This window comes from Pagrus pagrus (genome assembly GCF_965226575.1).
Source record: "Pagrus pagrus genome assembly, chromosome: 13".
NCBI classification, from domain to species: domain Eukaryota; kingdom Metazoa; phylum Chordata; class Actinopteri; order Spariformes; family Sparidae; genus Pagrus; species Pagrus pagrus.
Window position 1 is genome coordinate 31,133,058 of NC_140197.1, and position 60,948 is coordinate 31,194,005.

The 60,948-nt window shown below is 46.5% G+C and overlaps 5 protein-coding genes and 1 long non-coding RNA gene across 6 annotated transcripts; 2 read left to right on the top strand and 4 right to left on the bottom strand.

The window, feature by feature from the left end:
* Nucleotides 1-969: 969 nt before the first annotated feature.
* On the top strand, nt 970-2,352 carry LOC311268110. The gene is made up of 3 exons (XR_014623933.1): nt 970-1,105; nt 1,473-1,638; nt 1,846-2,352. It is a non-coding gene; the product is annotated as an uncharacterized lncRNA (long non-coding RNA).
* Nucleotides 2,353-11,467: 9,115 nt separating this feature from the next.
* On the bottom strand, nt 11,468-15,445 carry LOC311268740 (keratin, type I cytoskeletal 13-like). The gene is made up of 8 exons (XM_084372541.1): nt 14,973-15,445; nt 14,812-14,894; nt 13,537-13,693; nt 12,575-12,736; nt 12,340-12,465; nt 12,187-12,261; nt 11,944-12,092; nt 11,468-11,743 (listed from the first exon to the last, which is right to left on the bottom strand). The coding sequence occupies exons 1-8, from the start codon at nt 15,405-15,407 to the stop codon at nt 11,590-11,592; spliced, it is 1,341 nt and encodes a 446-aa protein (XP_084228667.1). The 5' UTR covers nt 15,408-15,445; the 3' UTR covers nt 11,468-11,589.
* A 13,494-nt stretch (nt 15,446-28,939) lies between these two features.
* On the top strand, nt 28,940-32,634 carry LOC311268742 (keratin, type I cytoskeletal 50 kDa-like). The gene is made up of 7 exons (XM_084372544.1): nt 28,940-29,386; nt 30,154-30,236; nt 30,352-30,508; nt 30,586-30,747; nt 30,980-31,105; nt 31,275-31,495; nt 32,446-32,634. The coding sequence occupies exons 1-7, from the start codon at nt 28,970-28,972 to the stop codon at nt 32,534-32,536; spliced, it is 1,257 nt and encodes a 418-aa protein (XP_084228670.1). The 5' UTR covers nt 28,940-28,969; the 3' UTR covers nt 32,537-32,634.
* Nucleotides 32,635-37,515: 4,881 nt separating this feature from the next.
* LOC311268523 (uncharacterized protein) lies at nt 37,516-49,799 on the bottom strand. The gene is made up of 17 exons (XM_084372201.1): nt 49,373-49,799; nt 48,716-48,798; nt 48,454-48,610; nt 47,672-47,833; nt 47,095-47,220; nt 46,794-47,011; nt 46,458-46,526; nt 44,064-44,412; nt 43,102-43,188; nt 41,489-41,660; nt 40,078-40,554; nt 39,914-40,019; nt 39,642-39,798; nt 39,403-39,564; nt 39,045-39,170; nt 38,655-38,875; nt 37,516-37,704 (listed from the first exon to the last, which is right to left on the bottom strand). Exons 1-17 carry the CDS (start codon nt 49,766-49,768, stop codon nt 37,614-37,616), a joined length of 3,159 nt encoding a protein of 1,052 aa, XP_084228327.1. The 5' UTR covers nt 49,769-49,799; the 3' UTR covers nt 37,516-37,613.
* On the bottom strand, nt 40,808-41,403 carry LOC311268748 (keratin, type I cytoskeletal 50 kDa-like). The gene has a single exon (XM_084372555.1). The coding sequence runs from the start codon at nt 41,366-41,368 to the stop codon at nt 40,823-40,825; it is 546 nt and encodes a 181-aa protein (XP_084228681.1). The 5' UTR covers nt 41,369-41,403; the 3' UTR covers nt 40,808-40,822.
* A 3,527-nt stretch (nt 49,800-53,326) lies between the features above and the next one.
* Nucleotides 53,327-56,761, bottom strand: LOC311268739 (keratin, type I cytoskeletal 13-like). Its single transcript, XM_084372540.1, has 7 exons — nt 56,238-56,761; nt 55,510-55,592; nt 54,567-54,723; nt 54,320-54,481; nt 54,076-54,201; nt 53,764-53,987; nt 53,327-53,533 (listed from the first exon to the last, which is right to left on the bottom strand). The coding sequence occupies exons 1-7, from the start codon at nt 56,700-56,702 to the stop codon at nt 53,401-53,403; spliced, it is 1,350 nt and encodes a 449-aa protein (XP_084228666.1). The 5' UTR covers nt 56,703-56,761; the 3' UTR covers nt 53,327-53,400.
* Nucleotides 56,762-60,948: the final 4,187 nt, after the last annotated feature.

Here is a 60,948-nt window from a genome sequence, read left to right on the forward strand (position 1 = left end):
TTCCACGATGTTTTCCTCACGGTGTGTTCTGACTCGTTACATACAAAGTCCATGATAAGATGCAAATAGACTCAGATTCAGTCCAGGCAGCACGAATGACGTGAGTGAAGCAAAGACGCGTCATTGACGCGAGTTAAAGTATTGAACTCCAGCAAACATCTCCGCGTGTCTGAAGCCTGTCAGCACTGATGCTCATGCTGATGTCATGACGTTAACGTTGCTGATGTCCGGACACACTGAACGATAACACGTCTACTCTGCTGAGACAGGACGTGGAGGAAAGTGAGCGAGGAAGTCTGACTACCTGGTAAGTCATGGAAATATGTCTCAGCACAGCTCCGATCGGTCCGAATCCATTCAGAGAACAAACACATAAAAGTAGTTCACGTGTCGTCTGGCCGACAGACCTGACGCAGCATCGTGACGATCACAGAGAAACCTCTTTGTTCTGGTTCAGACCGATGCGGTGACACAGACTCATTCAGTCTACCTGCTGCTCACAGTTACTATTTACTGATCTGAACACACCTGTTAGGAAGCTGCCACTCAGTGGAGACAGATGGACGGACTGAGACCTGGACACCGGTCGGCCTCAGGTAGAGCTGGAAGCTGCCGTCATCCAGATGCTGAAGCTCACCAGCTGGTTTTGATTTGTGTTACACTGCTGCGATCAAACTCACGTGAGTAAAATATAGATGTGATATATTCTCCTCACGTCTGGTCTGAACCCTGAGCAGCTCACAGGCCCAGTGTGACGAGAGAGAAACAGAAGATTCAACCTGAACAAACTAAAGTTGTAACATGAAGAAGTTTAAACTGATCTGTGGTTTTCCAGAAATGACCACTCGGCAAAAACTGGAGGAGAGGCTGAGCAGCGGCACCGTATCTGGGTCGATCACTGTCGGTCTGCACGCATGAACCCGGACCACAGTGTGACAGGCTGAACCCGGCGAACACAGAACAGACGCCTGCGTGAGTCGGCTAGTAACGGATCAATGAAACTAAATAAACTGTTATTAACTTCTTGTGGCGAGTTGTGACAGGACGAACAGCTGACGGGGAAGTTGAGGAGCTCTACAGAAACACCTGTTCAGCAGGCTGACAGGTGAGTTTCATGGTCGTGACTGCATGAAGGAAAACACAGTTTATTTGTAAATGACTGAATTGTGGTTTGTTTCACAGCAGCTCAGATCTGTTGGACTCGGGTCGTAACATCAGCTCGACTCAAGTCTTAAAGAAAACTGAATGATTCTGTTTGTTTTATCACAAACACATTTTAATGTTGTAGCTTAACACACATTGTATAAAGTGTGTAGATTTATAGTGTAACACTAAAATATTTTCCTCTGAGATGTAAAAGTAGAAAGTGAACGACGTAAAAATGAGTCAGAATGTTTCTTTATTCAAAGTGTTGATGAAGTGTTGAGTCGTTCTCCTCCACATCTTCTGAACACAATCATCTTTGTTCACAGTTTTTTGGTTCGCAGCCAAAACAAAGAAACACAAAAGCTGCTCGACCGCCTCGAACATACATCATGACTGACGACGTGTTAAAGAGAGCTGCTGTCAGAGGACGGAGAGGTGAAGAGGTCGGACGCCACACGACTCTGAACATGAACACAGCTCGTTCATCAGAGTGTAAATATGCATCAAGTCTTTAATTAGACCTGCAGTAATGTGAATACATGTCTGAATGTGTGTTTTGGCTGTTTTCTTTCCTCCAGTCTGGAAGAAAAACAGCCCAAATCTGTAGAAACAGTCAGCAGGGTCGTCTCATCCTGCACTCAGCCCAACGAAAGAACGATGATGTTAAAAATAAGACTCGTCTTTCTTTCATCGTTTCAGGAACAAATGTTCAGGCCACGGGACGCTTCCCGGCTCTTCACACCAGGATGAAAATAACAAAGAAACAGGCCACGCCCTCCGACAGCCACGCTAACGCTAATGCTGAATTTACAAGAAGGAACAAATAAGTCAGAATCAGTCAGAGACAGAGTTTCACACAGTTTATAAAGTGTCTCCAACTCAACAACTCACTAAACTGACACATTTGTTAAGGGAGTCTGGGGACAAAGAAGTCGCCTATACTGGTTACTGTTTAGTGTGTTTGTAAAATGTGACATGTTTAGATCAATAAAATGTTTCTTCTTTCATAAATTGAGTGTAAATGGTGAAATCAGTGTAAACAGTGTGTTCAAACAGCTGCTAAATGTTGGCAGGTAAGACTTTAGCACTTTAGACACAGAAGCAGACAGGCTGGTACAGCCATGCTGCCACAAACTGACACTTTGTACAAGGAAACACACAACTGACTGTTTTCATTTAATGCTGAATTTACAAGAAGGAGACGATGATTCAGAGTCTGTCAGAGACTGAGTTTCACTACGTTAGAGAGTTTGTTTTAACTCAACAACTCTTAAATCACCACATTTGTTAAGGGAGTCTGGTGACTTCCTCTCCTTGTTGTTGACTGTAGCTGATGTTCTGACCCGTCATATGTTGCTGTTGAAGTTTGTGCCGTCTGCTGTGGAGAAAAACGTTCCCAAGTTGCTGTAAATGATTGTTAGTAACGATCAGACACGTTATCCTGCAAAGTACAGAAACATGAACATCTCATCATGAACTGTGAGGTCATCATGAAGATGACTCCAGACTGGAGTCTCATAGAGACGCTGGAACAGCTTCAGTTATTATCACTGGATCCACCTGATGAGGCGGCTGAGCTCTGAGATGATTTAAGTCTTTTAACATCGTCTCTGTTATCTGTTGGTTTATTGGACCGACCATGACGGACCAGAACAGCCTGTACAGCTGTTACTGTCTGCTCCGAGATGACTGGAGTCAGAAGAAGAGACTCTGACAGGAGACATCTTCAGTGATCACAGGTGGATCAGATGTCTTTATTATTTTACCACAGCTTTGTGTCCAGCTGTCGTTCACCTCTGTGTCTGTGACATGTGACTTCTTGGATGTTGCCGGTGTGGTTGTGGTCGCGGTGCGCTGCAGATGAAATGTGCAGCTCAGTGGGATCAATAAAGTTCTGACTCTGAGCTCTCGGCTGACTTTGATACCGACTCAAATAAAAACAGGTTTTTATTCAGATGTTTTCATTCCAACAAACAAACGTAACAAGTATCAATAAAAGATGTGGAGGTAAATGAAGCGCACGCTGATCCAACACTCAGGTCTTTGCTGTGCAGTGAACCAGCGGCGGTGTGACTCACAGCAGGTGTGTGTGCTGTTAGTGTGTGTGGAGGTTTAATGAATGGCCGCTATGTGAATCTGGCGCTGAGAGTTAATCTGTCGCCGGCAGCAGATTCAGTTCTGATGTGAGGAATGAAAACATGTGGATCTGATTGATGGGCAGTGATCTGCTGTCACGCAGCAGCTTCAGGCCTGCAGCACTGAACCATGGCAGTGATTTGTAGACTCGTGTCTCTGCACGCAGCTGCTCGACGCTCGTATGTGAGCGTCTGTACCTGCAGCTATACGCTGATGAACAAACTGCTGACTGTGTTTCGCTTCCACTAATAATCTCATCGCGTTGTTTTAATGACACCGAGGCGTTCAGCTCAGACTGAAGCTGCACAGATCTGTAGAACAGAGATGAGCAGGTTTGATTTCTGGTTTTATGAACGCAAAGAATTCATTTTTATCCAGTTTCAAACCCAAAATAAGTTCAAACAACAGTCAGAGCGTTCAGACTGCACAGACTGCACAGACTCCACAGGGTCAACAGACTCCACAGACTGCACAGACTCCACAGACTGCACAGGGTCAACAGACTCCACAGACTGCACAGACTCCACAGACTGCACAGGGTCAACAGACTCCACAGACTCCACAGGGTCAACAGACTCCACAGACTGCACAGACTGCACAGACTCCACAGACTCCACAGACTGCACAGACTCCACAGGGTCAACAGCTGAGAGTTTCACTAAATAAGCACAACTGGACCCACAAACATCAGCACAGAGAAGTCCATGAAATGCAGCTTTTTTCAAGATTCTGCATTTTAGATCAGAGATTAACCTCGTCATCATCTCCTCCCTCCATGCTGATGAAAGTCAGGTGAAGTTGAACATTTCTGGAGCTTCACAGTGAAAATGCTCCAAAACTCCATTAACACTTTGCTGAATTAGCTGTTAGCACTTCCTGTTAGCAGTGAACCTGTGGATGTTCAACTATCACTGGATCACTGTGATACTGGAGAAACTTAAAAACGTGATGTTTCTAAGGCAGGTTCTGCACATGTGAGGAGCGTCTTTGTTGAGGATCTTTTAAGCAGATCTGAAGCTTTTGTGGACGAGTCTTCACCCGACTTCCATCAGTCATCAGAGTCTGACTTTCTGGGTGAACTGCTCCTTTAAAGCAGACTTTGATAAAGGTGGTGGACGGACTGATGTGTGTTACAGTGTCTTCGTGTTAACTTGCTCTCTTCTTTATTTTAGCTGACTGTCAGAATGTCTCGCAGCACATTCAGGTCGCCTGTTGTTCAGGTGTTCAGCCTCTTGATTGATGATCGAGAGCAGCTAGAGGCGTTTCCCTCACAGCCAATCAGGGTGTGGCGAAGCCCTTAACTAGTAGCTTAGCAGAGGTGATGACTGACACACTCAGGTTTGTTTCTAACAGAGAGCTGGAAGACAACAGGTGTGACTCAAACTAAGATTTCTTGTTTTAAATGTAAGAAACATCCGATGTCTCCGTTCAGCTCGTCTGCTGCGACCACTGCAGAGCGAATAACATCTGGTCACATCAGTCTGATCTCAGGGCTGCTGGCACAGATGTGTCCACTCAAGTCTCAGATTTGATGACTTGCAGCTTAACTTGACAGAAATTAGAGACTCGACTTCGACCTGGAAGCTGAAGACTCGTGACTTGACTTGAGACATGATGACTCTGCTCATTTTATTATTTATTATCTTCAGTTTAGTTTTATAACTCAGAGCGAGCGTCTGTCTGCACAGTGACACTTCCACCGACCGACCGGCTGACTTCCTGTTTAGCGCCTGTTAACTTGAATAGCAATAAAACTGCGACAGTGAAAACAGACACTTCTCAGAACGTGCAGCTTCAAACTCTGGGTTCAGCGCTGCCTTGCTCAGGGGCTCTGCGATGCAGCAGACTGTGGTTGGATTACTTGTTTCTTTCCTCTGCTGACTTTCTGACCTCCTCGCTGCAGCCACGCCTCGACTCTGAATGAAGCTTAAGCTCTTTAAACCATCTGCCACTCAACTCCAACAATGAGCTCTGACTTCATGTTCTCAGCTGATCAGGGATCTGAACCATCGCTCAGATGGAAAATAAAAAACAGGCCTGAAGTCAGAGACGCAGATTTACAGGTGAAGCCCAGAACTGTGAGGCTGATCTGAACAGATCCGTCTGTGTCCCTGGTGACAGGGGACTCTGACAGGACAGGAAAGTGGGGACAGTTTTAAGGACACAAGCACATTTCAGGGACACGTTTGGAAATTCAGAGTATTTCTGATTAGTGAGGACGATTTGTGGGATGAAGGGACATTTTTTAAACAAGGGAACATTTTTTTAAGTGAGGACATTTCAGCAAAGTGGGGACATTTTAGGGACATTTTTGGAAAGTAAGGATGTTTTTGGAAAGTGGGGGACATTTCTGCAACTCTGGGACATTTTTGGGACATTTTTGGAAAGGGAGAATGTTTCTGGTTATTCAGGACATTTATGGGATATTTTGAGACAGTGTGGACACTTTTTGGACACGACGACATTTCAGGGACACGTTTGGAAAAGGGGAGAATATCTGTGATTAGTGAGGACATTGGTGGAGTATTAGAGGATGCAGCGAGGATGAAAATGGTAAAGTGGCCTGTCGATACATGTCCGCCTGTGTCAAACACCTCATCACAGGTAAGTTAATGATGTCACTGAGTGAATGACAGGTGAGCCGATTGTGTCTGTAGATGGAAGTGAATCCGAAAAAAGTCTTTGTAAAGTTGTAACTACAGTTTTTACTGTGAAAAAACAAGGCTGACCTGAAACAGCTGCTTTTAGAATGGAGTTTGGTTTGTGTGTAACTCCAAAAAGTCCATATTTTCTTTTCATTTGTGAGAAGGGACATTTCAGACCTGCCTTCATGTCTGACAGTCTGTGTGCCTGCGTTTGTACAGTCTGTGACACTGAGTTACATTATGTTGATTCAGTTTGCTTCACTACCTCCAGGAGAGAATTCGCCCTCAGCGGCGCCGTCACTTTATAACAACGAGCAGATTTATGAGTGTTTCGAGGGTCAACAGCGGTTATATAATGTGACAGCAGCCTGAGGCCGGGGAGAGGCCGAGGATTCATCAAACTGTAAATGTCACTTTCAGCTTTCACTGCTGCTGCTGGAGGTCATTAAACCGCTGGAGGACCAAACAACCAATCACTGCTCAGTATCACACCTGATGATTGTGACCTGACGAGCGCTGAGCGACATGTAGAATAAAAACTCCTCAGCTGTACCTGAGAATATTTCTGATGTGTGTAGATTGTGATGAATGTGTCACTCGCTCATTAAACATTTATAAAACCAGTTTTTATGTTTTTTAAATGAATTCAGCCGGAGGAGAAGCTGAGACTTAAATAAAGAGCAGTGTAGAGACACGAACAGCCTGAAGCCTCCGATCAGCCTCAGGCTGCACGTGTCAACACACTGCTCTTCACCTCATCGCTGCTGCTGCTGCTGCTGCTGCTGCTGCTGCTGGTGGTGGTGGTGGTGGTGCTGCTGCTGCTGCTGCTGCTGCTGCTGCTGACCTGGTGGTGCTGTTGGTGCTGGTGCTGCTGGTGGTGCTGCTGGTGCTGGTGCTGACCTGGTGGTGCTGTTGGTGCTGGTGCTGCTGCTGGTGGTGGTGGTGCTGTTGGTGCTGGTGCTGCTGGTGGTGCTGCTGGTGCTGGTGCTGACCTGGTGGTGCTGTTGGTGCTGCTGCTGCTGCTGCTGCTGCTGGTGGTGGTGGTGGTGGTGCTGGTGGTGGTGGTGGTGGTGCTGCTGACCTGGTGCTGCTGCTGCTGCTGCTGCTGCTGCTGCTGACCTGGTGGTGCTGTTGGTGCTGGTAATGCTGCTGGTGCTGCTGCTGGTGCTGGTGGTGGTGGTGGTGGTGGTGCTGCTGCTGGTGGTGGTGCTGCTGCTGCTGCTGCTGCTAACCTGGTGGTGCTGTTGGTGCTGGTAATGCTGCTGGTGCTGCTGGTGCTGGTGGTGGTGGTGGTGGTGCTGCTGCTGGTGGTGGTGCTGCTGCTGCTGCTGCTGCTGCTGCTGCTGCTGCTGCTGACCTGGTGGTGCTGTTGGTGCTGGTGCTGCTGCTGCTGCTGCTGCTGCTGCTGCTGACCTGGTGGTGCTGTTGGTGCTGGTGCTGCTGCTGGTGCTGCTGCTGACCTGGTGGTGCTGTTGGTGCTGGTGCTGCTGGTGCTGGTGCTGACCTGGTGGTGCTGTTGGTGCTGCTGCTGGTGCTGCTGCTGGTGGTGGTGGTGCTGCTGCTGCTGCTGCTGCTGCTGACCTGGTGGTGCTGTTGGTGCTGGTGCTGCTGGTGGTGCTGCTGGTGCTGGTGCTGACCTGGTGGTGCTGTTGGTGCTGGTGCTGCTGCTGGTGCTGCTGCTGCTGGTGCTGGTGCTGCTGGTGCTGGTAGTGGTGCTGCTGCTGGTGGTGGTGGTGCTGGTGCTGCTGCTGACCTGGTGCTGCTGCTGACCTGGTGCTGCTGCTGGTGCTGCTGGTGCTGCTGGTGCTGCTGCTGGTGCTGCTGCTGACCTGGTGCTGCTGGTGCTGCTGGTGCTGCTGCTGCTGCTGCTGGTGCTGGTGGTGCTGCTGCTGACCTGGTGCTGGTGGTGCTGCTGGTGCTGGTGCTGCTGCTGACCTGGTGGTGCTGCTGCTGGTGGTGAACTTTTGTTAAAGGACATTTTGTAACATCAAGACGTTCTTTAAAAGACAGAATGTTTGTGGGACAGTTCTGTGAACGTGAAGGTTTGAAGACGTCCTCACTTCTTCAACGGGCTGTTTGTGAGCTGAGCTTTGGTTTCTGACTGACTCACAGAAACTTCTTCACGTTAAATGTTTACAGCCTGGTTAGTTTCTGTTGGTTCTGTCTGGCTGCATTCATTCATTCATTCACCTGCACAGAGACAAACATCATAAACTCAATGTGAACACAATAAAACACGACAGTTAACTGAATCTGTCTCGTAAAACTAAAGACAGTTCAGGTGTTTGATGACGAGCAGAGACTTTGTCACACATCTGAACATTAAAAAGACTTTTTAAAGACGTCACTAAAGAAAAGTGGAGAAACATTTAAAATCATGAATCATAAACAACTTCTGCAAGTTTCCTCATTATTTGTTCTCGTGAGAAAACCAACAGAATCACATCGTGCTTATAATCCTGACGCCAACATGGATTAAAGAGACGACAAGAGACACTTCAACTCTCTAATGACGGCCAGAGGGGTCGACAGAGAATATCTGAGCTGTGCTGACTGAAGGAAACTAAATCTGTCCTGATCCGGGCCTGACGCAGCCGGGCCTGACGCAGCCTGCACAGCACCGACAGGGTTTCTACAAATTAAAACTTCAGCAGAGGTTAAAAAAAACAATGTGATGATTGTTTGAGGCCCAGCAGGGGGCAGCATTGTCACTCATCTGGGTTTAAAGGAGCTCCATTCAGAACTCCATTTAAATTCACACACATTTAAGATTCAACACTTCTGGACTTCAGTCTGAAACGTGCTGGATTATTTTCTGTAAGTGAACAGTTTGATATTTAACTCATCTTTTCTTCTGTTTGTATTGACTTCAGTACAGATGTGAGGTTTTATTGAGGCTAACTATTAGTACGTTTATCAGCTAGTGGATAATTAAATTAATTAGCTCTGATCATCATTAAAGTTTTTTTCCTGCAGCTGAACAAAAAGATTTTCTACTTTTCTTTGAATTGATTTGAATCAGCTGCTGCTGCTGCTGCTGCTGCTGACCTGGTGGTGCTGTTGGTGCTGGTGCTGCTGCTGACCTGGTGGTGCTGTTGGTGCTGCTGCTGCTGGTGCTGGTGCTGACCTGGTGGTGCTCCATTTTGTATTTTCTGGTTAATAACAATTAATCGTTAATCAGTTTAGTCGTTTGGCCCAAACTGTGGTCAGTGTTGACAGATGTTGTTCAGCAGCGTGGAGACAGAACCAGCTGATTAACTGATCATCAGAATAGTTGCTGATTAATCGTTCAGCTCTAATGAATAAATAATAATGTTTTGATGTAATAAAGATTCTGAATCGCTCCTCCAGCTGTCAACACGTCACAGCCTCATCCAGGTGATACGAAGACATGGTGACCACTCTGGACTGGACTCTGGACCGGATTCTGACTCTGGACCAGACTCTGGACCGGACTCTGACTCTGGACCGGACTCTTGACTGGACTCTGGCTCTGGACCGGTCTCTGACTCTGGACTGGACCAGACTCTGACTCTGGACTGGACCAGACTCTGACTCTGGACCAGACTCTGACTCTGGACCGGACTCTGACTCTGGACTGGACTGGACCACGGTCTGATTCTGACTCTGGACTGGACTGTCTCTGGACCAGACTCTGACTCTGGACCGGACTCTGACTCTGGACTGGACTGACTCTGGACCGGACTCTGACTCTGGACTGGACTGGCCCACGGTCTGATTCTGACTCTGGACTGGACTGACTCTGGACCGGACTCTGACTCTGGACCAGACTCTGACTCTGGACTGGACCAGACTCTGACTCTGGACCGGACTCTGACTCTGGACTGGACTGGACCACGGTCTGATTCTGACTCTGGACTGGACTGTCTCTGGACCAGACTCTGACTCTGGACCAGACTCTGACTCTGGACTGGACTGGACCGTGGTCTGATTCTGACTCTGGACTGGACTGACTCTGGACCGGACTCTGACTCTGGACTGGACCAGACTCTGACTGTGGACTGGACTGGACCACGGTCTGATTCTGACTCTGGACTGGACTGTCTCTGGACCAGACTCTGACTCTGGACCGGACTCTGACTCTGGACCAGACTCTGACTCTGGACCGGACTCTGACTCTGGACTGGACCAGACTCTGACTGTGGACTGGACTGGACCACGGTCTGATTCTGACTCTGGACTGGACTGTCTCTGGACCGGACTCTGACTCTGGACTGGACCAGACTCTGACTCTGGACTGGACTGGACCGTGGTCTGATTCTGACTCTGGACTGGACTGACTCTGGACCTGACTCTGACTCTGGACTGGACCAGACTCTGACTGTGGACTGGACTGGACCGTGGTCTGATTCTGACTCTGGACTGGACTGACTCTGGACCGGACTCTGACTCTGGACTGGACCGGACTCTGACTCTGGACTGGACTGGACCACGGTCTGATTCTGACTCTGGACTGGACTGACTCTGGACCAGACTCTGACTCTGGACTGGACTGGACCGTGGTCTGATTCTGACTCTGGACTGGACTGACTCTGGACCTGACTCTGACTCTGGACTGGACCAGACTCTGACTGTGGACTGGACTGGACCGTGGTCTGATTCTGACTCTGGACTGGACTGTCTCTGGACCGGACTCTGACTCTGGACCAGACTCTGACTCTGGACTGGACCGGACTCTGACTCTGGACTGGACTGGACCACGGTCTGATTCTGACTCTGGACTGGACTGACTCTGGACCAGACTCTGACTCTGGACTGGACTGGACCGTGGTCTGATTCTGACTCTGGACTGGACTGACTCTGGACCTGACTCTGACTCTGGACTGGACCAGACTCTGACTGTGGACTGGACTGGACCGTGGTCTGATTCTGACTCTGGACTGGACTGTCTCTGGACCGGACTCTGACTCTGGACCAGACTCTGACTCTGGACTGGACCGGACTCTGACTCTGGACTGGACTGGACCATGGTCTGATTCTGACTCTGGACTGGACTGACTCTGGACCAGACTCTGACTCTGGACTGGACTGGACCGTGGTCTGATTCTGACTCTGGACTGGACTGACTCTGGACCAGACTCTGACTCTGGACCGGACTCTGACTCTGGACTGGACTGGACCGTGGTCTGATTCTGACTCTGGACTGGACTGACTCTGGACCGGACTCTGACTCTGGACTGGACACTGAATCTTAAAGCCTACATTGACTTTAATGTTTTTGTACTCTTTGGATCATATTTCTTTATCTGTTTATTTGTTTGTTTGTTTGTTTGTTTGTTTACCGTTTTCTTCAGATGAGATGAATTAAAACATAAAATGATTTAATATTTAATTCATCTTCAGGTAGAAGTGACGTCACATGACCCCTCTCAGCTTCATACATCTCCTCTGTCTGTGTCTTTGTATGTGTCTTCATCTGCTCTTTGATCCTGTGTATTTGTACACAGCTGTAGTATTCTGTTGTACTTATACTTCATGTATTTCAAGTGACTGTACATCAGGACACAAACACTCAGAGGCTCTTTGGACTCTCATTTTATTTCTTGTTGAACATCAGATTCAGATCAGCGTCACTGAGCGGTGATGATGATGAAGGTGATGAAGATGCTGGTGATGAGTGGCTGGCGCCCTCTGCAGCAGCTCAGCGGTAGGAGCGACCAGAGATGGCTGCGGCGGAGGAGGAGGAGGAGCTGGAGGAGGACACCACCTTCCCATCAACCACCTCCTCCACGACTGTCACAACACGCTTGGTCGTAGTGGACGTGGAAGAGGAGGAGGAGCTGAGGGAGCTGACGCTGTCGACCAATCAGAGAACAGACGAGTCAGAAGGACAGTCGAGGACTTCCTGCTTTATTTATTTACATTTTGACTTTCATACTAACTGATTACTCATTACCTACCTGATTACTGAGTATCTGATTACTACAGTTATTATTTGCACACTTCTTTTGTTTCCTTTGTAGCCCCGCCCCCCTCAGGTGTGATCCTGTCTCACCTGGTGCTCGACTCTCCGTCCAGCAGCCTCCTGTACTCAGCGATCTCCATCTCCAGTCTGGTCTTGATGTCCAGCAGCATCTGGTACTCCTGTCCCTGTCTCTCCAGGTCGGCCCTCAGCTGCACCAGCTGCTCCTCCAGCGACGTCACCTGAAGGACGAGAAGAACAAACTCTTCATCGAGTGTCTGAGGAGAAACGCGAATCAGCTCGGCGCCACGATTCACGTCGTGCTTTCTGTCTCACCTGCATCTGGTATCCGGACAGCTGCATGGCGTAGCGGCTCTGTGTCTCGGCCAGACTTCCCTCCAGAGACGCTTTCTGCACAGAGAAGCAGGAACGTAAACATCAAGTATTTTACACCGATGTGAGTCGTGTCACTTCCTGTCTGACGCTCACCAGGCCGAGCAGCGACTGCAGCTCGATCTCCAGAGACTGCAGCGTCCGTTTGACCTCCGTGACCTCTGACCTGGACGTCTGCAGCGTCTGAGTCTGAGTGACCACCTCTTTGTTCAGAGTCTCCGTCTGCACAACACACACACACACACACACACACACACAGAGGTCCAGTCAACACATGCACGTAACTTACAGGTAATCTCTGCGTCCACAGGAAGTGATGTCACGGCGTTACCTTGGACGTGAACCAGGCCTGCAGCTCTTTCTGGTTCTTGGCGGCGATGCCCTCGTAGTACTCTCTGATCTCCGCCATGACCCTGGAGAGGTCCTCTCCTGGAGCGGCGTCCACCTCCACGTGCACCTGGCCGCTCATCTGAGCGCGCATCGCCAGCAGCTCCTGCAGGAAACACGAGACCAGAGTGAGTGTTCACACTAACAGGCCCCTCAGAAACAGCTGGTCGTTCTCAGGTTCCACAGATTAAACTCGAGGTTTGTTTTCCACGCTGAGGCCGAGCTGACGTTTCTCCTCTTATTAGATTACTTCTAATCAGGATTACTTCCTGTCTGCGAGGCCACGTTAGTGCTGCTACGATAAATAACATCCTGACCTCCGTCTGCTGTCTGTCAGTATCAGAGCTGCAGAGATTCATTGATCAAACTGATTAATCGATTCTCAACATATTTGCTGATTAATATCATAGTTGACAACTAATTGATTAATACAGAAGATGATTTTCTCAGAATTGTGAAAAAAAGTCAGAACTCAAATCGTTCCTCGTCTGTAACTTGACAACTATGAAATCGATCAACTACTATTTTGATAATTGATAATTGATCAGTTTGTTCAGTTCATCGATTCTAAAGAAAAAACATCAAAATTCTGATTTCAGCTTCTTAAACGTGAATATTTTCTAGTATTTTGTCTAAACTTGATGTTATTGGATCATTGATCATTGAATCAATACACCTCGCGTAATGAAATCTACATGAAGAGATAATCAGTGAGGTGATTATCAGCAATTAATCTGAAATTAATTGATTTGCTGCTTTTCGGTCGAAAAACATTTTAATTTGAACATTTATATTGATAATAAAGAGATGAAGCTGTTTACACTAAACAAGTAAAGAGAGCAGGTGTGTGTGTGTGTGTGTGATGAGCAGCTCAGCCTCTAGAGGTCAGTAGTGAGTCTGTCTCACCTCCTCGTGGTTCCTCTTCAGGTAGATCAGCTCCTCCTTCAGACCCTCGATCTGCATCGTCAGGTCTCCCTTCGCCATGTTCAGCTCATCCAGGACCCTCTTCAGCCCGGCGATGTCGGCCTCCACCGACTGACGCATGGCCAGCTCGTTCTCGTACCTGGAAGAGGAGGAGGAGGAAGAGGAGGAGGAGGAGGAGGAGGAGGAGGAGGAGGAGGAAGAGGAGGAGGAGGAGGAGGAGGAGGAGGAGGAGGAGGAGGAAGAGGAGGAGGAGGAGGAGGAGGGTGAGTGACAGCGGTGTGTGACCATCACAGACTCTGTTCTGAGTCTATTATTAATATAAATATAAAAACTAACTCACACTGTCACCACCTGCACGTATACTGAGTATTTACCTACTGACACTACTACCTGATTATTGTAGTACAACTACCACACACACACACACACACACACACACACACACACACACACACACACTCTCTGCTCCAGTGTGAACAACTCTTTCATTCAAACCTCCTGATCACAGTCTGATCAGGTCTACAGGTACTACAGATACTACAGATACTACAGATACTACAGGTACTACAGATACTACAGGTACTACAGATACTACAGATACTACAGTTACTACAGATACTACAGATACTACAGTTACTCCAGATACTACAGATACTACAGTTACTCCAGATACTACAGATACTACAGTTACTACAGATACTACAGATACTACAGGTACTACAGATACTACAGGTACTACAGATACTACAGATACTACAGTTACTACAGATACTACAGATACTACAGTTACTCCAGATACTACAGATACTACAGTTACTACAGATACTACAGATACTACAGTTACTACAGGTACTACAGGTACTACAGATACTACAGTTACTCCAGATACTACAGATACTACAGTTACTACAGGTACTACAGGTACTACAGATACTACAGTTACTCCAGATACTACAGATACTACAGTTACTCCAGATACTACAGATACTACAGATACTACAGTTACTCCAGATACTACAGATACTACAGTTACTACAGGTACTACAGGTACTACAGATACTACAGTTACTCCAGATACTACAGATACTACAGTTACTCCAGATACTACAGATACTACAGATACTACAGTTACTCCAGATACTACAGATACTACAGTTACTACAGATACTACAGATACTACAGTTACTCCAGATACTCCAGTTACTCCAGATACTACAGATACTACAGATACTACAGCAGTAAGTCATTTGGACTCACTTGGTCCTGAAGTCGTCTGCGGCCAGGCGGGCGTTGTCGATGCTCAGATGGACGGATCCGTTCAGCCTGATGGCGGCCTGAATCTGGAGAGAACAAACAGAACATCATCAGAACCAGAACCAGAGGATGGAGTCAGCTGTGAGGATGAAGATGAGGTCTACCTTGCCGGTGATGTCAGCGATGGTGACGAAGAAGGCGCTGTAGTCCCTGGTGGCGGGGCCGACCTTGCTCTCCACAAACTGCCTGATCTTCAGCTCCAGCTCGGCGTTGGCCTTCTCCAGGGAGCGGACCTTGGCCAGGTAGGTGGCCAGACGGTCGTTCAGGTTCTGCATGGTGAACTTCTCGTTGCCGATGACGCTGTCTTGCATGCCGGAGACGCTGTAGCTCATGGAGGCTGAGTATCCTCCACCGTAGCCACCACCACCACCCATGGAGGCAGAGGAGATGCGGCTTCCAAAACCACCTGCTCCTCCGTACACACTGCCGGACTTCCTGGACATCCGGGAAGCCCCACCGGCGCCGATCAGGGAGCCACCGGAGCCCCCCATGGAGGTCCTCACTGACCTGGAGGAAGTCTGAGACACGAAGCTGGTCATGATGGATGCTGTCTTCTGCTGTGGCTGGAGACGACACAGAGAGGAGAGGAGAGTGACGAGACTCGGTATCTCCTCCTATTTAACCTCCTGCAGAGCTGTCAATCACTCAGCAAATACCACGGCAGCAGGTGAGGCAGGGAGCCAGGTATGTGTAGTGGAGGCCGGTCCTGGGTGTGTCGGGGATGGTCAGGGAAAAATGTAACCTTAAAACCTGCTCACCTGCCTGACAATGCTGGTGTTTGTTTATCAGTGCCAAGGCGTGAGGTCTCCACATCCTGCAGGCTCGTACGACCTTTGGATTGTAATTAGTGAGACGTGTTGAAACGAAGCTGCCGAAAGTTCAGTCGATCAAACGCTCATGTAGAGAAGGTTACAGTAAGTGGTGAGGGCTTCTGAGGAATGAGTGTGGGAGGTAATTATACAGTGAGAGGAAGACAAACTGACACCGAGCACCACTTCAGCTTAATAACAGCCTGTAAAATGACATCGTCTGCAATGTAGTGAAACAAAGTCTAGTTCAGAGTTTCTGTCACACAAATAAACTGTGTGATATTAATGTTGTTTGCAACAAGAATCAATGTTGGGATGAGAACATGAAGTCCTGCAGGGAGACGAAGAGGAGAAGGTCTGAACGTGTTTGTAACTAAAGTGGGCCTGTAAAGACGGACTAGTGAGGAGATGAGTCTCCGTGTTCGCTGTGAGGACGTTTAATGTCCCCGACAACCTCTGTAGCCTCATTCAGACACTTGTTAGCAACCGCTAACCGTTTTTAACACATGAAGAGCTTTATAATTAAACTGTTGACATTTAATGATGTGTTTTATGTTGGAGAACGTGCAGAACGTTAAATACATATCACAACCCCCCATGACGAGCTCCAGGCTTTGAGGCCAGTTTTCATAGTGGTCAAACTGTGTAATTACATCGTCAGGTGATGCAACGCCGCCGAAAAACACTTTTCCTCATAAGCAAAAAACAACAAGAAAAGCTCTGTGATGAGCTTCTTATAACCCTGTTACAGTAATGTGCTACAGCGCTGTACAGAAACATCCTGACAGAGCTGACCTTCAAACAGAGACTTCAAAATGGAGGAAGGTTTGTAGTTTATAAACTGTCACCATCCTGACTCCGTTAACGGTTCACTGTGACTGAGCTCATCAAAGAGCTAATAACAAAGTCAAACAGAGGATAAATGTTTCTGAGCATCACAACTTGACTTGTTTCTCTTTCGCTGTCAGAATTTGATCCATTCGGTCCAAAAACAATTACAAAGTCTAGAAGAGCCGCACGATTGATTCACGATCCGAGTTCAAGTTAGCCGGAAGCTAAAGAGGAAGTTAGCCGGCTCAGAGGCTACGGGCCCCACAACACACAAGAGTATTTTCATAGCTGAGAAGTTTTTTTGGCTTCATGCTCGACTGAACATCTTTCATGTGAGTGTCGGACTGAACGAGGCTCTGAACGTCTGAGCGATGTGCGAACGCCACATGGTTCAAGTTGTGAACTGTATCATAGTGTCACAGCAGTGAGACGTCTTCTAAAGGCTCATTAATGCTCAACGTTAGAGACAGATGTGGACGGACTTCATTTCATCTGTATGTCTGCACGTTTTCTAAAGGCTTACAGACCAAACGAACCGAGCAGAACCTCCGAGGCAAACAGTCAGTACAGAACAGCTGGGAGGAGACTGGACCAGAATTAAACCTGAGATGGACGGCGGCGAAAGGAAATGTGGAGGTCCGTGCGAGACCAACTTGACTCTGAGCGGCGCCCTCTGGTGGTTGTATTGTTTAACATCCATTACAACATGATGGACACGTGTTAAGTATTTTATTGTTTAAAACAGCCGTAAAGGAGCCTTCAGTGCAGAACCGACGTCTGAACTCTGGAATAAAGTTTGCAGCTGTCAAGTAGATTTTTTTCGATGTAAGAAACATTATTAACTGTGTGTGATTTGTTGTCTTCAGGGCTTCTCCTCTATTTAAATAAAGGAAAGTTAATCTTCCCACAGAGACTTTCACATCGTCACAGCTCAATATTTAACCTTTAAAGTCTTGTTGAAACACGTCCGGCTGCTGTTTGCCTCTGGCTGCTCTGTTTAACCTTTCCTTTCATCAGGACGTCTCCAAAGACACATTATCTATGAAACAGGAGCCAAAAAACACCCTGAAACCAAAATGTCACATCAAGTTTTGATGTTTGGTTGAACTCCAGCAGCTCCTGCAGCTCGGGACCACAAGACCACAAGACCACAGGACCACAAGACCACAAGACCACAGGACCACAAGACCACAAGACCACAGGACCACGTGACCACAGGACCACAAGACCACAAGACCACAGGACCACAGGACCACGTGACCACAAGACCACAAGACCACAGGACCATGTGACCACAGGACCACAGGACCACAAGACCACAGGACCACAGTGTGTGGATCCTTTTCAATCTCAGTTATTATTTCCACTCGTGTCTTGATTTTAATCTCTTAATCCCAGTTGAGTCTCAGGTGGTTTAACTGGGATTCTGTTCTGGGATCTGAGAAGGGCAAGACCTTTAAAAGTTAAACTGCTGATGTTGGTATTTCTGCATTGAACCATCTTCATGTGTCTCGACTTGTTGGTGAAAACTGAGTGTAACTGATACTGATACTGAACACCGGGTCCATCACCCAACGTTCAACCATCGTGGTCCCTCAGCATGGACCACGATGGTTTTTCTTTTCATGCCAGTAAAAGGCGCGAACGTTTGGGTTGAGGAAAGAAGACTTGAGATAGAAAAGTTATATTTTTTTGCATCATAATGTTTCTTGGTTTCTTACATAAACACTTTAAACCTTGAACATCCAGCCAAGTATCCTAAGAGTTTTACATATTAATTAATTCATTAATGTTGAACGACACTGCATCGCTGTGATTCACATGATTCTCCTTTTTTAACGTTGTTATGAGTCATAAACACGATCTTTACCAGAATACTGTCACCATTTGCAGATATTGTAGAAACTGATCATTTATAATGTTTGACACAGATTATTTTCTGTAATAATCCAAAATCCAGTTCAATAATCCCACAGAGGAACCAGAGTGATGCTAACTTCAGTTAGCTCCAGAAATGTCCTCCCACGTTTGGATCAAAGCCGAGCCGAGGTGAGAAAAACCTGCAGAGTCAGTCGACCCTGTAAATGCAGAGTGCACACAAAAGCCTGATCTTCGTGGGTTTATGTGGGACCAGTAGAAAAGGGATGTAAGAGATAGATGCATCTGAAGTAGCTCAGTGCTAAATGTAAAGTTCATAAACCGTAATTATAATAAAACAGGTGCGTTGACCCACAAGCTCAAACAGAACCAGCTGCTCTGCTCTGATGCTTCTGGTTTCATGAGTACCTTTATTTTTTCCCATGAAGCTCAGTGTCAGGTCGACTCTGAACGAGTCGGTCCTCACCTGAACTCTGCACACTTTCACACAGTCAGCACTGTTTAATCTTTTATCTGTATCACAGATTTGTGTTGGTTCAGTGTAAGTATTTAAACCTGGTCCATCTGTTCATTCCTCTCCACTCCAACCCTCTTTATGACCCACCTCTCCTCATTCCAGCCTTTGTGAAGAACCACACACCCTGTTCATGGCGTCCCATCTTTCATCAGCGAGCTTCACCACCCTGATGCAACACTGCAAACAATCCTCATCTCACATACTAGAGAGAGGTAAATAAAGAATAATAGTAAAACTGCTGGCAACGCTTGGTTTGCAACTGTCACTGAATCTTTTATGTGAACAAACCTGTTTCTACACCCTGCAGCTCACCTCTTACCCCTCACAGTTTGCTGCCAATGTAATGCTTGACTTTCTCTGTGTCGTGACATAATGACAGCAGTGTTACTGAGAGCCAAGTCATCACTCACCTGAACATCAGTCCGCAGTAATCCACCTGTGCAGGCCCAGCCTGTCTTTTTGCAAACGTACCCAGGTCGCCTCAGCTCAGCTCACCTGCCGCAGCACTGACTTATCAGGTTCATCAGCAGCGTCAGAAGAACAGAGAGTAAAGTTTCATCTGGAGATCAAATAACTAAAAGTCAGAACAGGTTGATGGATCGTCTCAGTTTATTAAAGTTGACTCGCTCGCATGCATCGTTTCTACATAACCAGTCACGTAACCAGAGAACTGGATGCATGCAAACTTATTGTTGAAGGAAATGAAGCAGTGTAACTTTAAACTTGCTTCCAAACTGTTTTGTGTGCACAATTTTTCAGAACACAAAGTTTACTGGACTGGTTCACAGTGTAGTGTAGGAGTTACACAGCGTTGTGTAGGACTTACACAGCGTTGTGTAGGAGTTACACAGCGTAGTGTAGGAGTTACACGGCGTAGTGTAGGAGTTACACAGAGTTGTGTAGGAGTTACACAGAGTTGTGTAGGAGTTACACAGCGTTGTGTAGGAGTTACACGGCGTAGTGTAGGAGTTACACAGCGTAGTGTAGGAGTTACACAGCGTAGTGTAGGAGTTACACTGCGTTGTGTAGGAGTTACACAGCGTAGTGTAGGAGTTACACGGCGTAGTGTAGGAGTTACACAGCGTTGTGTAGGAGTTACACTGCGTTGTGTAAGACTTACACAGCATAGTGTAGGAGTTACACAGCGTAGTGTAGGAGTTACACGGCGTAGTGTAGGAGTTACACAGCGTAGTGTAGGAGTTACACAGCGTTGTGTAGGAGTTACACAGCGTTGAGTTACAGGACTCGTGTTCGATGTGGCCAAAGGTTAAAGAAGCTGCTCACATAATAACAAAGACTGGCAGGAGAAGCTAATGCTAAATGCTGGAGCTAGCATTAGTTTCAGGGACTGTTCCTGTCTCTGACTGTGACAACACATTTCTCACTGGTCACACAAATAGTAAATTCCACCATCAGTTAGCTCAAGCTGCTAACGTTTAGCTTCTCAGACTGTGTACATCAGTTTACTGTCAGGCTAATCGAGCCACCACAGATTAATTCCTGACTACTGTTTACTCTCTGTTAACCATATGTACTCGTAGATTGCACTGTTGCAGCTGCTGTTTGTTGGAGCGATGCGTCAATGCGGCGGCCATATTGGTGCAGTGAACCCAAGACTCCTCATGCATGTGAGTCTCCTGATGCACAACATGTGTCTGCAGATAAAATGATCATAACTCACTGAGTCTTTGGAGGAGTTTGGTTTGTTACCATCACATGATTTCTGTCAGCTTGTAAAATGGCTGCCATGATCTGATGTTGTTCATGATTTGAAAGATAACTGGAGGCTTAAAGGTCCTGTGTGTCATTATGTTTTCATTAGTATATAATCACATTAAACTGAGGGTGGATGTGATGGTTACCTTAGATTGAACCTGTTATATCAGCAGAGGGGGTCACCATACGTTGAGTAAATGAGAGTTTCATTGACTTTCTATCATTTCATCTCTTTTTTGTGATCAATTTTTTTATATTGTAAACCAAGTAAGGTCTGGATGTTGAAATGTGAAATGGAAGCAGGGAGGGGAGATTAGGCCATGACTGACATACTATCAATAAAGGATGCCCATAACCAGATATTTTTAATGTGAGAGCCATGCATGCCAGCTACAGATTTCTCTAATTTCGCTACGTCTATTGTCGTATTAATCCAGTGTGGTAGCACAGGTCGTGGGGAGGTTTCCATCTCTGAGCAATACGTTTTTCGGCTGCAGTGAGGCCTAGCAGAGCCAGCACTGGTGCATTAAAGAAAGGTCTAGGCCAGTAAAATCATTCAGCAGGAGAACTGTTGGGGAGCAGGGGATGGTACGCTCCAGTACTATGGACATCTTGCTGGACACCATAGTCCAAAAGTCTCTCACCCCAGGGCTTTCCCAGACCATATGGACAAACGTCCCTGTAGCTCCTGCAGAACATAACTAGCAGTTATGTGGGTTGATTTTCATGAGATACAGCTTCGGAGGAGTGCAGTAAAGCCTGTGTATGAAGTTGTAGTGAATCATTTGATGATCAGGATTACGGGATGTTAGGACTATCTTTGACCAAACTACGGACCAATTGATTGTATGAGGTGCGATTGAGAGATCTTGGCTCCAGTACTATCAACTTGCAGGGGTTTTTCTGCACGTATGGTGACGTAATTGTAAAGAGAGGAGACCAAACCTTGGGTAGATAAACTACCACAGATTTTATGAATTGGATGAGGTTCCAACTTTTGTCCCCAGTGAACTCCGTATGCCCGTAAGACATTACAGAGTTACAGATAGAAGAAAAAGGAGGTACCAGGAAGACTGAACTGGGATTTCAGGTCTTGGAAAGATCGAAGTGTATCAACTGACATGATGTCGGACAGGGTATTGATTCCTTTATCGCTCCATCGAGGGAAGGAAATCGGGTGGCCATCCAAGCAAAGGGCAAAGTTATTAAAAAAAGGAAGGTGGGGGTGTGACTCCACGGTCTCCATGTGGCAACAAGGTGAGAAATTATAGAGCCAAATTTGGATTTACAAGTTTTAAGAGGGGTGTTTGAGCACTATCATTTCATCCCTGTTGATCGTTGGATGAACACGTCGCTCTGGGACCTCAGGCTTCGCTGGAGGAACGATCTCTGAGATGTTTTACTGTCACGTTGATTTTATTACTATTCAATGACTGACAGGCAGCCTGACGACCTCAAAGCTGCCGCTGACAGTGTCTAACCCTCAGGTTGTTGGATGGTCTCCAGCTGCTCACTCATCATGGAGGTATGACACAAGAGAACAAAGTGTATAAATGAATATAAAGGAAATGAGAAGATGAGGTTTGTGAAGGGGAGGTGTCCAGATCTCCACTCAGAGGACGGAGAGTGATTTGTTCTGTAACTGATGATTATATTTGACATTTAGAAATACGTTATGATGATGTGCTCTATGTAAACATCCACGGTCTCTTTGTTCCAGTGTGTTGTTTTTTATATTTCTTATTCATTTCTTCTTTCTTTTGCATTTTGTCCCGTGTTCTGTACGGTGGCCCACAGGGGGCAAATCACAACCGCCAGTCAGAAACACATCACATCAGAGACTTGTACCTGTTGAATCTGATCGGGCAGATCAGTGTCAATAACATTATGAACAAACTTAACTACACTTAACTACATAAAGAAAAACGTATTTTCCTCGTTGATGTCGAGCGTGATGACCAGGCCCGTCTCCTTCTTCTGTAGGATTCTGTCGTTTTGCTGCCGTCGGCCACCGTAGTTCTGTATTTTAAGCACGATAATCACTATTTTTAACAATTTAAACTCGGGTGTCCCAACCAACAGGTGACGGACCCCCACGATTCCATCTGAATACTAGACTGGCCCTCAGTAGAGCGCATACCTCCGCCAAGGCCCAACAGCCCCCTATAATTCAGTCGAGCCTCACTCAGTGTTAGACTGGATGGCCCAGTATCTCTCCAGACTGCCTCACCTTCATGTAACTTCACCACATCGGTAACAGTCGGCCACCAGGACAACAAGACGCCGCAGACGAATCTACAGCAGGCTGATACAGCAGAACTAAACCTTTGGATCACATCCTCGGTCACTGTGCTTCGGTCAGCTTGACCCAAAACATTTGAACTAATAACATCAGGATGTCTGTTCGTCTTCATCTTCTGTGTCACAAAGATACGAGTTCAAATCAAACCAGTTTTATTGATACAGCCCAAAAATCACAATCACATCGTCTCAGTGGGCTTTTCAGTCTGCACAGTGAGCGCGTCCTCAGAGCCTCCGCTCACACTTCACATGACCAGGGGCTGTTCCAGAAAGGAGGTTCAACAGACTCTGAGTCTAACCCTGAACTCTGAGCTGACTCACCTGCGAAGTGAAACTCTGAGTGTTCAGTCCCAGAACAGCTGCTCTGAGTCAGGTAAGTGGACTCTGAGTATGTTAACTCTGAGCTGAGCTCGTGCCTGACGACTAGTAAAAAGCATCATCATCAATGGAGCTCCGATACTGTGATTCACCATGGCAACGGGGAGGAAACAGGAAGCAGACATTTTCTGGGGGAAAAAAAGTAACACGGCTGCGGCCGTAACAAAAATCACTGACAGAGTTTTAGATGCGGTCGTCTTTTCATTTTGAATTTAACATCACTGTCTTTTCTATTAGCCTTTGAGGAAGTGGTTGAATGTTGTTCAATGTTTTATTTTATTTTATTTTAGGCTATTTTATTTAATTTTAATTGGCTGAAAATGAAATAGGCCTAGCCTACCTATAAAAACAGTCTCACGATGGCTCCTCACTTTTATTTCACTTATTAAACAAAATAAAAGTTTATTCAGTGGATATTTTAACTTGTAGTAGCTTTTACCACCAACAGATGCTGTTTAACACACATCTGTGTCCTAACATCCTGCTGAGTAGATGAACATGAGGTGGTGCTCACTTCCACCTCCACCACGTCCGCCAGAGGCAGAGGAGCTGGTCCTGAGTCAGCTCGCTGGGTGACCGGAGGCAGAGGAGCTGGTCCTGAGTCAGCTCGCTGGGTGACCGGAGGCTGAGGAGCTGGTCCTGGGTCAGCTCGCTGGGTGACCAGAGGCAGAGGAGCTGGTCCTGGGTCAGCTCGCTGGGTGACCAGAGGCAGAGGAGCTGGTCCTGGGTCAGCTCGCTGGGTGACCAGAGGCAGAGGAGCTGGTCCTGAGTCAGCTCGCTGGGTGACCAGAGGCAGAGGAGCTGGTCCTGGGTCAGCTCGCTGGGTGACCAGAGGCTGAGGGCGTCACTCCCCCCAGGACCCAACATCCAAGTCCACCGGGCTCTACTGATGGTTCCTGTTGTAGCTTCTGTGGGAAATACAGAAGCCAAATGAAATGTGAGTTATTTCTCTGTTTCTGGCTGCTGAAGGTGATTGATTAACCTGTGAAGTGATTAAAGAGGATGGTTCAGATCTGAGAGCGCGTCAGCGATGACGTGTAGCCTGATATTCGCTGTGCGGCCGGAGAATATAAATGACGGACTGATGAGGAGCGGTTCTGTTGGGTCCAGTCCTCGTCAGGGAGCGAGAGCTCATCTAAATGAATCTAAATTCTCCTCCTGGTGAAAAACTATGTGAATTATTTCTGCTTCAACATGATCGACTGAAGGAAAGGACAGCCGCTGTCAGACAGCTCCGTCACACTCAGGGTTTCTTCAGGTGAACCAGTGAGCAGGTGAGGTCCACAGAGTCAGTTACCGCAGCAACAGACCAGAGGTTCAGTTTCCTCTTTCTGGAGCTGAACACTCAGAGTTTCTCTGGAAGACCCCCCAGAACAACAGAATCACAGTTTACTAGTTTCACTGACAGGATATCTGAGCAAATATACTGAAGTGACTTTAATCTGTTGTTCCAGTGAATTTCCTGAAGCCACACCGGCGACACGCCAGCTGCTCATGAAACCAGCCAACAATACATGAAGCATCTTGTTGGCACAGAGACACCTGAACGCTGCCAGAGACCAGTCTCACGCTCGACACGCCTCGAGTCCTGGGCGGAGGATCGAGGTCGCGTTGTCGCACAAACAAATCTGGTGTGTGTGTTGTGAAGGAAGCGATCTTACAGTGGTGGTTGGACACTGTGGTTTGTCTGTGTTTGACCTGAAGCCACTGACCAAATGAGACACAGGATGTGGAGGAAAAGAGCACATTAATCATCCAGACACCTCCTATTGTCACTGCTCACATCGTCAAACCAGACGCTTCACAAAATACAATAGCAGATAAATACAGTAGCAGATCAATACAGTAGCAGATAAATACAGTAGCAGTGCAAAGAGCAGTGAAAAGACAAACAGACAGAAAATAAAAGAGCAACATTAAAACTGTTGTTGTCGGTTCAGGTGTTTTTGAATGGACGCGCTGACTCAGCTGCTCTGATAGTTAGTGGGAGTTTGTTCCACAGTGTCGGAGCAGAACCAAAGCCGCACAACCCAACTGTTGCTTTCAGTCTGGACCGGGGTTTGGTTCTGTGGTCCGAGGAGTCTTGGAGCAGAATAATGGCCGAGTAGTTCTGAAATGTAAAGTGGAGCGAGACAAGAAGGGAAAGTATCAGTAACATCAGACTTTAACTGATCGAAGCATCGAGGCTTCACTTGATGTGAAGTCAGAGCAGCTAACGAGAACTTCCTGTACTGGCTGAAGACACGCCTGTTCACCAGGTTTCAGTGCTTTGTCTGTGGCTCATTATTCATTTCATGTGTTTTCTGCAGAGTCTGGTGTGGAGCAGCGTCTGACTGGTTCAGGTCCAGGATGATGAGATGAGACGTCACTGCAGTGAAGTGAGGTGAACACTGGGGGGCGCTGCAGGTCCAGTCTACAAAGAACTGGGCCACAACTCTTCCTCTGCACTCTCTCACCTGATGAGTCGGTGTCTCACACTGTTGAAGCATTTTATTTGTTCTTATTTACTTTATTTAAATATGTTCGTTAATAAAAGTGCTCTACAGCCTCACCTGCTCTGTGCTGAAGCTCCTGAGTTCAGACTGTGCACACAGATGCAGTACGTGACATCAGCCACAGGAGGGCGCTCTGCACCAACACAGCTGAACACCTGCTGCTTCTCCACCTTTCCATCAGTTTATTAACCGTCAGTGACCCGACCTGACCGACGCTCCAACAATAATCTCTACCTGCTGCGACGAATCAGCCGCCTGTCATCGTGGTGGACAGTTATAATGGAGACGTCACAGACAAACTGTCTGACGCTTTGAATGTCTGAATATCAACAGGAGCTGGAACGGGAGTGAAGAGCAGCTACAGCAGAATCATGGATGAATCCGTCTGTCAGATAAACACCATGAGTCTGAACAGAAGCAGGAAAAAGCAGCTGCCATAGTTTTCAAAATGAAGCGTCCGCACAGACGCCATGTTTCTGCTCAAAGACAGAAAGAAGTTCACGTAGAACATTTGCTGAATTTACAAGAAGGAACAAATAAGTGAGAATCAGTCAGAGACAGAGTTTCACACAGTTTATAAAGTGTCTCCCACTCAACAACTCACTAAACTGACACATTTGTTAAGGGAGTCTGGTGACTCTCCACCTCTTCATCTCGCTGTTGTCGACTGCAGTTGCGGTTGCTGCAGTTTGTTGGTGTTTAAGTTTGCAAACTGTGTTCAGATTAGTTGTAAATGCGTGTTGATAACTAATAGACAGATTACAGCACTCAGAGTGAGTCGGAGATATTTTAGTGTTTCTTCTTTATTCCCATTGTGAGTCGTGTAAAACAAGAAGCATCAGATGTTCATTACACACTGACCTCAGCGTCTCTGACTCGACATGAACATAATAATGCTGTGGTCGCTGTGAGCAGGAAACAAATGGAAACGATTGTCAGTGAACATTTTTCACTGATACGTTCAGTATCAACATTTTTACGACTTGCTGGTTCGTTTATTCAGAACATTTCCTGATAGAACATTTGGACTATAATTCAGTCTTTCCCACAACATGTGATTGCTGACATAAATCAGTTACAAATACATGTAATATATAGGAGACACGGCCGTTTATGGATCTTTTGGCTTTTCTAGCGTCTTCTTCAGGAGATTATTGCCTCAGAAACAGTTTGAGTTTTACAGCCAGTTTCTTCAGACCCAGAACACCAGAACACGAGCTGACACGAGCTGGTTTAACAAAGAATGTGTCTCCTCTGAGAAGAAAAGTGGACTGACAGGTAAACTGACAGGTAAACTGACAGGTGGACTGACGGGTGGACTGACAGGTAAACTGACAGGTAAACTGACAGGTGGACTGACAGGTGAGGGCGGGGCAGAGGAAGACCCAGGAGAAACAGGAGTGAGGAGGTGGAGGAGGTGAGAGCAGTAATTAAAGAAGAGATGAACAGAGCGTTCAGCGTTCTGCTGAAGAGACACGTTAAAGTACTGCAGTACTGTCAGCTTCATGCAGTAAAAGTACTGCAGTACTGTCAGCTTCATGTAGTAACAGTAGTGTGACCGGTTCAACAGCCAGAACCTGTCAGAACCTGTCAGAACCTGTCAGAACCATCTGCTGCACCTTAAAATCTCACAAAAGCTTTAATTAATGTGAGAACACTGTTTTAATTTAACTACTTTATTATTATTATTCTTGTTTTGAAAGCTATTTTTGATTTTTTTCTGAGTTTTGAGATGAAAACGTTTAGTTTTGTCTTTTCAGACTGAATCAGTTTTTAGTATCAGATCTGTATTTTGCTCATCAGCTCATCACCACGCTCTCTGTCAGCTGCTGAAGTTAGCTCGGCTCTGGTTACAGAATAATCTGTGTGTCAAACACAAGGTTCTGATCCGTCCAGGTTCTGTTCAGCAGATCATCTCCACAGATGAACTCCACTCTGTGATGTTTGAAGGTAAATTAAATGTGTAGCAGTAAAAAGCTAATGCTAGGCTACAAACAGACGACATCACGGTCACATGACTCAAACGTCTCCACCACTGAGCGTCTTACTGCACAATTACTATCCAGGTTTCTATAAACTGATCAATGTACAAGTTGTAAAGTCAGAGTGAGAACAGTGTGTAACTAAAGTGGGCCTGTAAAGACGGACTAGTGAGGAGACGAGTCTCCGTGTTCGCTGTGAGGACGTTTAATGTCCCCGACAACCTCTGTAGTCTCATTCAGACACTTGTTAGCAACCGCTAACTGTTTTTAACACATGAAGAGCTTCATAATTAAACTGTGGACATTTAATGATGTGTTTTATGATGGAGAACATAATAAATATGTTCAGCCTGAGGGAAACAGCTTATTTCACACATTTAACTGAAAAACCCATGAGGGAACCAGAAGTGCTAAAATGCTCACTGATTTCTGGGTTTTCGGTACAGATGCAGACTGCACCACTCTGTAGCCCTGTAGGTAGCATGTAGCTGGTGAGGCATACAGTACATACACAGGTAGCTAACCTGTAAAGCTAATGTGATGTAGATCTCTGTGGCTGACGACTGGAGAGATTTTGATACAGAGGCAGGTCGCTAACGGTAACTAGCTCTCTTTCCAAGCATCACCTAGCTTATATTTCTTCTCGTCATGAGTCAGTTAATGTTTGTATGTGAAGCAGGACGTTTGACACCAGATCACAGTCGTGATGGTGACAATGCACATTAATCACACGAGACTGAGACGTTGAGAAAGAGGTCAGGAGATCAGGGACGACTTCATGTTTATTAACCTCAGTGAGCGAAGAACGACACGATTAACTAGTTGAAATTTTAGACTTTTTGGATGATTGAACTTCTGCCAGGACGTTTGGTCCTTGGGCCTCCTGTGGACTGACGGGACCGGATCATCGGGTGAAGCTTGTTGTACAGTCGTCGGGCCCCTCTCAGAAACCAGCCCGAGGCCCCGGAGCCTCCCGTGATGGACCCACCAGACCTGCTGGACCTCACCTCCTCAGCTCAGACCGGTTTGCTCTCCGGGCCCCGGGGCCACGCTGCCACTCCCCCGGCATGTTTGGTATCCTGACCTGACTGACCAGCCCCCTCCCCCCCATCTCACTCTGAGGCATAAAAGGAGGCGACGTCCCAGCAGCTCTTCACTCTCCGCTCAGAGCCGACGACCAGCCGACCCTCAGCCATGACCTCCTTCTCCACCCGCAGCAGCTACACCTCCTCCCCCATGAGGAGCTCCATCATGATGGGCCCCTCCATGTCCTCCTCCTCCCGCCGAGTCGGCAGCTCCGGAGCCGGCAGCGTGTACGGAGGAGCCGGAGGGTCCGGAGTCCGAGTCTCCAAGGCCTCCTTCACCTCCTCCGCCGCCGGAGCTGGTGGTGGCTTCAACCTGTCCGACGCCATCGACGTCTCTGCCAGCGAGAAGGCCACCATGCAGAGCCTGAACGAACGCCTGGCCTCCTACCTGGAGAAGGTGCGCAGCCTGGAGAAGGCCAACGGCGACCTGGAGCTGAAGATCAGACAGTTCCTGGAATCCAAGACTGCACCTGAGGCTCACGACTTCCATCGCTTCAGCGTCCGTATCAACGACATGCAGGACCAGGTGAGACCAGTTCACACTGACTTTACCCTGAATTCAGTCTGTCAGGCAGCAGAGCTCTGCAGGCAGCATCAAAGGTTTAAAGGTTCATTTCACTTTACAACACTGAGCGATGAGCAGCTCAACAGCTGAGTTTACAGTACAGAGACCTGAGTGTGATGTGGACAGGTAACAACACCTGAGGGTGATGACGTCACCACACAAACTGAAAACAGACTGAAGTTTCACAACATTTTGTTTCATCAAAGTTAAATTTGACTCCTTAATATGTAACTTTTTATTGACTTTTAAAGTTTATTTTTCAGTTTATTTGAAGTTTTTGAGTTTTAAAGTCAACATTTACATTTATGAATTAAAATCAGCTGAACCTGAATCATTCTACCTGCTGAAACATGTTCAGCTGATAGAAATATGAAACTGGAACACAACAATAAAAATAAAGGATTTGTTTTGGCCACCTGGTGGCAGCAGAGCTCCACCTGGTGGCAGCAGAGCTCCACCTGGTGGCAGCAGAGCTCACCTGGTGGCAGCAGAGCTCCACCTGGTGGCAGCAGAGCTCACCTGGTGTGAACAGGGCTCCACCTGGTGGCAGCAGAGCTCCACTTCGTGGCAGCAGAGCTCCACCTGGTGGCAGCAGAGCTCACCTGGTGGCAGCAGAGCTCCACCTGGTGGCAGCAGAGCTCCACCTGGTGGCAGCAGAGCTCCACTGACTCTGTTGAACATGTTTCAGTCGACTCGTTCTCACAGTGTTTCTCTTCCTTCCTGCTCAGATCAGAGTTGCTACTCGTGGAAACGCCGCCCTCATCCTCTCCATCGACAACGCCAAGCTGGCCACCGATGACTTCAGAGTCAAGTGAGTGCGAGACTAAAGTAATCTGATTACATTGGTCTTTCTGTAAGCACTTTGTTCCAGTCTCTTCGCTCCAACACTCAGGTGAGTTTCCTGAACTCACGGTGGTGTTTTTCAGGTACGAGAACGAGCTGACCATGCGTCAGTCGGTGGAGGCCGACATCGCTGGGCTGAGGAGGGTCCTGGACGAGCTGACTCTGGGAAGATCCGACCTGGAGCTGCAGGTGGAGAGTCTGAAGGAGGAGCTGTTCCACCTCAAGAAGAACCACGAGGAGGTGAGAGCAACACGACCCAGAGAGCAAAAGAAATGAAAAGATAGAAAGACACAAGTGTAACCGGGCTTTTCCTGCAGGACCTGCTGGCTCTCAGGGCCCAGATGGGAGGCCAGGTGAACGTGGAAGTGGACGCCGCTCCTCAGCAGGACCTGTCCGCCGTCATGGCTGGAATCAGAGAACACTACGAGACCGTTGCCAACAAGAACCGCAAAGAACTGGAGTCCTGGTTCCAGGCCAAGGTGAGACCAAAAGTCCTGTTCTGTGCTCTGAACGTGGTGACTGCTGCCCCCTGCTGTCCAGAACCAGCTGCCACTACACTCACACTAAAACCACTTTGTCTCCTTTTACTTTATTCCTTCTGATTTTGAAGTGTTAAACATTTTTTATGGTGTTTGCAGTTTTATTCTTTGAGACTGACGGTTAATATCCTGATGTGTGATCAATGACATTATTGATACTTGTGCTCCACAGTCGGCCGAGCTGAACAAAGAGGTGGCAGTGAGAACTGAGTCCCTGGAGACGTCCAGGTCTTCCATCACAGAGATCAGACGCACTTACCAGAGTCTGGAGATCCAGCTGCAGGCTGCAGTCAGCGAGGTGATGAAACACTGGCTCAATAAATGTTCTGATCCATGTCTTTTCTGGCAGAACTGAGCCTCCATATGAATGTGAACATGAAGCATTTGAGTTTTTTACTGTGAAGTCGCAGTGAGCGTCACTGTTGAACAGCGCTGACCTGACCGTCCTCCGTCTTTCTCCTGAGCAGAGAGGAGCTCTGGAGGGGACTCTGGCTGAGACCAAGAGCCGCTACGCCACCATGCTGGCAGGTTACCAGGGGCAGGTGGTGTCTCTGGAGGAGCAGCTGGCCATGCTGAGGGCCAACCTGGAGAACCAGAGGGTCCTGTACTCAGAACTGCTGGACATCAAGACCAGACTGGAGCTGGAGATCGCCGAGTACAGGAGGCTGCTGGACGGAAACCTTGAGACGTGAGTGGACCGAACAGTTCAACCACTCGTTCATACATGTTGTGTAAAGTGGACAAACACTCACAAACCATCTGTGATCACACCCGCTTCATCATTCTGACACGATTATCACGTCTTCACCACTTTGTGCTGGAAACTGGAGCAGAAAAAGAGAAACACGGGTTGAAACGTGTGCAGTCTGCAGCCACGCTAGCAGCTCTGTGAGGCTGTACTGTGAGCTACATGCTAACAGCAGCATGCTAACATGCTCACAGCGACAACATGCTGATGTTTAGCAGGTACAATGTTAACCACCGCCACAGAACAAGCAAACATTCACATATACTGAAAATATCACATCTTTTATTAAATATACATGTGAATATATGGAAGGAGTCAAACACTGGTAACAAACTGATCTGGAGCCTCAAATATATTCAAGTGTTTTTACAGTATATGAATGAGGACAATAATTGTGATGCTTGTTGATACATAGAGAATATTTGTTTTGACTTATTCACAAACACACTGTGACTCTTCATACCAGTTAACATGAAACTACAAGCTGAAATATTCTCATAACTCTGTTTAATGAACTCAGACAACCAACAGAATAATACAAAGTTCATCTATGAGATCTACATGTAGGAAACATATCTGCGTTGCAGAAGGGACGTTAGCATGTTAGCATGCTAACAGGCCGTAAACAGACAGTCCAGCTGAGGCTGATGGGACGTCCTTAGTTCCTCACAATGAAGAAACGTGTTTGTGTCAGAGAACAAAGTGTGATGAGATCAGCTTCTGGAGCTGTGAAATAAAATGCTGCTTCATGTTTCTGGATGTAAAAGGACTTTCTGAACGTGACTCATCTGCTTTATCTTTATAATAATAAAAGCATCAGTTTAAGTCTCATCAGGCAGAAAAGAAACACAAAGACATTCAATTAACTTCTCTGCCCTGTGGTCCTACAGCAACACCACCAAAACCACCACCACCACCACCAGGCGGGTGGTGACCATCGTGCAGGAAGTGGACGAGAACGGACAAGTGATCAGCTCCTAGACCAACAGAAAACCAGAGAGCCCTCCGACCAATCAGAGGCTGTAGAGCGTAAACTGAGTCTGTGTGAGCTTCTTCAATAAAAATGAAGTCTGACATTATTTCTGTGCTGTGTTTGTTTCACACCGACACTCCAGCTGTGTGACCTCTGACCTCTTACATGCTACAGCTTCCTGTTGACCTGAGAGATCATTGTCTTTTATATGAGTTATAATAATAATAACTTTATTTAAATACCACTTTTCAAAACAACCCTTACAAAGTGCTGCACACCGAAGAGCAACTAAAGAAAACATTCAATATAAAATACAGTCAGCAGTCGACAAATAAAATCAAGTGAGTCACAGATGAGAACAAACACGGCAGAGGTCAGTTTTTGAGATGTGGTTTAAAGCCGGCAGTGAATTCTTCAGGTAAACTATTTCACAGGGTCGGAGCCCTGACAGCAAAACCTCTGTCACCCTCGGTCTTCAACTTGACCTGGGAATATCTAACAGAGCTTTTTCAGAGGATCTCAGGCTGTGAACTGGTGAATGATGATGTAAAAGCTCAGTCAAGTAACTCAAAGCCAAACATGCAGGGCTTTTATCAAGTCAGCAATGGCCAATGGTCAGCAATGACCTGAATCGCTTACAGGCTGGACACACAGGATGCTGACCTCTCTCCTTTCATTTCAGCGCCCACATTAACACGTTAGACCGACCACACTGGCTGCGTGAGTCGTGCTTCATCTAGACTTTCAGATTCTCACCTATTTTTACTGCGACACGCACGTTTCTCAGCAAAAATCAACCTGACAACGAGCTGTAGACAGTCGTATGTTCATCATATCAGCATTTCACCACAGTTTCAGTGTCTATATGTAGAATCTGTCTCAGACGTGAAGAGAATAACCACAACAGGTGAAGGCACTTCATCATATTTATTGATAATCATCAAAGTCAAACTCCTTGTGAACGGACAGGTCAGGCAGGAGCCGCCACGCACAACTACAGTAGCCCACAACAGCCAAACCAAACTCCAGCTCTGGAGAGAGTTACTTTCCACCACTGTCCTTTATTTAAAGTACAACAGCAGAAGAATAATGTTCTTAATAATCTGATCATCACGAGTCTGATGTTTCATTATTCTTTAAATATAAATACACAGTTTGCTCTGGTTGCAGCTGCTGTCCTTCAAAGGGGAACTTTGACACCCGGACCTTATTTATAGGTGTAATTATGCTCATATACTCACACAGACAATTGTAGTGCAGCTCCGAGTCCTTCGCACGTTATTCAGATCCAGCCGATCGTGACCGCAGCGCACCGGGGCCACGGCAACGGAGCTTCTACATACGAGTTATCTGCCGCGAAACTCGCTCATTTCACCAACATTTTGTCATGAATGGCCAGTGTTATCATCATGTCAGCTCAGCTACCTTGTTGTCGTCAACCCTGTTCTCCTTTATTTCTCCTGCGTAATAGCTTCAGTCTGTGGTCTGTATTCTACACAAGCCATTACTATAAAGTACAGATATCCAAATTCGCCAAGTTATTTACTTATAAAGCAAACAAATTCATGGAAAATAGACCCTTTATGCATGTATAGACTACGTACTCAATCGGACGTTGGCCGCTCGGTCCTGCTGGCTTTGGCTGGGTCTTCCAATTTACTTTCGGGCCACGGAAAAAAGTCTCTACCACAACCCGGTTTATCATCGCCGAGAAATCCTCCAGAGTAGTCAGACATATATTTATGGAGACATCAATACGTGTATACCCTGGTCTCAAGTCCCACTCTGAGCAGCAAATACATTCCTCTTCTGTTGCCATCGGTCAGCAGTGTCCACAAGAGCACCAGCAGTTAGCAGTAGGGCTGCCACAAACGATTATTTTGATAGTCGACTAATCACCGACTATTTTTTCGATTAGTCGACTAATCGGATCATACGTAAATTGAATGTATAACATACAGTTTATCGCACCAGCATGCAGCTGCTCTTATATAACAATCATTAGCTTTCAGCTTGAAGTGTTTAAGGTATATGCTAACTAAAGATTAAGACAACTAAGATGATAGTTCATTAAACCTTTAATGAAATATGCTTGTAGCAACAAACAATTGTAGCATAAAGTGCAAACAGCTGAGTAAACGGATAAGGCACTGGCTGACCTAAGGAATTATTGAGGTTTTGGTCTCACTGACTCAAATATACAGGGATGCAAACGGGTCAGGATGAAAAAATATAGATGGACATAGTTCTCAGAAGGCCAACATTTCTATATTAACAATGCTTTTAAAAAAAAAAAGAAAGAAAAAAAGTTCCTTTGTAATATTTAAATTTTTGGGGATACTGAATTTTAGGTCTTCATTGAATGTTAGCCATAATTATTACTATTAAAATAAACTGAATAAATAAAGACATGGGGTGTTTCATTCGGTGTGTTATGGACATATATATATATAATGTATTAGTTTCACTTGTTGAATTGAATTAGTGACATAGGCCTTAATAAACTCTCCCATGACATTCTGCACCTGTACATCAGAAACAACAGGAGTGATAGGTACAGTAGGATATGCAATAATTAACTACTGCATACATCTTGACAGCTCTACTTTACACTGTTGATTTGTATAATCCCAACAGACATGTCCAGTGATTTTCAGCTCTCTGTGCTTACATGTGTCTGTTCTGATGATACAAGTCAGCTCCTGAAATGTGTGTTTCTCTTCTATAAAACACATTCTACATCACGGAGGCGACGTCTCTCCACTGAGGCTTCCTTCACTTTGAAACGGGGCAGAGCTCCGTGGGAAACACCTGCCTGACACAGCAACGTAGGGAACCGTGCACGTCCGCGGCGCACAGCTCCACGGACATGCACGGGGGGAAAAAACGCCGTTTTGTTAACGTTTAACGTTTACAGCTATCAATATAAGTAAGTTAGCTCTCTGTTTACGCTAATGTTAGCAGCTAACTAGCCAGTTAGCTTAACGAGACGCCGGTCCCTCTTCATCGTCGTTGTCAGCCACAACGTGCTTCCTTTTCAGGAGCTCGTGCATCGCGCTTGTGCTGCCGTAGTTCTGTGTTGCAGATATTGCATCGCACACTTTTCTCTTTTGTTTTCTAAAAATGCTCCCACACTTTTGAGCTCCGTTGCCGCCGGGTAGCCCTGATACCAGAGAGCCCGTCTGGTATAACTTCAGGTGACACCACGGCTGACCCAGATTACCACTACTGCGCATGTGTGTCAAGGACAGAAAGGCAGACGCGGCAGTGGAAGGTGCCGCAGCAGAGAGAGAAAACAAAGTTTAAAAAAAAAAAAAACAACGCGTCGAAATTAGTTGTCGACGATTTTAATAGTCGACTAATAGTGGCAGCCCTAGTTAGCAGCTATTCGTGGACGAGCAGCGGTTTCTTGTTCTTGGGCCAGCTGTTCGGCTCGCTGCCTCCGCGTCCTCCTTTCATGGAGCTCCTCGTCAGTGTATTCTGGCTCAAAACGGTACGGACACCCATCAGACTCAAAGTCGTCGTCCGACACCTCTACATCAGATAAATATTCTGCCATGTTGCACAGAAATAGCCGACCAAAACAAAGTGAAACAGCTGAGTTTTTGCGGCGCATGTCTATGACGTCATCAAAAGTTTGTTTGGAAAAAATCCCAGACGACAACAAGGTAGCTGAGCTGACATGATGATAACACTGGCCATTCATGACAAAATGTTGGTGAACTGAGCGAGTTTCGCGGCAGATAACTCGTATGTAGAAGCTCCGTTGCCGTGGCCCCGGTGCGCTGCGGTCACGATCGGCTGGATCTGAATAACGTGCGAAGGACTCGGAGCTGCACTACAATTGTCTGTGTGAGTATACGAGCATAATTACACCTATAAATAAGGTCCGGGTGTCAAAGTTCCCCTTTGAAGGACAGCAGCTGCAACCAGAGCAAACTGTGTATTTATATTTAAAGAATAATGAAACATCAGACTCGTGATGATCAGATTATTAAGAACATTATTCTTCTGCTGTTGTACTTTAAATAAAGGACAGTGGTGGAAAGTAACTCTCTCCAGAGCTGGAGTTTGGTTTGGCTGTTGTGGGCTACTGTAGTTGTGCGTGGCGGCTCCTGCCTGACCTGTCCGTTCACAAGGAGTTTGACTTTGATGATTATCAATAAATATGATGAAGTGCCTTCACCTGTTGTGGTTATTCTCTTCACGTCTGAGACAGATTCTACATATAGACACTGAAACTGTGGTGAAATGCTGATATGATGAACATACGACTGTCTACAGCTCGTTGTCAGGTTGATTTTTGCTGAGAAACGTGCGTGTCGCAGTAAAAATAGGTGAGAATCTGAAAGTCTAGATGAAGCACGACTCACGCAGCCAGTGTGGTCGGTCTAACGTGTTAATGTGGGCGCTGAAATGAAAGGAGAGAGGTCAGCATCCTGTGTGTCCAGCCTGTAAGCGATTCAGGTCATTGCTGACCATTGGCCATTGCTGACTTGATAAAAGCCCTGCATGTTTGGCTTTGAGTTACTTGACTGAGCTTTTACATCATCATTCACCAGTTCACAGCCTGAGATCCTCTGAAAAAGCTCTGTTAGATATTCCCAGGTCAAGTTGAAGACCGAGGGTGACAGAGGTTTTGCTGTCAGGGCTCCGACCCTGTGAAATAGTTTACCTGAAGAATTCACTGCCGGCTTTAAACCACATCTCAAAAACTGACCTCTGCCGTGTTTGTTCTCATCTGTGACTCACTTGATTTTATTTGTCGACTGCTGACTGTATTTTATATTGAATGTTTTCTTTAGTTGCTCTTCGGTGTGCAGCACTTTGTAAGGGTTGTTTTGAAAAGTGGTATTTAAATAAAGTTATTATTATTATAACTCATATAAAAGACAATGATCTCTCAGGTCAACAGGAAGCTGTAGCATGTAAGAGGTCAGAGGTCACACAGCTGGAGTGTCGGTGTGAAACAAACACAGCACAGAAATAATGTCAGACTTCATTTTTATTGAAGAAGCTCACACAGACTCAGTTTACGCTCTACAGCCTCTGATTGGTCGGAGGGCTCTCTGGTTTTCTGTTGGTCTAGGAGCTGATCACTTGTCCGTTCTCGTCCACTTCCTGCACGATGGTCACCACCCGCCTGGTGGTGGTGGTGGTGGTTTTGGTGGTGTTGCTGTAGGACCACAGGGCAGAGAAGTTAATTGAATGTCTTTGTGTTTCTTTTCTGCCTGATGAGACTTAAACTGATGCTTTTATTATTATAAAGATAAAGCAGATGAGTCACGTTCAGAAAGTCCTTTTACATCCAGAAACATGAAGCAGCATTTTATTTCACAGCTCCAGAAGCTGATCTCATCACACTTTGTTCTCTGACACAAACACGTTTCTTCATTGTGAGGAACTAAGGACGTCCCATCAGCCTCAGCTGGACTGTCTGTTTACGGCCTGTTAGCATGCTAACATGCTAACGTCCCTTCTGCAACGCAGATATGTTTCCTACATGTAGATCTCATAGATGAACTTTGTATTATTCTGTTGGTTGTCTGAGTTCATTAAACAGAGTTATGAGAATATTTCAGCTTGTAGTTTCATGTTAACTGGTATGAAGAGTCACAGTGTGTTTGTGAATAAGTCAAAACAAATATTCTCTATGTATCAACAAGCATCACAATTATTGTCCTCATTCATATACTGTAAAAACACTTGAATATATTTGAGGCTCCAGATCAGTTTGTTACCAGTGTTTGACTCCTTCCATATATTCACATGTATATTTAATAAAAGATGTGATATTTTCAGTATATGTGAATGTTTGCTTGTTCTGTGGCGGTGGTTAACATTGTACCTGCTAAACATCAGCATGTTGTCGCTGTGAGCATGTTAGCATGCTGCTGTTAGCATGTAGCTCACAGTACAGCCTCACAGAGCTGCTAGCGTGGCTGCAGACTGCACACGTTTCAACCCGTGTTTCTCTTTTTCTGCTCCAGTTTCCAGCACAAAGTGGTGAAGACGTGATAATCGTGTCAGAATGATGAAGCGGGTGTGATCACAGATGGTTTGTGAGTGTTTGTCCACTTTACACAACATGTATGAACGAGTGGTTGAACTGTTCGGTCCACTCACGTCTCAAGGTTTCCGTCCAGCAGCCTCCTGTACTCGGCGATCTCCAGCTCCAGTCTGGTCTTGATGTCCAGCAGTTCTGAGTACAGGACCCTCTGGTTCTCCAGGTTGGCCCTCAGCATGGCCAGCTGCTCCTCCAGAGACACCACCTGCCCCTGGTAACCTGCCAGCATGGTGGCGTAGCGGCTCTTGGTCTCAGCCAGAGTCCCCTCCAGAGCTCCTCTCTGCTCAGGAGAAAGACGGAGGACGGTCAGGTCAGCGCTGTTCAACAGTGACGCTCACTGCGACTTCACAGTAAAAAACTCAAATGCTTCATGTTCACATTCATATGGAGGCTCAGTTCTGCCAGAAAAGACATGGATCAGAACATTTATTGAGCCAGTGTTTCATCACCTCGCTGACTGCAGCCTGCAGCTGGATCTCCAGACTCTGGTAAGTGCGTCTGATCTCTGTGATGGAAGACCTGGACGTCTCCAGGGACTCAGTTCTCACTGCCACCTCTTTGTTCAGCTCGGCCGACTGTGGAGCACAAGTATCAATAATGTCATTGATCACACATCAGGATATTAACCGTCAGTCTCAAAGAATAAAACTGCAAACACCATAAAAAATGTTTAACACTTCAAAATCAGAAGGAATAAAGTAAAAGGAGACAAAGTGGTTTTAGTGTGAGTGTAGTGGCAGCTGGTTCTGGACAGCAGGGGGCAGCAGTCACCACGTTCAGAGCACAGAACAGGACTTTTGGTCTCACCTTGGCCTGGAACCAGGACTCCAGTTCTTTGCGGTTCTTGTTGGCAACGGTCTCGTAGTGTTCTCTGATTCCAGCCATGACGGCGGACAGGTCCTGCTGAGGAGCGGCGTCCACTTCCACGTTCACCTGGCCTCCCATCTGGGCCCTGAGAGCCAGCAGGTCCTGCAGGAAAAGCCCGGTTACACTTGTGTCTTTCTATCTTTTCATTTCTTTTGCTCTCTGGGTCGTGTTGCTCTCACCTCCTCGTGGTTCTTCTTGAGGTGGAACAGCTCCTCCTTCAGACTCTCCACCTGCAGCTCCAGGTCGGATCTTCCCAGAGTCAGCTCGTCCAGGACCCTCCTCAGCCCAGCGATGTCGGCCTCCACCGACTGACGCATGGTCAGCTCGTTCTCGTACCTGAAAAACACCACCGTGAGTTCAGGAAACTCACCTGAGTGTTGGAGCGAAGAGACTGGAACAAAGTGCTTACAGAAAGACCAATGTAATCAGATTACTTTAGTCTCGCACTCACTTGACTCTGAAGTCATCGGTGGCCAGCTTGGCGTTGTCGATGGAGAGGATGAGGGCGGCGTTTCCACGAGTAGCAACTCTGATCTGAGCAGGAAGGAAGAGAAACACTGTGAGAACGAGTCGACTGAAACATGTTCAACAGAGTCAGTGGAGCTCTGCTGCCACCAGGTGGAGCTCTGCTGCCACCAGGTGGAGCTCTGCTGCCACCAGGTGGAGCTCTGCTGCCACCAGGTGGAGCTCTGCTGCCACCAGGTGGAGCTCTGCTGCCACGAAGTGGAGCTCTGCTGCCACCAGGTGGAGCCCTGTTCACACCAGGTGAGCTCTGCTGCCACCAGGTGGAGCTCTGCTGCCACGAAGTGGAGCTCTGCTGCCACCAGGTGGAGCCCTGTTCACACCAGGTGGAGCTCTGCTGCCACCAGGTGGAGCTCTGCTGCCACGAAGTGGAGCTCTGCTGCCACCAGGTGGAGCCCTGTTCACACCAGGTGAGCTCTGCTGCCACCAGGTGGAGCTCTGCTGCCACCAGGTGAGCTCTGCTGCCACCAGGTGAGCTCTGCTGCCACCAGGTGGAGCTCTGCTGCCACCAGGTGGCCAAAACAAATCCTTTATTTTTATTGTTGTGTTCCAGTTTCATATTTCTATCAGCTGAACATGTTTCAGCAGGTAGAATGATTCAGGTTCAGCTGATTTTAATTCATAAATGTAAATGTTGACTTTAAAACTCAAAAACTTCAAATAAACTGAAAAATAAACTTTAAAAGTCAATAAAAAGTTACATATTAAGGAGTCAAATTTAACTTTGATGAAACAAAATGTTGTGAAACTTCAGTCTGTTTTCAGTTTGTGTGGTGACATCATCACCCTCAGGTGTTGTTACCTGTCCACATCACACTCAGGTCTCTGTACTGTAAACTCAGCTGTTGAGCTGCTCATCGCTCAGTGTTGTAAAGTGAAATGAACCTTTAAACCTTTGATGCTGCCTGCAGAGCTCTGCTGCCTGACAGACTGAATTCAGGGTAAAGTCAGTGTGAACTGGTCTCACCTGGTCCTGCATGTCGTTGATACGGACGCTGAAGCGATGGAAGTCGTGAGCCTCAGGTGCAGTCTTGGATTCCAGGAACTGTCTGATCTTCAGCTCCAGGTCGCCGTTGGCCTTCTCCAGGCTGCGCACCTTCTCCAGGTAGGAGGCCAGGCGTTCGTTCAGGCTCTGCATGGTGGCCTTCTCGCTGGCAGAGACGTCGATGGCGTCGGACAGGTTGAAGCCACCACCAGCTCCGGCGGCGGAGGAGGTGAAGGAGGCCTTGGAGACTCGGACTCCGGACCCTCCGGCTCCTCCGTACACGCTGCCGGCTCCGGAGCTGCCGACCCGGCGGGAGGAGGAGGACATGGAGGGGCCCATCATGATGGAGCTCCTCATGGGGGAGGAGGTGTAGCTGCTGCGGGTGGAGAAGGAGGTCATGGCTGAGGGTCGGCTGGTCGTCGGCTCTGAGCGGAGAGTGAAGAGCTGCTGGGACGTCGCCTCCTTTTATGCCTCAGAGTGAGATGGGGGGGAGGGGGCTGGTCAGTCAGGTCAGGATACCAAACATGCCGGGGGAGTGGCAGCGTGGCCCCGGGGCCCGGAGAGCAAACCGGTCTGAGCTGAGGAGGTGAGGTCCAGCAGGTCTGGTGGGTCCATCACGGGAGGCTCCGGGGCCTCGGGCTGGTTTCTGAGAGGGGCCCTGCAGCTGTTTGTGCAGCCTGATGATCCGGTCCTGAGTCCACATGGGGCCCCAAGGACCGAACATCCAGGCAGAGTTCAGACACGATTTTAAACTGAAGCAAAGTTCACTTCATCTTTTCTGTCACACAGTGTGTGTGTGTGTGTGTGTGTGTGTGTGTGTGTGTGTGTGTGTGTCAGTGTGCAGATGTATTTAAATAAGTGTATACTTGTTTTTATCACTCTGTGTTGTTTCATGACGAATCATCATGTCAGTGCTGTAAACAACACTGAAACGTGTTGAAGGTGGAAACTGTCTGAAAAACGTAGCTGAACGTGTTTTTTTCTTTGTTCCTGAACCTCTGGATCGTTTTGTGAGCGCAGGTCGATCTTGTTACAGGAACGTTTGTTTACCGTGAAGAATTCAAACTTTATTTTAAGAAGACTGTAAAGACAGAAGTGATGTTTGAGTCAATAATTACAGAAGGTTTCCTTCACTGATCAAATGTACGTAGTGTACTTAAGTAAAACGCTGAGGTCTTATTCTTTACTCAGTGTTCTGCATCTTTATACTTCCACTACATTTGTTCGATAGCTTTAGTTACTAGTTACTTTACAGATTACATGCTGCATCACAGTTTTAAATTAATTTATTTTCGTGGGTATGCTGAGGATTATTTCATGTGCCTGATGTACAGGATGTTCAGTGACTGCTAGTCCAGAACCATCAGGACTTGTGACAAGAGAGATCCTGTGAATGAGCTCGACCCACCCGTCTCTGAGGCCTCGCTGCCTCGTCAGAGCTCGACATAGAAACGTGATTCAAAGTTTAGAAGAGTCATCAGAGTTGAGACTTCACCGGCCTCAGTGCTCACGACGAAAACTCCAGCACTTTTCAGTCTGTCACAGTTTATGTTTCAGGATTTTTTCTGTTGATATTTTATAACAGGTCGTCACTCGAGTGGAAAATCATCTGAAAAATGTATTTTAATCTTGATTAAAGTGCAGTGTAGTATGAAACTCTGTGCTGGCTGCAGGCACGTCACTATCACAGCACACAGAGTCTGTACGACAACAAAACCTCAAACTCCCTCATCAGCTCCCGTGTGAATATGAGCCTACAGAGCAGAACAGAACTTATCATCTTTCACCCTATGAAGATAAAATCTACATCGACGCGTTCAGCGACGTCTCCTGTCACTCAGGGTATAAAACACGTGGCAGTAGCAGCTCTACCACCAGATGTTTGAGATGTTCCCATCAGAAATAACAGAAAATAACTGAAATGAGCTCAAACCCAGTTTAAATGGGTCATCAGAACTGAGACTTCTCCGGCCTCAGAGGTCATTTTGAGAGCGTGAGCAGTTTACGAGCAGTCACAGCTGATGTTTCAGCATGTTTCAGATTTTATAACGGGCGTGTCTCGCTCCACAGACTCAGTGAAACCTGCTGTCAGTGAACAGCTGATGGATCAACGAACAGGAATGGAGCCTCACCTGACCGACCTGTTCCTGGTCCGGTTCCTGTCCCTCTGGGCAGCTGGACCTTAAACGCCTCACAGCTCTCAGGTCAGTGCACAGAGACTGAAGAGTCACAGTGAGGCATGTGTTCACAACAGGAGAGAAACGAAGAACAGCTGAAATAACAATAAGTCTAACTTTATTCACGCAGCACCTCACAACAGAACCGGGTTGGACTGTGGAGAAGTTAAAACAAAAGTCTGCTGAATAATTTACAGCTTCTGTCTTTCAAACCAAACATCTTCTGTGTGACCACACGCTAAAATAACAATAATAATAACGTCAAACATCTGAGTATTAATGGATCATTAACTGTTTAATGAAGAAGTTCTGTCGTTAACAGAACAGAACCTCAACCTCTGAGCTCACTGCAGCAAAGCACTGAAGAAACTCACATCAGAACTTCACTCAACTCTTCGGTCCAGTCAAACCGGCTCGTTAGCCTGCGAGTCCTGCGATCAGCACAGTGAGACGTGTCTCAAACAGTGAATAACAGAAGAAAGTGAGCGAAGGCTCGTTCATCGGGACAGAACCAGAACCACACCGTCAGCTGTTCACACACAAATCAGCTCAGACAAACACAAGACAAAGAACCAGGACAGGTTCTGAGAAGAACCGTGTTCACTGGGTTCACTTCAGGAAAAATCCTTTTCTTAAGAGATTTCTGTGAGATTTAAAGGTGATTCTGCAGCAGATGGTTCTGATGGGTTCTGACAGGTTCTGACTGTTGAACCAGTCACACAACTGTAACTACATGAAGCTGACAGTACTGCAGTACTTTCACCACATGAAGCTGACAGTACTGCAGTAGTTTGTATATGTGTAATATCTACGTTGGTCACAGAGGCAGAAATGTAGTTTCACAATAACGGCTTTAAAACTGTTCTTCTCTGTTGTCCTGCGTCACGTGCTTGTAGTGAACTGTTTATCTGTAGGACCAGACGGTTCAGGACCAGACTGTTCAGAACCAGACGGTTCAGGACCGGACTGTTCAGGACCAGACGGTTCAGAACCAGACGGTTCAGGACCGGACTGTTCAGGACCAGACGGTTCAGGACCAGACGGTTCAGGACCAGACTGTTCAGAACCAGACTGTTCAGGACCAGACGGTTCAGGACCAGACTGTTCAGAACCAGACGGTTCAGGACCGGACTGTTCAGGACCAGACGGTTCAGGACCAGACGGTTCAGGACCAGACTGTTCAGAACCAGACTGTTCAGGACCAGACGGTTCAGGACCAGACGGTTCAGAACCAGACGGTTCAGGACCGGACTGTTCAGGACCAGACTGTTCAGGACCAGACGGTTCAGGACCAGACTGCTGCTTGGAGAGGTGGATCATTGACTTGCGGCCTGAAGCAAATGTCTGTTCAAGCTTTAATTCTAATGAAACGTTGAATTACATGAAATGTTATATTTCAATAACATATTTTCAGTAATGATTTAAAACTGGATCATTTGCCAACAAACTGAAGGTGACTGGAGTCTTTCTGCGTGGACACATTTTGTGAACAGCTCTTTGTCTCCATCTGTTGGTGAAAAGTTCCCTGGCTTTTATTTTGACGGTAGGAGGAAGTGTCCAACAGGAAGTCCCTTCACACAAACCTGTTGCTGCTGTTTCTGTCTGAGCTGTCAAAGGTTCACTTGTAGTCTGAGTTTCTCTGGAAGTTAATTTTCATCAAAAGCATTTTTACTACTTTATGAACTGATTTAATTTTGGTTACTTGTTAGAATAGTTGTTGTTGTTTATGTGCTGCAGCTCTGGAAAGTGATCAGATCAAAGTTTGTATGATCTCATTTGTTATTCATGTCCATCTACGTTTCATCATCTTTCACTTTGTGCAGCACGTGGTCATCTCCAGCAGTATGTTAACACCCCTGTGGATAAAGTGGTACGAGCTGCTGCTGTCATGAAGCTCGTGTATTTGTTTTGAAGGCCAGTGAAAGAAACAGGCCTCAGGTTTTACACGCAGCTGTTTGCTGTATGTTTATCTGTTGCTATGTGAGATTAATGACTATGATTTAAGTGTAATCTCACAGCTGACAGATTGTGTTGCTCACTCATAGTAATGTTGTTGAGCTAACGCTAAAGGTATCAACATAATGATCCGTCTTAATAATCATAAGCCGATAGCAAAGTGTAGGTCCGTATCAAGGCCAGCAGAAGATGTTTGGTGATCAGTCAATTGTTCTGCTGCCGTCTGACGACAGATACAGAAGTATCAGCTGCTGTAGAGCCGCAGCTTTCTTCAGCTCATCCTCAGCACTGCACCACGGAGGAAACCTCAACATCGATCAACACACACTTTTCTGCAAATCTTGGGGTGTTTTATTTGTTTTTGGCACAATGCACATACGAGTCATACAGTGAGTGAACAGTTTCACATTATCATAGGAACAGTTCATCCATCAGTAAAGTCCCGTCACCATCTCCTCCCTCCATGCTGATGAAAGTCAGGTGAAGTCTCCAGAAGCTCTGAGATCCCAAACTGATTTCAGAAGATATTATTTAAACCCTCGACATGCAGCCGAGCTCGAGCACGCTAACACGCTAACACTGTTAGCTCAACTCACAGTGAAGATTTCAGGGTGTGAATGTGGTCTCCTCAGATCAGTTTGTGATCTCAGGGCTTCCCCTTCTTGGGGAGACATCTGATGGTTTTTTGGTGAAGTCTCGTAGTCCACAGAACATTTCTGGAGCTTCACAGTAAAACAGAGTTGCAGCGTTCTGCTGAACACCTGAAGCAGCTGGAGATGATTCAAACATCAGATGTCTCCATGCAGCTCGTCTGCTGCGATCACAGAGATCACAACCTGACCTGAGGAGATGATGTTTGACCTTTCATTAACATGAAGTCTTCACTGGAGCTGCTCAGATAAAACTGTTCATGTTCACCTCATCTGAAGCGGGTGGATGAGCTCCACCGGGTGGAAATAACGAGCTGCATGGAGCCACTTCATGTTTTCATTGTTTTTAGCTTCCTGTGAATTTTTCTTGGAAATGTATAAAAACACCAGAGTAGATTTCGTTCCTCTGATTCTGTTTAATGACCAAAAACCAAAACATCAAGACAAGTTCTGTATGTGAAAAGCTACATGGCAATAAACTGATTTCCATTTCTTATTGAATTAATAATGATAATAATAATAATGATAATGATACTAATAATAATAATAATAATAATAATAATAATAATAATAGTATTTTCACCAGAATAAAATAAACACACACACACAGACGTGTTTCAGTTCATCAGATTTTATTGGTGTTGTTCTGAGAACGGTTGACAGCGCGTTGACAGATGTTAGTTGTCTCACTGAGTCTAACTGGACTCAGTGTCCTCTCCCTCGATGATCTCTTTGGTGATGATCAGCACTTTACTGGTTGTGGATGAGGAAGTCCTGCAGGAAAACACACAAACCGTCTGTTAGCTTTCATTACGCTCATAAAGAAGCTAACAAAGTTTCTGACAGTGTTTGTCAAGCGGCACCCTGTGAGTAATTCAAATTAGTGTTTCATGAATTATTGTCGCTCAAACACACACACACACACGCACACACACACACACACACACACACACACACACACACACACACACACATTTCTATATTTAAACTCTGTTTCCTTTGATACTTTTAATAACTCCCAGTCTGGACTGGTCGACTCACATGAACTCTCCGTCCATCAGCCTTCTGTACTCAGCGATCTCCATCTCCAGCCTGGTCTTGGTGTCCAGCAGCATCTGGTACTCCTGGCTCTGACGCTCCAGGTCGAGTCTCAGCTGAGACAGCTGGTCCTCCAGCATGGACACCTGCCTCTGGTAACCTGCTAGCATGCTAGCATAGCGGCTCTGTGTGTCGGCGAGGGTTCCTTCCAGAGATGCTTTCTGAAGAGGAGAAGAAACAGTGTGAGGAGGTTTACAGACTGTTGATTCACATGAAAACAGATTAAGACGTGTTTTAAACCCACCATGCTGAGCTGTGCCTGGAGTTCAATCTCTAGACTCTGCAGCGAGCGTTTGACCTCTGTGACCTCGGAGCGCGACAGCTGAAGAGTCTCTGTGCTGGAAGCAACCTCCTTGTTGAGCGCTTCAGACTACAAAACAACAAAGAAACAAGAAAATGTCCGTTTGTTTGAAATCAACACATATGCTGATGACACTCTGCTGTTCCTCACTTTTAAGTCCAACGCTGGACTGTTTTTATTGCTCACTGCACTTAGAAGAAATTATTTGACGTAGTGAGTCACAACTCTGGTAAATCATGATTTTGACTTGAAAAGTCAAACATTATACGTATTTTTTATTCTTTTTCATTGTCTTGTGTAACGGGGTAAACAATCTCAGTCTGCACTTCCACTGAAGCCACTAGATTCTGCAAGAAAACCCCATGATTGTATTGAAGTGAACTGGGAAACACAACTTTTCTCTGCAAAGACAATGTCAGATGAATGTAGTGGAAGTCAATCAAACTTCTTGTGTTTCTCGGTTATGATTTATAAGATTATTGCGTTATTACAAAGACATCATGGGGATTGTGTCACTCACCTTGGACTGGAACCAGGACTCCAGTTCTTTGCGGTTCTTGTTGGCAACGGTCTCGTAGTGTTCTCTGATTCCAGCCATGACGGCGGACAGGTCCTGCTGAGGAGCGGCGTCCACCTCCACGTTCACCTGACCTCCCATCTGGGACCTCAGAGCCAGCAGGTCCTGCAGGAAAACATTTCAGATGAGAAGAGAAATTTATCAATAAATATGATGACAAGTCATTTTTTTTCTTTTTCTCAGATTTTGAGTTGAATTCAACTGGTTTACAGACGGTCCAGTCTCACTCTGGCGCTGGGATCGGCCCATTTTTGGGACTTTATGTAAACTTAATGAGTAATCAAATCAAAAAGTAATGGAGTAACTGCCAACGTGAAAGTCCTCACTGTGAAAAATGCATTTGAGTTTTGACTTTTTATTCATTTGTTTGTATTTCGAAAGTCAGAACTCAAATCCATTCTTCACAGTCGCCCTCGTCCGCTTCTGTACAACTCAAATTCAAGACACTGAAGACATTCAACACCTTGATGTTGACCGGACTGTCTGCACGCTGTGACTCTGATTTACCAACACTTGATTGAAAAGCTGCCAAACCAAGATATTTTTTTGGTGTTTCAACCAAATGAGAGTCATTTAAGTTGATTTCTGGATTGTTTTTCTCTTAAATAAATGTAAAGATTCCCCAAACTTCTTCAATAAACTACAGCTAATAAATATGTACAATGAATGTCATTGATTGAAACATTTTATAAAAGCTAAATTTAAGTTTGCAAGTTGGTGCCCACCTCCTCGTGGTTCCTCTTGAGGCAGATGAGTTCCTCCCTCAGAGATTCGATCTGCATCTCCAGGTCAGATCTGTTCAGAGTCAGCTCGTCCAGGACCCTCTTCAGCCCGGCGATGTCGGCCTCCACCGACTGACGCATGGCCAGCTCGTTCTCGTACCTGCACACGGCGTCAGGGACGATCAAAGTGAGTTGATATTGTGACATTTATCAGGATAGTTTGAATGTTGAGCTTCATGTGAACATTCAGTGGTGGTATACTCACTTGACCTTGAAGTCGTCGGCAGCCAGCTTGGCGTTATCGATTGCCAGGTAGAGAGAGCCGTTTGTACGGGTGGCAAATTGGATCTGAAACGCAACAGAAGTTCAGATTTAGGCTGGATGTGTTTTATTTTCTAAATGTACTGAGACAAAAGAAAATGTTAAAGTAAGACTTGGAGCAGCAGACACACGGGCGTGGCTGCACATTTTGGATTGATCCTGAGTGAGCGTGGAGAGGGTTAACACAGCTCCATGAGGCAGCTGCACCACTTATGCAAAACTATTCAAATATAAGTCAAACTTCGCCTCTTTGTCTCACGGACTTCTGTTCTTCCACATCATGCAAATGAAGCGTGTGTGTCCTCTGTGTGTTCAGGGTGTGGCTGCACCTGTTTCCCTCTGCAGGAAGCAGCCAATCACGTCTCTCTGCCTCGCTGCCTGTACACCTGAGTGTACCCGTGACAGTGAGGACGAAGCTTTTGTGCTAAAGTTTTTTCATTTCCAAACATAAAGGACACTCTGTCTTCTCACTGTCTTCAGTTTCAGGCAGCATTCTTGTCTTTACTGTATGTCGTCACCTGATCTCACACCTGTCCTCTCTTTTGTCTCTCTGACCTCATCACAGACAGAACCACATTACAGAATCAGAACCTGGACTCACCTGGTCCTGCATGTCGCTGATGACCACCTTGAATGCGGCAAAGTCGTGTCCCTCAGGTTGGGTCTTCTTCTCCAGGAACTGCCTGATCTTCAGCTCCAGCTCGGCGTTTGCCGCCTCCAGCTTGCGCACCTTCTCCAGGTAGGCAGCCAGACGGTCGTTCAGGTTCTGCATGGCTGCTTTCTTGCTGCCGGAGATGTCGCTGGTGTTGTCCACGGCGTCGGCCAGGTTGAAGCCAGCGCCGCCAGCAGAGAACCCTGCACCGGCTGAGGAGAAGCTTCTGGGAGCGCTCATGGCAGAGATGCGGACCCCAGAGCCTCCGGCGCCTCCATACACGCTGGGGGCCCTCATGCTGCCAAGACGGCTTCCGGTGGAAAAGGTGGAGCGAGAGTAGGACATGGTGGAGGAGTCTGCCTGCTCTGGATGGAGAGGAGAGAATGAAGCAGAGGTCCGACCCAGCTCCTTTTATGCTGGATGAAAGTGAGGGAGGGGTTGAGGGTCTGGGCCTCGCTGCAAGCCTCGGGCGAGAGCATGTGACCACCTGACGAATCACAGCAGGAATGTAAAATCTACGCCTGTTGCACAATGACATAACATCTAAACCCTCTGTCTGTTTGTTCTGCTATCAGAAAATGTCTCCCAGGTGACTCAATCATCCTGTTCTTCAGGTGAGTCTGCCCCCCGGCGATCAGATCGACTGTTCGTCAATCAGCTTCAGATTTGGCTCATTTTAAATAAAAAGACCCTCGACCTTCCCCCTCACATGCACCTGGATTCCTCTGCATGTTCCAACCTGTCAGTTGTTTCTGAGTTGTGTTATCATGCTGGTCCACACACACACACACACACACACACGCACACACACACACACACACACACACACACACGCAGACACACACACACACACACCCCTGTCTTCTTTTATTGTGCAAGCAAACAATGAAATCCTTTGTACCGGCTCTGCAGTCGGGCTCTGTTTGCTGTCTCAGAGCTGGTTTGGTCACAAATGTTTGGTGGCAAAGGAGGAAAAAACGTATGTACAATTTCATATATTACAAAAACATGAACGAGAGGTAGAAGCACATAAATCATAACATGAACACATTAGTTTTGTTGGTAGTCGGATCCTTTGGGACGGGTTAAACAGATGAGGTTGTGACTGTACACACAGAACAATGTAACAACACGTGACTGTGTGATTATAAATATCAGACATACACTGTATGATGAGACACTGTCATGATGAGACGTGTGAAGGACAAGTGTGGAATAAAAGTGTAAATGTGACTGTACGCTGCAGCGTCAGATTTCTCTTCAGTGTTACACCTCATTCACATTTTCCTCCAACGTCACGCTCAGGCAGCGCTGAGATGATATGATGCTGCTGTGTTCCAGGCTGTAAATCATATAAATGCACATAGTCTGACAAATTGTTATAATTATACAGGCAGGTCGGACGTATTTTAAGATAAAACATATTTGATAACTCGATTTCATCCTGTGTGTTTCACTTCCAGCGTTAGACGAACGTCTCCAAGATGTTTCATGTTTTATAATGGTGTTACGTTAAAACAGTAACGTTAGCTAGTGTGTGTTGAATGCTAATGTTAGCTGTTATCAAACCTGTTGTTTTACCTTGAAATATGGTCCAGTGTCTGTCCAGATTAAACGTTCTGTTGTCTTAAAGTTGCTAATCAATCAGTAAACAGTGAGTGTGATGTCAGAGGAAAATGGCCGCCATGTGAATACAGTCTATCCGAGGACGTTACATTAAACCTGGACACAGTGTTGGAGGCGTTTCACAGAAAACTCAACTTCCCTGACTCAGATCTGTTGTGTTGTGCGGCCCACAGATTTTTACAGAGGCGTCTTTCACAATGTTAACTTCTGGGAACAAGTCTTTTTGGGCCGCAGTGCATCAGTTGATGATGTAATTACACAGTTTGGCAACTACGAAAGTTGGCTTCAAAGCCTGGAGCTCCTCCTGGGGGGTTGGGTCTATCTATCCATGGAAGCTCAAACCAGGAACAACAGACCCAAACACACAGTACAGCTGAGTACTTTAACGCGTGTCCACATACTTTTGTCCACAAAGCAAACCTGACTTTATCTGTTTTTTAAATGAGCAGGACTGAATCATGTCCCAGGGCTCTTCTGAGGGACAACTTGGCCTCTTAAACACATTTTTGAGCCAGGCTTAACCTCAGCCCAGGGCAATATGATCCACACTGCACTTCTACTAGCCTGGGGTTAAGTATCTGTTGGAACGCGTCACTAATTATTGTATTTCAGCAGCACGCCTCATCAGATAACAGACCGTACAGGTCAACTGTGCAAGCTGCTCGTTACGACACACAGCTACTTAACGTATTTACCTTCAGAGAGTTGACTTTTATAAAACTTTATTAGATTTATTTATTTCCAGAGATCACAACTGTTCTTCTGTCTGTTAGCGACTAGTTTGCTACGTTCAACAAGCTCTTTTAGCTTTTTTATCTAATAATACATAAATTAACAACTCTGTCAAAGTCGCAGTCAGATAAAAACAAGAAATGAACCGCCATGAACGTACCTCAGGCTGAGAGGCTACCCAGCACCACAGTTACTGCACAGTACTGTGGCTGTGGCTGTGTGCTTTGTGCTAACGTTACGCAGTTAGCTTCTGAACAACAGGCTCAGAGGCTGCGTACCGTCAGCAGCTCATCCTGCTTCCTCGTGTCTCAATCACATGTAAAAAAGCCTCACAGGCCGACAGTGTTTCTGTGAGCTGTTGATTCAAACTGGGATGGGCAGCCACATCCCAGGCAGTGGTGGTTACCATAATTGAAGGAGAGAACCGTGGCTGTGATTTTGTGCCTAACCCCTCCTTAGTCCCTCTCTGTGCACGGAAAACATTTGAGCAAGCTTTCTACCAGGATTCACATCCATCAGATGTCCTGTTCCCTGTCACACTTACATGCGTCAGGTGCTCTGTTCGTCAATATGAAATGAAAAACAAGTTAAGTAGATGGTTGAAGATGTTTCTGGAAACCTGTTAAAGCAACACTGTGTTTATTCTGTTCCCAAAACAAATCCTGTCGCATGTAGCGAGTGGATGAGGCCGTGTGGTCGCCCTCGCCATCAGCTGAGCATCAGCACCATAGCAACAGACACATACGTTAGGTTAGGTTGTTTAAAGTTAAAGCTTTAGAGAGAGTCGGACATCATCAGCGTGTAGAACCGGAATATTTCCACATGTTACTCTGTGAACTGAGGATTGATTTGGACCGAACCAGAGCTGACTGTGGAGACAAACCAACACTGTTCTGGTGACTGTGGTTCAGTTTGTGTCCAGTTTGTAGGTGTCACAATATTTCCTTTCTTCACGTTTAGTGAGTTTATTTTGTTGACTTGTTCGACTCAGGAGTGAACTGGCTGCTTTTACACTACAGGCTGTCAGACTGTCACCTCTGAGCTACAGACTGGTGTTAGCAGCTAGCTGGTTAGCAGCTAGCTGGTTAGCACACTAACTTCAGTAGTTGTTTCTTCTCTGTTCATGATGTTAGTTCAGTTTTTTTTGGATGTTTTAAACTACAATGATTGCATACATTATATATTGTATCTTAAAAATCATTTATTTTGTGACTGAGATTGAAACTTAAAGTATTGATTACTTCATGTGAGCCGGCCGCTGTTGCACTGCTTAGTGTTTCTCCAGTTTAACGGCGCCGTAGAGACTTCATCATGTTTCATCTTCCATGGAGGCATTTTATTTTTGTTAATTTCTGTCTGGTTTTATTTGCTTCATTACCTCCTGATTCAATGATGTAAAGCACTTTTATGAATGAATAAGTTGGAGAACAATAATCTGCTGTTGGTATATTCTTGCACACTGTAGTGAGATCGCTGAATGAGGCCGATACAGGAAGAGAAACTTCAGACGCTGACTTTGAACAGAAGAGACCACAGACGTTTTATTTTGAAGCACCTCAGCAGACTTTTATTTGCATGTTTTTGTGGGTGCGGGCTGTGAGGGCGCCTCCTGCTGGTGCTCACAGGGTCTGACTGATCTCCTCCGTGGAGGAGCTCACCACCTTTCCGTCCACAATCTCCTCTACGATGGTGATGACTTTCTGTTTGGTGGTGGAGGTGACGGTGGAGGAGGAGGAGGAGGAGGAGGAGATGCTGCAGGAGAGAAACAAACAGCCGTCAGATCTTAATTCAGCTCACATTAATCGTAGATCATTTTCATCATTAACCTGAGAAGTGATGAATGTGCAGACGTTTACACACTTGCAGTGTTTTAACAAAGACTAACAAGATTACTGAAGTCAAAATTATGAGAAAACAGGCAAAACTCAAACAAATTGTTGTTCCGTGATAGAAATCACTTCCTTCAGCTTTAATCCTCTCACCTGCCGCCGCCCTCTCCGTCCAGCAGCCTCCTGTACTCGGCGATCTCCATCTCCAGTCTGGTCTTGATGTCCAGCAGCATCTGGTACTCCTGTCCCTGTCTCTCCAGGTCGGCCCTCAGCTGCTGCAGCTGCTCCTCCATCATGCTCACCTGGTTCTGGTAACCTGCCAGCTGCATGGCGTACCGGTTCTGTGTCTCAGCCAGGGTGCCTTCCAGCGACGCTTTCTGCAGGAGAGAGGAGTCGCTTCAGTTGGTTTATGAGCTCACAAACACAGTGGAGATAAAGAGAAGGTGTGGTGTGATGATGGTTCACCATGCTGAGCTGTGACTGCAGCTCGATCTCCAGGCTCTGCAGCGTCCGCTTGATCTCTGTGATCTCAGATTTGGACGTCTGGAGGGTTTCTGTGCTGGCTGCGACTTCTTTGTTTAATGTTTCTGACTGTGGAGAAGACAGAAACAGCAGCACGTCACATTTACACAGAAACACTCATCAAGTCTTGTTGACGTATCTTCAGTCTGGACCAAAGTGAGAGAGAGAGTCGTGTTGCTGTTCTTACCTTCGCATTGAACCAGCCCTCCAGTTCTTTTCGGCTTTTGGCGGCGACGCTTTCGTAGTGCTCCCTGACTTCCTCGATGATCTTTGAGAGGTCTGGTCCCTGAGCGGCGTCCACCTCCACGTTCACCTGTCCGCTCATCTGAGTGCGCATCGCCAGCAGCTCCTGCAAGAAGACACGTGAGGATTCAGCGCTCGCTGCAACAGAAAAGTTCTACTCAGACGTTTCTTGTGTCTGAGAACCCACTGACCTCCTCGTGGTTCTTCTTGAGGAAGATCAGCTCCTCCTTCAGACCCTCGATCTGCATCTCCAGGTCGCTCCGGCTCATTGTCAGCTCGTCCAGGACCCTCCTCAGACCGGCGATGTCGGCCTCCACCGACTGACGCATGGCCAGCTCGTTCTCGAACCTGCACAGAAGACAACACGCTCTGTTTCTGTTTTCTACAAAGACACAACTGACTGAAACAGGAAGCGGACGCAGCGCAGAGAGAAGAAGCAGAGAGACATATCTGGCCTGAAGATACGAGGTTGATGTCTATGACTTGTGCTGCCTAGCCCCGCCCAGCTGAGCTGTGATTGGATAGTTTATGAGCCAAAACTACTTGGTTAGGTTTAGGTTAAGATTGGGAAAAACAAATGATCCAATGACTGAAGTGCTTCAGAGTTCGTCTGACGGTGTTGACTGATAAACTTTAAATCAAGTTAATAGAGGAAACCAAAACTATTGGCAGCAGTGAAACACCTTCAGTTGTGTCTGTTCAACCAACTAAATGATCTTTATCTGTGTGGAAACTCTGGGCCTGACCCGGCTGTGGGCGGGGCGTTAAGCCTGATCGTGATATTTGGTCGTTTACAAGTTGCTTTTTGTGATTTCCTTCATCATGAGTAAAAGTACTGTACCGGATGATCGTTCCAGCTGAGAGCTTGCTCAACCCGACTATCAACCGAGTCCGACACCTTTTTCCAAATTTTCTTTTGGCTCCGGTCGGGATTCAATTCAACCGTTAACTCAGTCACAAAAGCTTCAGGATCTTCTCTCGATTGCTCGTCGTTAGCAATCTAATTAGCGTGGTAGCTAACAGAACAGTTCATTTAAAGCTGTATCAGAATGATGTCTGAGTGTGTCTGAGAGCCTTTCTGCTTATTTTCTTGTTCAGGACTTTTACAACTGATTGATGAATTACTTCACTTACTTGAGCCTGAAGTCGTCGGCAGCCAGCTTGGCGTTGTCGATCATGAGGTAGATGCCACCGTTGATTCTGGTAGCGTCCTGGATCTGTGAGATTAAACAGGAAAGAAAAGCTGTTAGCTTTCATGTTCACTAACAGGACGTTTTACAGATTTATCCATCTGCCACCGTAACCAACAAAATATGTCTAACGTGCAGATTTATCTTGTTACGTTTTGTATTTTCTCTCAGAGGAGAACGCAGGACGTGATCTACAGATACATGTTCAGGCAGATTTGAATCCTTGATCGAGTTCAAGTGTAATGAAATCAAACTCCTCTCGTCCTTTCAGTTCTGCTCCTCAGCCACTTCCTGCTCAACAAGCTGAGCAACAATCTGAGAGAAAATATCACCTGTCAGTAAAAAGGTCGGATGAGTCTCGTAGACTTGGCAGTGAATCAGACTTTAATCTGCTTTGGTATTTGCAGGATGATTCTGGACTGTTTCCTGGAGCGCACAGACTTCTGTTGCAAAAGTGTAACACGGATATTATTCCAGCATTACTGGTGAAATAATACTGAAGATATCTCAGCAGTTTTAAAGCTGATGCTGAAAGCTACAACTGAGATGGAAGCAGAAGCGTTCATGCTTTCTCTTCACCAGTGATGATGACAGGTAGAGCAGGTGTGCACACCTTCCCTGGCTGTCAATGGATGCATAATGATTTTGTAGTACTTCTGATGCGGTGCCTACCTTGCCCTGCAGCTCTGCGATGGTGACGTAGAAGCCGCTGTAGTCTCTGGCGGAGGGGGAGGTCTTGCTCTCCAGGAACTGCCTGATCTTCAGCTCCAGCTCGGCGTTTGCCGCCTCCAGCTTGCGCACCTTCTCCAGGTAGGTGGCCAGACGGTCGTTCAGGTTCTGCATGGTGGCCTTTTCGTTGGCAGAGATATCCACGCTGCCGCCACCGCCGCCACCGCCGGCTCCACCACCGAAGCCAAATGCAGCACCTCCACCACCACCTGAGCTGCTGTAGCCGAAGCTATAGCCACCTGCACCTCCACCTCCACCACCACCGCCACCGCGACCGAACATGGACATGGAGCCACCAGAGGAAATTTTGACACTGCCGCCTCCAGCGCCACCGTACATGGAAGCACCGCTTGAGCGGCCACCACCAAACCCGACACTAGTCATGCTTTTGGAGCTGTAATTCATCATCTTGAGTGGTGATGAAGGTAACAGAGGCGGACTGTCTGCTTCAGCTGGAGAGGAGAGAGTGAAGAGCTCAGAGGACGGCTGATTTTATACTCTTCGATGAGTCTGTGAGGAGGAGGAGGAGGTGGGGGAGGAGGTGGGGGTGTGATGGCGAGCTCGTGCCAAGCCTGCGAGGAGACACCTGCCCCTGCTGCACCCAGCAGGAGGGTTAATGGGCTGAAGGTGTGTCTGAGAAATGTGGAATCCACCCATCAGCTGCTCATTCACCTGCTTGTTTTCATGCAGAGCGATCACCACGCATACATCCGAAGACCAGAGCTTGTGAAGTTGAGCGGGGCAAGTTCAGACCTGGATGACATTTTGATTTAAAGTTCACACCCAGCATTGAAAAGCACATTCAATCAGTCAGCAGCAGAGAGCCAGTGACCCTCCTCACAATAACTTCAGTGTGTTGTCACAGCTTTTATGAGCGCAGTGTTGTGTAACTGCAGGCGGCAGGTTATTGTTTCGTGGCTCAGGAGCCTAACGGGCTTAAAGACTAATCCTCTTGTTTGATTAAAGAGACTCTTTCAGCTGTCTAATCTCGAGTAAACAGAGCTGACAAAGGCAGAATGAGGAGCGGCTGAATGGACTTTAAGATCAAAACAACAACCCCAGATAGAGTGAAGCTCCACCAGAGCCTCGGCTGCTTCGCTGCATGGGTGATTTATTAAGTCACGTAGATTTAGAGATTATTGTTCTTACAGGTGGACTGAAGCACTCGAACAAACTAAATCATTACAAGATTAAAAGTATTTCTGTGAGCACGCTCAACGTCTGCCAACAAGATGAAGCTCTGAGTGGAGAATCCTCTGATGCAGCAGCACATTCACACCTGCCATTAACCTGCAATCTGTATCCCAACACGTTCGATCGGGTCGATCGGGTCTGCCCGACCACATGTGTCGGATCTGAGGTACAACGTGCAGACATTTGTACGCATCATCACACTGATACAGATGGTGGTTTAGTGAAATAATGATTAAAGGTGCTTTTGGTAAGATCCTCATCAACAGCGTGAGAAGGAGTCTCACATCTGTGGTGTCCATGATAATAAATAAACAAAACATCTAGCGTTATGTCCGAGATGCCTATGTACTTTATTGCAGAGTCGTCCCCTGCTAAGCAGCCAAAGGACGGGCCGTCTCTTCTGTAATAAGTCCATCTGGCCTGGGGGGCGATAGTGAGTCACTGTAGCCTCTAGTGTGCCGCAGGAGAGGATGAAGAAGTTTGAACAGCCGCAGTAAGTCATTGAGTGAACACAAAGATGCAGAAGCTTCAGAAAAACGACTTTCATCATCATCTCAAACAACAACTCCTGAGAAGTCGGGACGTCCACGACAGAGAAAAGAAGCTGAACAGGAGAAGATCTCGTTCCAACACTGGAGACTAAAACCTCTCCGACTCTTCTGATTCACTTCATTAACATAAAAGCTGGCAGAGGTATTTTCATCTCAGTGACATACACACTCATACTTACACATCTGAGCAAATATTTCAAGTGTTCCCTTCATGATGATGCCGTGATTATTGTATTGTATTATTGTAGTTGCAGAGAAACTCTGTTAATTATCGAGCGGAGACACAAAATGGAGGCGAGTTCTTCAAAGATGAACTCACAGCGTTTCTGAACGGTAAGTAACATCTAACGTCGTCTGTCTAGTGAAACTAATGACAACACAAACTGTAACAGTCGGCGTGATGTCACTGTTGTTTAGGTACTGCGGCGTCGCTAAAGCTGAGCTGAGTCAGCTGTGATATAAACACACTGTGTTGTTGCTCGGCTGTCACTTATTAGTTGCCTTTATTTGTAACAGCTGCCTGCAGATTGTGATTGTATGGACCCAGTAGTCGACCGAATACACTGTAACGACTTGGCATTACGATTATGAGACTGTTATGTAACTTCGTTATACATTGTTGAGGACATTACAAGATGTATAACGTGTGTCTCACTGTGGCAGTGACGCTGTTGGAGGTGTCACTGCCACAATGAGCAGCTCCGGCTTCCACCCTCATCAGGAAGTGACCAGGCCTGCAGAGTATCGGACTGAAGTAAGTGTCAAGTGGCTGAAGATGAGGAACTGCTCCTGACTGTCCTCCTGAAAGAGGCCAGATGGCACTGTGATGTATGAATCATGAGTACTGACATCATCAGAGTGAAATAATCAATAAATCCTGTCTGTAATATTAAAATGAAAGATGTGACTGATCACATCACTGCTCACACTGTATATATCTGGTTCTGCCAGTTCAGCCAATCCGACTGTCCAGAGTGAACCCTCTTCACAAACAAATCAATAAAGGATCTCTGAAAAAGAAAAAAAACAAAATCATCTGTGCTAGGTCAGAGTTAGCTTAGCGTTAGCCTGCAGCGTCACTTCCAGACTCTTCTCCTGTGATGAAGACGATCAGCTGATTGGTACCAGAGGAAACTTTCTTTTCTTCTTCAGAGATCCTTTATTGATTTGTTTGTGAGGAGGGTTCACTCTGGACACATTAGAGAAACTGAACTTTGTAACAAAGTGAATTTCTCTCTCCTGTAGTTTATTGTTGAATGACTGGAGGCTGAAGTGGAGCCTGGGTTGATTATTGTTGGTGAATATTATTTGAACTTGTGAAAAAGCGTCCAGGATGAAGTGGAGCTGTTGTTGTAAACCGTCTTTGTAAAGAAGAGTGTCGGGACATAAGACCAACGATCTGTTGATCTTTACTGATCAATACAGAAAACCAAAACTCAAATCGTTTCGTTTCGTTTTCTTGTCCGCCTCTTCCTGTTTGGGTCGCGGGGTGTTGCCGCTAGTGGAGTAAGGATGTAATGGAGTAAAGATGTAATGGAGTAAAGATGTATTGCTGCTTTATCCCCCCCTTTCGGGGTGTTGCGGGGCTACTGGGGCCAATCCCAGTCTTCATATGGGCGAAGGCCAGGGTCCATCCCTGGATGAGACGCCAGCTCGTCGCAGGGCCCTCTGACGGCAGAGGCTGCCACACGGTGCCAGCTGCACATCAGGAGCAATTTCTGGGTTCAGCATCTTGCTCAAGGATGCTTAGGCACGTAGCTCAGTTCTGCCCAGGGGAGCCGGGGTTCGAACCAGCGACCTTCTGGTCGCTACAGCCGGCCCGAAAACTCGAATCAAATTTGGGATTAGGAGCATTTTGACTCCCGGAGATGTTACACTAATATTCAGCTCTGTATTTCATGTAAACCGCAGACACTCTGCTGCCTGCAGCTTTCCACGCCGGCAGGATGCGTCTGCACACTAAAGTGACCGAACGTTGATTGTGACGCTCGACAGAAACACTTCTGTTGTTTCTTGAGTTCTTGTGTCACGTCTGAGGATGAAAATGCAACGAAGCAAAAGTCTTCTGACAGTTTGAACAGAGTCTCGTCTTCACGTACAGACGTTTGATTTTGAGACACTTTCCTGTCAGATGATGCACCGAGACGAGGCTACTGCAGAGAAGCTGAGGTGTTTTAATGGAGTTCTCATGCTGTGGTGACAGGAGGAGGCTCATGAGTCCTCCATCGACTTTAGCGAGAGCAGCATTGTATTCTGATAATCATCAGCACATTAGTGAGTATAAATGACGGCGGTTACACAAACAGTGGCAGAGCATCAAAGATTTGCTGTAAATGCGTCCCGGAGCAGTGACAGTAATCAGTTTAATGATTTGGATGAAGTGTTTTGTGCGGCGGGTGCGGCTGCGTGGTATTCTGCTGCAGGCGTGTTCCCATCGTGTTCAGGCTGCAGGGGAAACTGACAGGTATGAGCCTCGCCCACTGCTTCATCCCCCACTGCACTGAACATTTAGTTTAACTATGTCGAACAAGTTTGTTTAAGAGGCGTGTAATCCTGTGTTGTTTGGCTGTGAAAAAAAGATTAAGCTTCAAAAGAACAAGTTTTAACTTTGTTGGCCTTCTGCACGATCTCTGGAGTGAAAACACGACCTGGTGCTGTGGACGGACTGGACGCGAACAACTGCACTTTCCATCTGACAAACAATCTGCAAAGTGCAGAAAGTGCTGCAAAATGTAGCCTGTAGCTAAGAAGACTGTTTGCTGTGGACGCACTTTAGTGTCCTTCTGCTCTGAGAACAGGAAGTGTTGTCCTGCAGCAGACAGTCTGGTGCTGCTGATGCAAAGAGTGTGGAAAAGCTCAAAAGTAAAAAATAGGATTTGTTATAAATATGTTGAGGAGGGAAACAAGAA

Bases quoted from the DNA above. Each gene is read 5' to 3' on its own strand.
- LOC311268740 (XM_084372541.1), bottom strand. From the start codon at position 15,407: ATGACCAGCTTCGTGTCTCAGACTTCCTCCAGGTCAGTGAGGACCTCC. The intron at 12,262-12,339 runs GTGAGCGTCAGA...TTCTCTGTGCAG, and splicing joins TGCAGTCGCTGCTCGGCCTG to AAAGCGTCTCTGGAGGGAAG. The intron at 12,093-12,186 runs GTGAGACAGAAA...CTCGTCCTTCAG, and splicing joins TGTCCGGATACCAGATGCAG to GTGACGTCGCTGGAGGAGCA.
- LOC311268742 (XM_084372544.1), top strand. From the start codon at position 28,970: ATGACCTCCTTCTCCACCCGCAGCAGCTACACCTCCTCCCCCATGAGG. The intron at 30,237-30,351 runs GTGAGTGCGAGA...GGTGTTTTTCAG, and splicing joins ACCGATGACTTCAGAGTCAA to GTACGAGAACGAGCTGACCA. The intron at 31,496-32,445 runs GTGAGTGGACCG...GTGGTCCTACAG, and splicing joins CTGGACGGAAACCTTGAGAC to CAACACCACCAAAACCACCA.
- LOC311268748 (XM_084372555.1), bottom strand. From the start codon at position 41,368: ATGACCTCCTTCTCCACCCGCAGCAGCTACACCTCCTCCCCCATGAGG.
- LOC311268523 (XM_084372201.1), bottom strand. From the start codon at position 49,768: ATGTCCTACTCTCGCTCCACCTTTTCCACCGGAAGCCGTCTTGGCAGC. The intron at 48,799-49,372 runs GTGAGTCCAGGT...GTTGCGTTTCAG, and splicing joins TCAGCGACATGCAGGACCAG to ATCCAATTTGCCACCCGTAC. The intron at 40,555-41,488 runs GTATCCTGACCT...AAACATGTTCAG, and splicing joins CCACTCCCCCGGCATGTTTG to CTGATAGAAATATGAAACTG.
- LOC311268739 (XM_084372540.1), bottom strand. From the start codon at position 56,702: ATGATGAATTACAGCTCCAAAAGCATGACTAGTGTCGGGTTTGGTGGT. The intron at 54,202-54,319 runs GTAAGAACAGCA...TCTTCTCCACAG, and splicing joins AGGGCTGGTTCAATGCGAAG to TCAGAAACATTAAACAAAGA. The intron at 53,534-53,763 runs GTGAGAGGATTA...TCTCTCCTGCAG, and splicing joins GACGGAGAGGGCGGCGGCAG to CATCTCCTCCTCCTCCTCCT.